Genomic DNA, 66484 nt, shown 5'->3' with positions numbered 1-66484 from the left:
GTATGTATAACGTTGTGTTGCTATATCACCACGGGTGTGCGTGACGTTGTGTTACTATATCACCCCGGATGTGTATGACGTTGTGTTGCAATATCCCACCAGGTGTAAATGACGTTGTGTTGCTATATCACCACGGGTGTGTATGACGTTGTGTTGCTATATCACCACGGGTGTGTATAACGTTGTGTTGTTATATCCCCACGTTTGTGTATAACGTTGTGTTGCTGTATCACATCAGATGTATGACGTTGTGTTGCTATATCACCACGGGTGTGTATGACGTTGTGTTGCTATATCACCACGGGTGTGTATAACGTTGTGTTGTTATATCCCCACGGGTGTGTATAACGTTGTGTTGCTATATCACATCAGATGTATTACGTTGTGTTGTTATATCATCACGAGTATGTATGACGTTGTGTTGTTATATCACCACGGGTGTGCGTGACGTTGTGTTACTATATCACCCAGGATGTGTATGACGTTGTGTTGCAATATCCCACCAGGTGTGTATGACGTTGTGTTGCTATATCACACCAGGTGTGTATGACGTTGTAATGTTATATCACCAGGGGTATGTATGGCGTTCTGTTGCTATATCACCACGGGTGTGCGTGACTTTGTGTTACTATATCACCCCGGATGTGTATGACGTTGTGTTACTAAATTACATCAGATGTGTATGACGTTGTATTGTTAAATCACCCCGGTGTGTATGACGTTGTGTTGCTATATCATCATGGGTATGTATGACGTTGTGTTGCTATATCATCATGGGTATGTATGACGTTGTGTTGCTATATCATCATGGGTATGTATGATGTTGTGTTGCTATATCACCACGGGTATTTATGACGTTGTGTTGCTATATCACGCCGGGTATGTATGACGTTGTGTTTCTATATCACCACGGGTATGTATGAGGTTGTGTTGCTAAATCACCAGGTGTATGTATGACGTTGTCTTGCTATATCAAACAGGGTATGTATGACGTTGTGTTGCTATTTAATCAGGGGTATGTATGACGTTGTGTTGCTATATCACCACGGGTATATATGACGTTGTGTTGCTATATCACACGGGGTATGTATGACGTTGTGTTGCTGTATCACCACTGGTGTGTATGATGTTGTGTTGCTATATCACCACGGGTGTGTATGACATTGTGTTGCTATATCACACCAGGTGTGTATGATGTTGAGATAATTTATCACCACGGGTGTGTATGATGTTGTATTGCTATATCACCACGGGTGTGTATGACGTTGTGTTGCTATATCACCACGGGTGTGTATGATGTTGTGTTGCTATATCACTACGGGTGTATATGACGTTGTGTTGCTATATCACACCAGGTGTGTATGATGTTGTGTTAATATATCAAGACGAGTGTGTATGACGTTGTGTTACTATATCACCAGGAGTGTGTATATCGTTGTGTTGCTATATCATCATGGGTATGTATGACGTTATGTTGCTATATCACCACGGGGTGTTTATGACGTTGTGTTGCTATATCACAAGGGTGTGTATGACGTTGTGTTACTAAATTACATCAGATGTGTATGACGTTGTATTTTTAAATCACCCCGGGTGTGTATGACGTTGTGTTGCTATATCATCATGGGTATGTATGACGTTGTGTTGCTATATCACCACGGGTATGTATGACGTTGTGTTGCTATATCATCATGGGTATGTATGATGTTGTGTTGCTATATCACCACGGGTATTTATGACGTTGTGTTCCTATATCACACCGGGTATGTATGACGTTGTGTTTCTATATCACTACGGGTATGTGACGTTGTTTTGCTAAATCACCAGGTGTATGTATGACGTTGTCTTGCTATATCAAACGGGGTATGTATGACGTTGTGTTGCTATTTAATTAGGGGTATGTATGACGTTGTGTTGCTATATCACCACGGGTGTGTATGACGTTGTGTTACTATATCACCCCGGATGTGTATGACGTTGTGTTCCTCTATCACCACGGGTGTGTATGACGTTGTGTTGCTATATCACACCAGGTGTGTATGACGTTGTAATGTTATATCACCAGGGGTATATATGGCGTTCTGTTGCTATATCACCACGGATATGTATGACGTTGTGTTGCTATATCACCACGGATATGTATGACGTTGTATTGCTATATCACACCAGGTATGTATGATTTTGTGCTACTATATCACCACGGGTATGTTAACGTTGTGTTCCTATATCACCACGTGTGAGTATGACGTTGTGTTGCTATGTCAACACAGGTATATATGACGTTGTGTTCCTATATCGCCACGGTGGTGGGTGACGTTCTGTTGCTATATCACCACGGGTGTGTATGACGTTGTGTTGCTATATCACACCAGGTGTGTATGACGTTGTGTTGTTAAATCACCCCGGATGTCTATGACGTTGTGTTTCTATATCATCATGGGTATGTATGACCTTGTGTTGCTATATCACCACGGGTGGGTATGACGTTGTGTTGCTATATCAACACAGGTATATATGACGTTGTGTTTCTATATCACCACCGGTATGTGTGACGCTGTGTTGCTATATCACACCAGGTGTCTATGACGTTGTGTTGTTATATCCCCACGTTTGTGTATAACGTTGTGTTGCTATATCACATCAGATGTATGACGTTGTGTTGTAATATCATCACGGATATGTATGACGTTGTGTTGCTATATCACCACGGATATGTATGACGTTGTATTGCTATATCACACCAGGTATGTATGATTTTGTGTTACTATATCACCACGGGTATGTTAACGTTGTGTTCCTATATCACCACGTGTGAGTATGACGTTGTGTTGCTATGTCAACACAGGTATATATGACGTTGTGTTCCTATATCGCCACGGGGGTGGGTGACGTTCTGTTGCTATATCACCACGGGTGTGTATGACGTTGTGTTGCTATATCACACCAGGTGTGTATGACGTTGTGTTGTTAAATCACCCCGGATGTCTATGACGTTTTGTTTCTATATCATCATGGGTATGTATGACCTTGTGTTGCTATATCACCACGGGTTTGTATAACGTTGTGTTGTTATATCCCCACGTTTGTGTATAACGTTGTGTTGCTATATCACATCAGATGTATGACGTTGTGTTGTTATATCATCACGGGTATGTATGACGTTGTAGTGCTGTATCACCCCGCGTGTGTATGACGTTGTGTTGCTATATCACCCCGGCTGTGTATGACTTTGTGTTGCTATATCACCACGGGTGTGCGTGACGTTGTGTTACTGTATCACCCCGGATGTGTATTACCTTGTGTTACTAAATTACATCAGATGTGTATGACGTTGTATTGTTAAATCACCCCGGGTGTGTATGACGTTGTGTTGCTATATCATCATGGGTATGTATAACGTTGTGTTGCTATATCACCACGGGGATGTATGATGTTGTGTTGCTATATCATCATGGGTATGTATGATGTTGTGTTGCTATATCACCACGGGTATTTATGACGTTGTGTTGCTATATCACACCGGGTATGTATGACGTTGTGTTGCTATATCAAACGGGGTATGTATGACGTTGTGTTGCTATATCACCACGGGTGTGTATGACGTTGTGTTGCTATATCACCACGGGTGTGTATAACGTTGTGTTGTTATATTCCCACGTTTGTGTATAACGTTGTGTTGCTATATCACATCAGATGTATGACGTTGTGTTGTTATATCATCACGGGTATGTATGACGTTGTAGTGCTGTATCACCCCGGGTGTGTATGACTTTGTGTTGCTATATCACCACGGGTGTGCGTGACGTTGTGTTACTATATCACCCCGGATGTGTATGACGTTGTGTTACTAAATTACATCAGATGTGTATGACGTTGTATTGTTAAATCACCCCGGGTGTGTATGACGTTGTGTTGCTATATCATCATGGGTATGTATGACGTTGTGTTGCTATATCATCATGGGTATGTATGATGTTGTGTTGCTATATCACCACGGGTATTTATGACGTTGTGTTGCTATATCACACCGGGTATGTATGACGTTGTGTTGCTATATCACCACGGGTATGTATGACGTTGTGTTGCTAAATCACCAGGTGTATGTATGACGTTGTCTTGCTATATCAAACGGGGTATGTATGACGTTGTGTTCCTATATCACCACGGGTGTGTATGACGTTGTGTTGCTATATCACACCAGGTGTGTATGACGTTGTAATGTTATATCACCAGGGGTATTTATGGCGTTCTGTTGCTATATCACCACGGATATGTATGACGTTGTATTGCTATATCACACCAGGTATGTATGACGTTGTGTTACTATATCACCACGGGTATGTTAACGTTGTGTTCCTATATCACCACGTGTGAGTATGACGTTGTGTTGCTATATCAACACAGGTATATATGACGTTGTGTTCCTATATCGCCACGGGGGTGGGTGACGTTCTGTTGCTATATCACCACGGGTGTGTATGACGTTGTGTTGCTATATCACACCAGGTGTGTATGACGTTGTGTTGTTAAATCACCCCGGATGTGTATGACGTTGTGTTTCTATATCATCATGGGTATGTATGACGTTGTGTTGCTATATCACCACGGGTGGGTATGACGTTGTGTTGCTATATCAACACAGGTATATATGACGTTGTGTTGCTATATCACATCAGATGTATGACGTTGTGTTGTTATATCATCACGGGTATGTATGACGTTGTGTTGCTATATCACCACGGGTGTGTATGACGTTGTGTTGCTATATCACCACGGATGTGTATAACGTTGTGTTGTTATATCCCCACGGGTGTGTATAACGTTGTGTTGCTATATCACATCAGATGTATGACGTTGTGTTGTTATATCATCACGGGTATGTATGACGTTGTGTTGCTATATCACCACGGGTGTGCGTGACGTTGTGTTACTATATCACCCCGGATGTGTATGACGTTGTGTTGCAATATCCCACCAGGTGTGTATGACGTTGTGTTGCTATATCACACCAGGTGTGTATGACGTTGTAATGTTGTATCACCAGGGGTATGTATGGCGTTCTGTTGCTATATCACCACGGGTATGTATGACGTTGTGTTTCGATATCACCACGGGTATGTGTGACGCTGTGTTGCTATATTACACCAGGTGTCTATGACATTGTGTTGCTATATCACCACGGGTGTGTATGACGTTGTGTTGCTATATCACCACGGGTGTGTATAACGTTGTGTTATATATATCCCCACGGGTGTGTATAACGTTGTGTTGCTATATCACATCAGATGTATGACGTTGTGTTGTTATATCATCAAGGGTATGTATGACGTTGTAGTTCTGTATCACCCCGCGTGTGTATGACGTTGTGTTGCTAAATCACCCCGGGTGTGTATGACTTTGTGTTGCTATATAATCACGGGTATGTATGTCGTTCTGTTGCTATATCACCACGGGTATGTATGACGTTGTGTTTCGATATCACCACGGGTATGTGTGACGCTCTGTTGCTATATCACACCAGGTGTCTATGACGTTATGTTGCTATATCACCACGGGTGTATATGACGTTGTGTTGCTATATCACCACGGGTGTGTATAACGTTGTGTTGTTATATCACCACGGGTGTGTATAAAGTTGTGTTGGTATATAACATCAGATGTGTATGACGTTGTGTTGTTAAATCACACCGGGTTTTTATGACGTTGTGTTGCTATATCATCATGGGTATGTATGACGTTGTGTTGCTATATCACCACGGGTATGTATGACGTTGTGTTGCTATAACACCACGGGTGTATATGACGTTGTGATGCTATATCACACCAGGTGTTTATGATGTTGAGTTAATATATCACACCATGTCTATATGAAGTTATTTTCCTATATCATCACGTGTGTGTATGCCGTTGTGTTGGCATATCACCACAGGTATGTATGACGTTGTGTTGCTGTATCACCACGGGTATATATGACGTTGTGTTACTATATCACACGGGGTATGTATGACGTTGTGTTGCTGTATCACCACTGGTGTGTATGATGTTGTGTTGCTATATCAAATCAGATATGTATGACGTTGTCTTACTATATCACCAAGGGTATATATGACGTTGTGTTACTATATCACCGCGGGTGTGTATGATGTTGTGTTGCTATATCACCACGGGTGTGTATGACGTTGTGTTGCTATATCACACCAGGTGCGTATGATGATGAGTTAATTGATCACCACGGGTGTGTATGATGTTGTATTGCTATATCAACACGGGTGTGTATGACGTTGTGTTGCTATATCACTACGGGTGTGTATGATATTGTGTTGCTATATCACTACGGGTGTATATGACATTGTGTTGCTTTATCACACCAGGTGTGTATGATGTTGTGTTAATATATCAAGACGAGTGTGTATGATGTTGTGTTGCTATATCACTACGGGTGTGTATGACGTTGTGTTGCTATATCACCAGGAGTGTGTATGTCGTTGTGTTGCTATATCATCATGGGTATGTATGACGTTATGTTGCTATATCACCACGGGGTGTGTATGACGTTGTGTTGCTATATCACAAGGGTGTGTATGACGTTGTGTTACTAAATTACATCAGATGTGTATGACGTTGTATTGTTAAATCACCCCGGGTGTGTATGACGTTGTGATGCTATAACACAGCAGGTGTTTATGATGTTGAGTTAATACGTCACACCAGGTCTATATGAAGTTATTTTCCTATATCATCACGAGTGTGTATGACGTTGTGTTGCTATATCACACGGGGTATATATGACGTTGTGTTGCTGTATCACCATTGGTGTGTATAACGTTGTGTTACTATATCACCACGGGTATGTATGACGTTGTGTTGCTATATCACCACGGGTGTGTATGATGTTGTGTTGATATATCACCCCGAGTGCGTATGACGTTGTGTTGCTATATCACACCAGGTGTGTATGACGTTGTGTTGCTATATAACATCACATGTGTATGACGTTGTTTTGTTAAATCACCCTGGGTGTGTATGACGTTGTGTTGCTATATAACATCAGATGTGTATGACGTTGTGTTGTTAAATCACCCCGGATGTGTATGACGTTGTGTTGCTATATCACCACGGGTGTGTATGACGTTGTGTTGCTATATCACCACGGGTGTGTATGACGTTGTGTTGCTATATAACATCATATGTGTATGACGTTGTGTTGTTAAATCACCCCGGATGTGTATGACGTTGTGTTTCTATATCATCATGGGTATGTATCACGTTGTGTTGCTATATCAGCATGGGTATGTATGACGTTGTGTTTCTATATCACCACGGGTATGTGTGACGCTGTGTTGCTATATCACACCAGGTATCTATGACGTTATGTTGCTATATCACCACGGGTGTGTATGACGTTGCGTTACTATATCACCCCGGATGTGTATGACGTTGTGTTGCAATATCACACCAGGTGTGTATGACGTTTTGTTGCTATATCACACCAGGTATGTATGACGTTGTAATGTTATATCACCAGGGGTATGTATGGGGTTCTGTTGCTATATCACCACGGTTATGTATGACGTGGTGTTGCTATATCACCACGGATATGTATGACGTTGTATTGCTATATCACCACGAGTGAGTATGACGTTGTGTTGCTATATCAACACAGGTATATATGACATTGTGTTCCTATATCACCATGGGTGTGGCTGACGTTGTGTTGCTATATCAACACAGGTATATATGACATTGTGTTCCTATATCACCACGGGTGTGGCTGACGTTATGTTGGTATATCACCACGAGTGCGTATGAGGTTGTGTTGCTATATCACACCAGGTGTGTATGACGTTGTGTTGCTATATCACACCAGGTGTGTATGACGTTGTGTTGCTATATCATCATGGGTATGTATGACGTTGTGTTGCTATATCACCATGGGTGTATATGACGTTGTGATGCTATATCACACCAGGTCTATATGAAGTTATTTTCCTATATCATCACGTGTGTGTATGCCGTTGTGTTGCTATATCACCACGGGTGTGTATGACGTTGTGTTGTTATATCACACTGGGTGTGTATGACGTTGTGTTGGCATATCACAACGGGTATGTATGACGTTGTGTTGCTGTATCACCACGGGTATGTATGACGTTGTGTTGCTATTTCACACGGGGTATGTATGATGTTGTGTTGCTGTATCACCACTGGTGTGTATGACGTTGTGTTGCTATATCAAATCAGATATGTATGACGTTGTGTTACTATATCACCACGGGTATGTATGACGTTGTGTTGCTATATCACCGCGGGTGTGTATGATGTTGTGTTGCTATATCACCACGGGTGTGTATGATGTTGTGTTGCTATATCATCACGAGTGTGTATGACGTTGTGTTGCTATATCACACGGGGTATATATGACGTTGTGTTGCTGTATCACCATTGGTGTGTATGACGTTGTGTTACTATATCACCACGGGTATGTATGACGTTGTGTTGCTATATCACCACGGGTGTGTATGATGTTGTGTTGCTATATCACCACGGATATGTATGACGTTGTGTTCCTATATCCCCACGGGTATGTTGACGTTGTGTTGCTGTATCACCATTGGTGTGTATGACGTTGTGTTACTATATCACCACGGGTATGTATGACGTTGTGTTGATATATCACCACGGGTGTGTATGACGTTGTGTTGCTATATCACCACGGATATGTATGACGTTGTGTTCCTATATCCCCACGGGTATGTTGACGTTGTGTTGCTATATCACCACGGATATGTATGACGTTGTGTTGCTATATCACCACGGATATGTATGACGTTGTGTTCCTATATCACCACGGGTATGTTGACGTTGTGTTGCTATATTACAACGGGTGAGTATGACGTTGTGTTGCTATATCACACGAGGTGTGTATGACGTTTTGTCGCTATTTCACCACGGATGTGTATGACGTTGTGTTGCTATATCACCACGGGTGTGTATGACGTTTTGTTGGTATATAACATCAGATGTGTATGACGTTGTGTTGTTAAATCACCCCGGATGTGTATGACGTTGTGTTTCTATATCATCATGGGTATGTATGACGTTGTGTTGCTATATCACCACCGGTGGGTATGACGTTTTATTGCTATATCAACACAGCTATATATGACGTTGTATTCCTATATCACCACGGGTGTGGGTGACGTTGTATTGCTATATTACCACGGGTGTGTATGTCGTTGTGTTGCTATATCACCACGGATGTGTATGACGTTGTGTTGCTATATCACACCAGGTGTGTATGACGTTGGAATGTTATATCACCAGGGGTATTGATGACGTTCTGTTGCTATATCACCACGGGTATGTATGACGTTGTGTTGCTATATCACCACGCATATGTATGACGTTGTATTGCTATATCACACCGGGTATGTATGACGTTCTGTTACTATATCACCACGGGTATGTTGACATTGTGTTGCTAAATCACCACGGGTGAGTATGACGTTGTGTTGCTATATCACACGAGGTGTGTATAACGTTCTGTCGCTATTTCACCACGGGTGAGTATGACGTTGTGTTGCTATATCACACGAGGTGTGTATGACGTTCTGTCGCTATTTCACCACGGGTGTGTATGACGTTGTGTTGCTATATTACCACGGGTGTGTATGACGTTGTGTTGCTATATCACACCAGGTGTGTATGATGTGTTGCTATATCACCACGGGTGTGTATGACGTTGTGTTGCTATATCACCACGGGTGTGTATGACGTTGTGTTACTATATCACCCCGGATGTATATGACATTGTGTTCCTCTATCACCACGGGTGTGTATGACGTTGTGTTCCAATATCACACCAGGTGTGTATGACGTTGTGTTGCTATATCACACCAGGTGTGTATGACGTTGTAATGTTATATCACCAGGGGTATTGATGGCGTTCTGTTGCTATATCACCACGGGTATGTATGACGTTGTTTTGCTATATCACCACGGATATGTATGACGTTGTATTGCTATATCACACCAGGTATGTATGACGTTGTGTTACTATATCACCACGGGTATGTTAACGTTGTGTTGCTATATCACCACGGGTGAGTATGATGTTGTGTTGCTATATCACCACGGGTGTGTATGACGTTGTCTTGCTATATCACCACGGGTGTGTATGACGTTGTGTTGCTATATAACATCAGATTTGTATGACGTTGTGTTGTGAAATCACCCCGGATGTGTATGACGTTGTGTTTCTATATCATCATGGGTATGTATGACGTTGTGTTGCTATATCACCATGGGTATGTATGACGTTGTGTTTCTATATCACCACGGGTATGTGTGACGTTGTGTTTCTATATCACCACGGGAATGTGTGACGCTGTGTTGCTATATCACCACGGGTGTGTATGACGTTGTGTTGCTATATCACCACGGGTGTGTATGACGTTGTGTTGCTATATCACCACGGGTGTGTATAACGTTGTGTTGTTATATCGCCACGGGTGTGTATAACGTTGTGTTGCTATATCACCCCGGGTATGTATGACGTTGTAGTGCTGTATCACCCCGCGTGTGTATGACGTTGTGTTGCTAAATCTCCCCGGGTGTGTATGACGTTGTGTTGCTATATCACCACGGGTGTGTATGACGTTGTGTTACTATATCACCACGAGTGCGTATGACGTTGTGTTGCTATATCACACCAGGTGTGTATGACGTTGTGTTGCTATATAACATCACATGTGTATGACGTTGTTTTGTTAAATCACCCTGGGTGTGTATGACGTTGTGTTGCTATATAACATCAGATGTGTATGACGTTGTGTTGTTAAATCACCCCGGATGTGTATGACGTTGTGTTGCTATATCACCACGGGTGTGTATGACGTTGTGTTGCTATATCACCACGGGTGTGTATGACGTTGTGTTGCTATATAACATCAGATGTGTATGACGTTGTGTTGTTAAATCACCCCGGATGTGTATGACGTTGTGTTTCTATATCATCATGGGTATGTATCACGTTGTGTTGCTATATCAGCATGGGTATGTATGACGTTGTGTTTCTATATCACCACGGGTATGTGTGACGCTGTGTTGCTATATCACACCAGGTATCTATGACGTTATGTTGCTATATCACCACGGGTGTGTATGACGTTGCGTTACTATATCACCCCGGATGTGTATGACGTTGTGTTGCAATATCACACCAGGTGTGTATGACGTTTTGTTGCTATATCACACCAGGTATGTATGACGTTGTAATGTTATATCACCAGGGGTATGTATGGGGTTCTGTTGCTATATCACCACGGTTATGTATGACGTGGTGTTGCTATATCACCACGGATATGTATGACGTTGTATTGCTATATCACCACGAGTGAGTATGACGTTGTGTTGCTATATCAACACAGGTATATATGACATTGTGTTCCTATATCACCATGGGTGTGGCTGACGTTGTGTTGCTATATCACCACGAGTGCGTATGACGTTGTGTTGCTATATCACACCAGGTATGTATGACGTTGTGTTGCTATATAACATCAGATGTGTATGACGTTGTGTTGTTAAATCACCCCGGATGTGTATGACGTTGTATTTCTATATCATCATGGGTATGTATCACGTTGTGTTGCTAAATCAGCATGGGTATGTATGACGTTGTGTTTCTATATCACCACGGGTATGTGTGACGCTGTGTTGCTATATCACACCAGGTGTCTATGACGTTATGTTGCTATATCACCACGGGTGTGTATGACGTTGCGTTACTATATCACCCCGGATGTGTATGACGTTGTGTTGCAATATCACACCAGGTGTCTATGACGTTGTGTTGCTATATCACACCAGGTGTGTATGACGTTGTAATGTTATATCACCAGGGGTATGTATGGCGTTCTGTTGCTATATCACCACGGTTATGTATGACGTTGTGTTGCTATATCACCACGAGTGAGTATGACGTTGTGTTGCTATATCAACACAGGTATATATGACATTGTGTTCCTATATCACCACGGGTGTGGCTGACGTTATGTTGGTATATCACCACGAGTGCGTATGAGGTTGTGTTGCTATATCACACCAGGTGTGTATGACGTTGTGTTGCTATATCACACCAGGTGTGTATGACGTTGTGTTGCTATATCATCATGGGTATGTATGACGTTGTGTTGCTATATCACCATGGGTGTATATGACGTTGTGATGCTATATCACACCAGGTCTATATGAAGTTATTTTCCTATATCATCACGTGTGTGTATGCCGTTGTGTTGCTATATCACCACGGGTGTGTATGACGTTGTGTTGTTATATCACACTGGGTGTGTATGACGTTGTGTTGGCATATCACAACGGGTATGTATGACGTTGTGTTGCTGTATCACCACGGGTATGTATGACGTTGTGTTGCTATTTCACACGGGGTATGTATGATGTTGTGTTGCTGTATCACCACTGGTGTGTATGACGTTGTGTTGCTATATCAAATCAGATATGTATGACGTTGTGTTACTATATCACCACGGGTATGTATGACGTTGTGTTGCTATATCACCGCGGGTGTGTATGATGTTGTGTTGCTATATCACCACGGGTGTGTATGATGTTGTGTTGCTATATTACCACGGGTGTGTATGACGTTGTGTTGCTATATCACCACGGGTGAGTATGACGTTGTGTTACTATATCACACCAGGTGTGTATGACGTTCTGTTACTATATCACCACTGGAGTGTATGACGTTGTGTTGCTATATCACCACGGATGTGTATGATGTTGTGTTGCTATATCACCACGAGTGAGTATGACGTTGTGTTGCTATATCAACACAGGTATATATGACATTGTGTTCCTATATCACCATGGGTGTGGCTGACGTTGTGTTGCTATATCACCACGAGTGCGTTTGACGTTGTGTTGCTATATCACACCAGGTGTGTATGACGTTGTGTTGCTATATCACCACGGGTGTGAATGACGGTGTGTTGCTATATCACCACGGGTGTGTATGACGTTGTGTTGCTATATAACATCAGATGTGTATGGCGTTGTTTTGTTATATCACCCCGGGTGTGTATGACGTGTGTTGCTATATCACCACGGGTATGTATGATGTTATGTTGCTATATCACCACGGGTGTATATGACGTTGTGATGCTATATCACACCAGGTGTTTATGATGTTGAGTTAATATATCACACCAGGTCTATATGAAGTTATTTTCCTATATCATCACGTGTGTGTATGCCGTTGTGTTGCTATATCACCACGGTTGTGTATGACGTTGTGTTGCTATATCACACTGGGTGTGTATGACGTTGTGTTGCTATATCACCACGGTTGTGTATGATGTTGTGTTGCTATATCACCACGAGTGAGTATGACGTTGTGTTGCTATATCAACACAGGTATATATGACATTGTGTTCCTATATCACCATGGGTGTGGCTGACGTTGTGTTGCTATATCACCACGAGTGCGTATGACGTTGTGTTGCTATATCACACCAGGTGTGTATGACGTTGTGTTGCTATATCAAATCAGATATGTATGACGTTGTGTTACTATATCACCACGGGTATGTATGACGTTGTGTTGCTATATCACCGCGGGTGTGTATGATGTTGTGTTGCTATATCACCACGGGTGTGTATGATGTTGTGTTGCTATATCACCACGGGTGTGTATGACGTTGTGTTGCTATATCACCACGGGTGTGTATGACGTTGTGTTACTATATCACACCAGGTGTGTATGATGTTGTGTTCCTATATCACCACGGGTGTGTATGACGTTCTGTTGCTATATCACCACGGGAGTGTATGACGTTGTGTTGCTATATCACACCAGGTGTGTATGACGTTGTGTTGCTATATCACACCAGGTGTGTATGACGTTGTAATGTTATATCACCAGGGGTATGTATGGCGTTCTGTTGCTATATCAACACAGGTATATATGACATTGTGTTCCTATATCACCATGGGTGTGTCTGACGTTGTGTTGCTATATCACCACAAGTGCGTATGACGTTGTGTTCCTATATCACACCAGGTGTGTATGACGTTGTATTGCTATATTACACCGGGTATGTATGACGTTGTGTTACTATATCACCACGGGTATGTTAACGTTGTGTTGCTATATCACCACGGGTGAGTATGACGTTGTGTTGCTATATCAACACAGGTATATATTACGTTGTGTTCCTATATCACCACGGGTGTGGGTGACGTTGTGTTGCTATATCAACATGGGTGTGTATGACGTTGTGTTGCTATATCACACCAGGTGTGTATGACGTTGTGTTTCTATATCACCACGGGTGTGAATGACGGTGTGTTGCTATATCACCACGGGTGTGTATGACGTTGTGTTGTTAAATCACCCCGGATGTGTATGACGTTTTGTTGCTATATAATCATGGGTATGTATGACGTTGTGTTCCTATATCACCACGGGTGTGTATGACGTTGTGTTGTTAAATCACCACGGGTATGTATGACGTTGTGATTCTATATCACACCAGGTGTTTATGATGTTGAGTTAATTTATCACACCAGGTCTGTATGAAGTTATTTTCCTATATTATCACGTGTGTGTATGACGTTGTGTTGCTATATCACCACGGGTGTGTATGACGTTGTATTTCTATATCACCATTGGTATGTGTGACGTTGGGTTGCTATATCACCACGGGTGGGTATGACGTTGTGTTGCTATATCAACACGGGTGGGTATGACGTTGTGTTGCTATATCAACACAAGTATATATGACGTTTTATTCCTATATCACCACGGGTGTGGGTGACGTTGTGTTGCTATATCACCAAGGGTGTGTATGACGTTGTATTGCTATATCACACCGGGTATGTATGACGTTCTGTTACTATATCACCACGGGTATGTTAACGTTGTGTTGCTATATCACCACGGGTGAGTATGACGTTGTGTTGCTATATCAACACAGGTATATATTACGTTGTGTTCCTATATCACCACGGGTGTGGGTGACGTTGTGTTGCTATATCAACATGGGTGTGTATGACGTTGTGTTGCTATATCACACCAGGTGTGTATGACGTTGTGTTGCTATATCACCACGGGTGTGAATGACGGTGTGTTGCTATATCACCACGGGTGTGTATGACGTTGTGTTGTTAAATCACCCCGGATGTGTATGACGTTGTGTTGCTATATCATCATGGGTATGTATGACGTTGTGTTAATATATCAAGACGGGTGTGTATGGCGTTGTGTTGTTAAATCACCCCGGGTGTGTATGACGTTTTGTTGCTATATAATCATGGGTATGTATGACGTTGTGTTCCTATATTACCACGGGAGTGTATGACTTTGTGTTAATATATCACCCCAGATGTGTATGACGTTGTGTTGCTATATCACCACGGATGTGTATGATGTTGTGTTGCTATATCACACCAGGTGTGTATGACGTTGTGTTGTGACACCAGGTGTGTATGACGTTGTGTTGCTATATCACCACGGGTATGTATGACGTTGTGTTGATATATCACACCAGGTGTGCATGATGTTGTGTTGCTATATCACCACGGGTGTGTATGACGTTGTGCTGTTATATCACACCAGGTGTGTATGACGTTGTGTTGATATATCACACCAGGTGTGCATGATGTTGTGTTGCTATATCACCACGGGTGTGTATGACGTTGTGCTGTTATATCACACCAGGTGTGTATGACGTTGTGTTGATATATTACACCAGGTGTGTATGACGTTGTGTTGCTATATCACCACGGGTATGTATGGCGTTTTGTTGCTATATCACCACGGGTGTGTATGACGCTGTGTTACTATATCACCCCGGATGTGTATGACGTCGTGTTCCTATATCACCACGGGTGTGTATGACTTTGTGTTGATATATCACCCCGGATGTGTATGACGTTGTGTTGCTATATCACCACGGATGTGTATGATGTTGTGTTGCTATATCACTCCAGGTGTGTATGACATTGTGTTGTCACACCAGGTGTGTATGTCGTTGTGTTGCTACATCACACCAGGTGTGTATGACGTTTTGTTGCTACATCACACCAGGTGTGTATGACGTTGTGTTGCAATAAAAAAAATTAAAATTTTTGTCATTAACCTCTATAATAAAACAAATACACCTATTTATCTAACTCTGTGTTAACAGTCAAAATTATTAAACGTGAAAATGGTAATGACGTGACATCATATTCCATTTCATGAATGCAAATTCTGATTTTTCCCGATTGAGGGTTGTCACTTGTTAAAACAGATAATGTGCGATCTTGCATCTGCAATACTGGTTGGCAAAGAGAAACAACCCGTAAATCAATATCATTTTGTTTATTTAACATAAAAACATTCGAACATGATTTATTTTGCATACCATCACGAACTGCATTATTTTTAAACTATTATAACAAACAAATGTTGTGATTTGTATTTCCGGTAGAAACAAAATAAGAAATTACATTCACATTTCAAATTAGTGATTAAGATTACTGAACGGAAGGACTCTCACAGGCTTCACATTTACAGTACTTAGCGTTAACGCGAGGTTTCACTTAATTCGGAGGAGAAAATTATATATACCGATTTATGTAGAAGACCATATTAGATAGCATTTCAGCATATCCACTCGCCACTCCTCGGCCGATTCCGTACACTCCGTGCCTCCATGTAGCTACGGAATCGACCGAGGTTTGCCGAGTGCTAGGTTATCATAGGGAAAATCACATGAGGGTGCAGTGATTCGAACTCTGGACCTCCGACTGGTTGGTTACCTGTGATTTATCCAGTCGATATCTGGTATGCTAAAGAATTGTTGGTTAGACATGGATACCAAGTCCTAGAATAAATAATTCTAGATCATACATGGAGTCATAGATCAGTATTTCGGCTTACACAGACTACAGTGTATAGAATATAATGACGTCACTTTCATCTCACCTTTAACCATAATTGTCCCCGGCGTCCGGACGACAGTGTTACAATATCCGCAGTTAATCTCCATAATCGGACAACTGCGCGTTAATCTGGTGGCAGAATTATTGATTTTAAGCCTTTTGTCATAGAAAAATATAAAAACTGTATCATTTGGATCGATTTTCGACTGATATTGTAAACACTGATGGCGGTGTGGCGACAGTTGTATTGGAAGTTCTGTGACACTGAACATAGCGAATGTGGTCGGAAATTTACATGTTTTACCATTTAATATAACTAATGACCCGAGGTGACAGAAAGGTGGAACATAGGTGGGCGAAATGCGCGTAATTTATTGATATCGATATCGCCCGGATAGCGTCGCCGCCATCTAATCTTCTCACACATATAAAAATATCCATTTTGACGACGAATATAGATACATTCGTAAATCAATAACACATATTTTTTCTGAATTTCGTTTCAGAATACATTTTATTACATAATTTGCATTCATCAACATGTAATACATTCATTCTAGTATCAAATTTGCAAATAATGAAACACACGTGTATGGTTATACTTTTGTGATGTCATCATAAAGATGACTGTTCCGGAAGAAAAAAAAACTCGTACCGTTCGGATTTGTGCTGGTTTTCTTAAAACATAAATATTAATTAAGTGTTATATAGAATCTCGTAACAATGTTATATGTAATATGTGTTTATTGGTTACCGTGCTATCAAATGTATTATAAATTCTACTATACACTGACACCAGCGTCAGATCGTGTATAGATTTTATATATCATAGGAACTCAACACTATATAAAGGTAATTCACATGTTTTATTAATGTTTGTGGAGAAAAATGTTAATGACATGTGTTCTTTTTCATTCAGTGAAGGCAAACGTGTTATGCATGGTGTAAAAAGCTAATTGTGACGTATGAAATGACGTCGTGTATTTGTATATCTGGTTTAACTTCATACATATATATATATACAGCAAAGATGATATCAAATTTTAGTTTTTCTGATTCAGTTTATTGCATCAAAATTGTTAGACATGTGTTTGTATGAAGCTTTAATTCACATCACGCTCATGTTCTGAAAGTTGTGTGTAAAAATGTTTAACAAAGATTTTACACGTTCTCCACAACCTATTTCACGTTCTGTCTCTCTTATTCATCTATGTGTCCCTCTGGCCCCTCCAGCGTCTGTACTTTCTCTCCGCATTATACTTTCGTAAATCGTTTTCTCAGTTTTCAATATCATCCTAATTATTGTTTTCTTTCTTTTTTTTATCTTAAATGGATACAGTTTGAGAACATTCTGAAAACGAATCTAACAGTTAACTTTACCAGACCTAGTACTCCAGCTGGGGACGAAGGAGGCCAGATCATGATGATTGTGCACGTGTAACAAAGGCCGAGAGGAAAACAGAGAGTTATTCTTAGTAATAGCATACCTACAGAATGCATGGAGCTTTTAATGATGTCTAAGTAGGGGCAGGGGCGAGGATTAATAAAACTGTCCACTCTGATTATATTGTCGACCCCGATCTATAACCACGTGTAATAGTGAGGAGGTATATAATGTAAGAGTGTGTGGGTACAGTCTAACTGTAAACAACATCATTTTAGCGTAATAAAACATTGTCGCAAAGTAACAGTGCTAAGACATGCAGTTTTTGGACGTAATTTCTCAGTAACTACTTCCCTCTTTCTTCACTGTGACTCTGTCTATATTACAATACTTACACTAAATCCGTTTGTTTGATTAATCTATATACCTAATCACTTTTCATTTACTGTAACCGCTAGTTTTATTTGCCTTATTTATTCACTTTGCAGAACTTGCTTGTCAAGCTTCCTGTGCTGAACTTTTTTGTCCAGTCTGGTGTGCTGTACTTGTTTGTCTAGTTCTCTATGCTTGACTTGTTTGTCTAGTTCTCTATGCTTGACTTGTTTGTCTAGTTCTCTTTGCCGTACTTATTTATCTTGTTCTCTATGCTTGACTTGTTTGTCTAGTTCTCTATGCTTGACTTGTTTGTCTAGTTCTCTTTGCTTGACTTGTTTGTCTAGTTCTCTTTGCTCCACTTGTTTGTCTAGTTCTCTTTGCTCGACTTGTTTGTCTAGTTCTCTTTGCTTGACTTATTTGTCTAGTTCTCTTTGCTATACTTGTTTGTCTTGTTCTCTTTGCTTGACTTGTTTGTCTAGTTCTCTTTGCTTGACTTGTTTGTCTAGTTCTCTTTGCTGTACTTGTTTGTCTAGTTCTCTTTGCCGTACTTATTTGTCTTGTTCTCTTTGCTTGACTTGTTTGTCTAGTTCTCTTTGCTTGACTTGTTTGTCTAGTTCTCTTTGCTGTACTTGTTTGTCTAGTTCTCTTTGCTGTACTTGTTTGTCTAGTTCTCTTTGCTGGACTTGCTTGTCTAGTTCTCATTGCTGTACTTGTTTGTCTAGTTCTCTTTGCTGTACTTATTTGTCTAGTTCTCTTTGCTTGACTTGTTTGTCTAGTTCTCTTTGCTGTACTTGTTTGTCTAGTTCTCTTTGCTGTACTTATTTGTCTAGTTCTCTTTGCTTGACTTGCTTGTCTAGTTTTCTTTGCTTGACCTGTTTGTCTAGTTCTCTTTGCTGTACTTGTTTGTCTAGTTCTCTTTGCTGTACTTGTTTGTCTTGTTCTCTTTGCTTGACTTGTTTGTCTAGTTCTCTTTGCTGGACTTATTTGTCTTGTTCTCTATGCTTGACTTGTTTGTCTAGTTCTCTATGCTTGACTTGTTTGTCTAGTTCTCTTTGCTCCACTTGTTTGTCTAGTTCTCTTTGCTCGACTTGTTTGTCTAGTTCTCTATGCTTAACTTATTTGTCTAGTTCTCTTTGCTGGACTTCTTTGTCTAGTTCTCTATGCTTGACTTGTTTGTCTAGTTCTCTTTGCTGTACTTATTTGTCTAGTTCTCTATGCTTGACTTGTTTGTCTAGTTCTCTTTGCTCGACTTATTTATCTTGTTCTCTATGCTTGACTTGTTTGTCTAGTTATCTATGCTTGACTTGTTTGTCTAGTTCTCTTTGCTTGACTTGTTTGTCTAGTTCTCTTTGCTCCACTTGTTTGTCTAGTTCTCTTTGCTCGGCTTGTTTGTCTAGTTCTCTTTGCTTGACTTGTTTGGTTAGTTCTCTTTGCTGTACTTGTTTGTCATGTTCTCTTTGCTTGACTTGTTTGTCTAGTTCTCTTTGCTCGACTTGTTTGTCTAGTTCTCTATGCTTGACTTGTTTGTCTAGTTCTCTTTGCTCGACTTGTTTGTCTAGTTCTCTTTGCTGTACTTGTTTGTCTAGTTCTCTTTGCTTGACTTGTTTGTCTAGTTCTCTTTGCTGGACTTGTTTGTCTAGTTCTCTATGCTTGACTTGTTTGTCTAGTTCTCTTTGCTTGACTTGTTTGTCTAGTTCTCTTTGCTCGATTTGTTTGTCTAGTTCTCTTTGCTCGACTTGTTTGTCTAGTTCTCTTTGCTCGACTTGTTTGTCTAGTTCTCTTTGCTGTACTTGTTTGTCTAGTTCTCTTTGCTTGACTTGTTTGTCTAGTTCTCTTTGATGAACTTATTTGTCTTGTTCTCTATGCTTGACTTGTTTGTCTAGTTCTCTTTGCTCGACTTGTTTGTCTAGTTCTCTTTGCTTGACTTATTTGTCTAGTTCTCTTTGCTGTACTTGTTTGTCTAGTTCTCTTTGCTGGACTTGTTTGTCTAGTTCTCTATGCTTGACTTGTTTGTCTAGTTCTCTTTGCTCGACTTGTTTGTCTATTTCTCTTTGCTGAACTTATTTGTCTAGTTCTCTTTGCTTGACTTGTTTGTCTAGTTCTCTTTGCTGTACTTGTTTGTCTATTTCTCTTTGCTCGACTTGTTTGTCTAGTTCTCTTTGCCGTACTTGTTTGTCTAGTTCTCTTTGCTGTACTTGTTTGTTTAGTTCTCTTTGCCGTACTTATTTGTCTTGTTCTCTTTGCTTGACTTGTTTGTCTAGTTCTCTTTGCTTGACTTGTTTGTCTAGTTCTCTTTGCTGTACTTGTTTGTCTAGTTCTCTTTGCCGTACTTATTTGTCTTGTTCTCTATGCTTGACTTGTTTGTCTAGTTCTCTTTGCTGGACTTATTTGTCTTGTTCTCTATGCCTGACTTGTTTGTCTAGTTCTCTTTGCTGTACTTGTTTGTCTAGTTCTCTTTGCTCGACTTGTTTGTCTAGTTCTCTTTGCTCAACTTGTTTGTCTAGTTCTCTTTGCTCGACTTGTTTGTCTAGTTCTCTTTGCTGGACTTGTTTGTCTAGTTCTCTATGGTCGACGTATTTGTCTTGTTCTCTATGCTCGACTTGTTTGTTGTGCCTTACCCTCTTTGTTTCGCTACGTTCGAGTTGTCTGTCTAGCAGTTGGTAAATGTACACATGTTGAAGACACCAGCGATTTTTGTCGGAATCAAATCTGCACGCCATAGGTCAATCCTTCCTTTGGGCAAGGAATATCCCAAGCGTCATTAATTGAAATTAATTACTAGCGTCCCGTCTTTATGGACATCCCTATATGTATAGAATGCATTAAGTGGATGACTTGATGCCTCTTGCTCAATAAATTATCACAATTATTAAATGCATACTTTAATGAAAATGTATTTCATTGACCTGCTGGCCATTTTGTGTGAGGATTTTGAAAAACCTTTTAAACAGCGAGAAAATGCATTTCATTAACCTGCTGGCCATTTTGTTTGAGGATTTAAAAACAATTTAAACCAGGCATGTTTCGGTAGTTTTAGATGGCCTGTGCAAACTGTGGCTAACAAATGTTCCCTATATCATTCATGTGATATATTTAGAAATGCAAATGGCAAGGAATACAACCTTGGACTCGCATCATGTCCAGGTCACTTCATTGTGATGGCACTATATAAAAGTGACCATCAGTGACACAGTGTGCCGTGGACACCGTTTTCAGATAAACTACAAACAAAATTGCACCGCTAGCGAAGAAATATAAATACTTCTTTGCATGTAGGAAATATAATTTCCGAATCACCAAATTAAGTTTAATTTCGTATCTTATATTCGTCAAGGAAAACGTCACCGTCTCATGCCATTGTTTGCGTGTACAACAAAACCGAGGCAGACAAATTAGGTTTGTTCAGAAGCGAGGTTGGATTTGATTTATCTCCAAACCCTAGACGCATTCCGTTCAGTCATTTAGTCTGTTTGGTACAGTGATTTTCCCAGCATTAAGTTTGATTGTATACTTTTGCTTTTGAAATAGAACTGTAACAGTTTAAATGCAAATGTACCTTTGTCAATATGTTGTTGAGGAAATTGGTTTCCTTGGAAACATACACGTCACTTTCATTAAATACGAATGAAACAAAGATGCCGTACCTTTATGGCTGACAGAAGCTCATGTTAAGATCTTTCGAGGAACAATTTTTTCTACTGTGCTTACGTTTTATGATGCAATAATAGTTATAACAGCCCAGAAAAAAAATGTCATTATAGGAAATCGTCACTAGATTTGGAATTGCTCTAAATGGAATTATCTAATAATTTTTTCTGATTTTTTTTAACTTTCAAATACCATAGTTCCCTGATGATAAAATCTATAAACATTGGAATACCATTGTAGCATGGAGTGAACTGGCGTGACGTTTATCTTTAACCTAAACAAACATTGGCGGGAGAAAAATTGTAAATTTGAGCGTGTTTATTATAAAATATGCTGTCTTTGAAAAGGCCAAAATTCTTGCCTGAGACATTTCCTTATTTCTGTAACATGTAATGTAAGTAAAATGCTCATTTTCGTAGCCATACATCAAGCGACTACCTTTATCGTTTTACTCGCATATTGATGATGCTTGTGATTTTTAAAACAAACATTTGATAATAGTTCACCGAAAAATTCTTTCGTAGGGAAACATGCAAAAATATGTTTGCTATCTCCAGTTACAAATTATGATACAAATTATCGATTAACAACATTTCATGTTAGACACAAAACGCTGTCGATGTTTTACGTGTTTATTAAATGTTGGTAATGTTTTAAATCATTTATTAGATAATTGTTGATATTATTTAAAATCTTCCTATTTCCATTTAAGGTTAAGTTGCTATACATAGTTCATCATAAAAAAATATTATCATTGCTTTTGTGTTATCAATTTCAGTATTTGTTTGTTGTTAATGATAGGGATGGGAAGGGGGGGTTTACTGAGTGAATGAAAACAAATTTAATCAATCGTCAGGTTGATATATGTAACACTTACACTCTCTGTTGCAGCATCAAATCTGTCGTATAATAATCGAATTATGGCATTTTCGAGGTTTATTTCTGTTCTTAATTTTACGTCACTTTTGATTTTTTTTTTCATTCAGCAAAATGTATTATACCATAATATTTATTTTCAGTTCAGTATAACGTTATTGACATCTTTGTAGAATTAATTGGCGTAAGAAAATCCCAGGAATATGCCGCAAAATTTGAGGAAGTAGGAGGCAAACACTTGTCATAATTATTCCTATGTGTAAAAGTTGGCAAAAAAGGAGTCTCAGTTGGCTTGGCACAAACATGAGAGGAATTTGTTTGTGTAATTACTGACACACTGCCATGTAACGTAGCATGACTAGTAACGGGGAAGAGAAACAATTACAAAACGCGTTAACAAGTAACGTGTATGATGTTCACATGTGTTCAAACATACATTTTCACAACGTAAGTAACCGACTTCAGATCATATAGTACTCGGTATTGATTTTCCAGATTTCCCCTTTTGTGATCGCGTCTTTCTCGTTGCGCACTTGTCGGCAAATACACTGGTATTCGTTGTCGAGAAGACAACGGACGTGTTACGCGGAGATGAGTGTTGCAATCTGAATCTGACCCTTGAAAATATTGTCATCAATCCTGATCTCTAGACAAGTAACACAAGTGATAGTGAAAGTACCTTTATACTACTACTTCCGTGTTTTGATGACCTTTGCCGCTAGGGGGCCTGTCTTGAATTATTACCCATAATTCCTGTAATGTGGTAGACCGAGAGACGAAAATGGCTCTTCATCGCTCGTCTATGTCCAGCAGAAGGGGATCTAAGAACGATTCACAGAAAGACGACGGCGAAACGGACAATAATGGATATATACAAATACTGGTAAAACCTCTCGAACAAGGACATTTTAATCTTATGCTGAATTGGTTTGGTATACACAATTTCTCGACCCAGCAAGTCGGAGCAGCATATGGAATAGTCATTCTCCTAGGCAGTGTGTTATTTTACCAACTTGTGAAATGCGATCTTGGTTCGTATTTTCAACGACTATGTGGGGTGCTTGTACCAATGTTTACAATAATGTGTTGTTTCTACTGGTTGTCACTTTATTTAAGACAAAGTTGGAACACGACAAGTGTTTATTTTCTATTTTCATCTTGTTTTGTGGGAGAGACCATAGCTCAAATTCTCATCAGCAACTGGTTTGGGGGCACAGGAAATTCTCCCCCTCAGGACACTGGAGGGGGTGGAGAAATAACCTCTTTCAGTCCAACAACACAGCCCTTTGTAGTTTTTATTGTGCTCTTTTCCGTTTGCACTGCTAGTGTATTTTCGTCTCTGGAAACTATACACAGTGCTGTGGTCATAACACTTGTAAGTTTCAGCAGATTTTTGGCATGTTCATCTTTAGGCGATTTGCCTTCAAGTCTCAGACCATATTTGGCTTACATTTGTGGTCTTGTTGGAATTATCATATCTAAATATATGGAAACAATATTAAAGCCTCCGATAAATAACTTCATGACACACGATGGGAAAATATCGGTCATAAAGAGACGACGATCAAGTTCTTCAAGTGCACATGCGTTTTCCGCTCATAGATCGGCAAGACGTACATCATTACCAGCTTTGATACCAAAATCACAGGTAGGTACAAGACATTTCTTCAAAAGATCACCACAGTTCATTTATTTCTGTTATCAGCAAAATTTTATATTCTCCTAACCTATCAAGTTGAATGATCGAACAAAGGCCATCATTCTAATGAGTAGTCATGAATCCCTGTGTATTGTACAGTGACAACAAAAGGCCCTATAGCTGGCCAAATGTGTATTGTTTGAAAAAGTTTACATTTTTATGCTTGACTACCTTTAAGTATACACAGTATACTAATACAATTACTCGACATCTATTGACAAATTAAAAGAATAGAGCTTTTGTGATGAACATATCACATGTTAATATATATACCAACTCTATGTGTAGTATGTTTACGACATAATGCACATACATCATGGGATGGTATGCATTAGACTGTAAACCTGGCATAACATAACCTGCTGTCTTGAAAATCTTCTAGAGTCTTGTTTATGTGTCAGTAATACCTGTTGAGGAAAAATATACGATGGATCTATAATCCAGCTATACTTGTCTTTTTTTTCATATTTTTAATAGTATTTTCTGTGAAAGGAATTAATCTTTTGAACTTCTATTGACTTGAAATATCAGGTTTGTGTTAATGAGTAATGAAACACTGGACTGAGAAATATTTAATCTATAAAATTGTCAAAAAGAAGGGCACATGAAGGGTTTCTTATCCTCATGTTGAAATATGGCAAATATGGTAGATACCAATGTATATACAGGGATTGATACTGTTCTACTTTAAATTCTGAACAGTGTAGTATACAGATTTATAACCCACTTAATTTTATTCTAATCTGTGAGCCATCAAACTTAATCTAGATTTTTGTTAGATATCTCAATTTATTTTCGATACTTTAGTGTGTAAATTCCCATCATTGATTGGTGTACTGATCATTACAGAAGTTTGATAAATATCAGGTAAGTTTGACATTACCTATAGTAATGCAGACAAACAGTGCAGTTTGTATTATGCAAGGGCAACTGCTTTGTGTTAAAAAGTTTGGTTTTCCGTATTGGAAGACAAAATCTGGGTTTTTATAACCCTGTTGAGTGTTGCAAATTCCATAGATTTGATTTATGAAACCCTTACTTACAGAAATTTATAGTAGTTCACAGTATGAGTTTATCTATTGTTACTATGTAAAATCCTTCACAAGTATAACTGTAATTTCATGAACATTATATGTTCATAGATATGTTTTTACCCCAAATACACATGCCATGAACACAAACTCACTTCGCATACATTGGGAATTTGTCCTTAATGACCCCAGCTGTTGATGGGATGTTTAACAAACCAAACCAATAACAGTTTAAAATAATGTTATTGTAAACTATTCATTACTGATGTCATTATATTATAATATGCGTCATGTTAATAAAGTATAATGAGGATATGATGGCTCAGCCAGTTACAATGTTCACCTAAGTAGTCTCAGGAGAAACATCCAAGGTTCAGGGTTTGACACTCCCTACCTAGAAATGGACCAGTCTGTGCTGTCATGGTTGTGTCCTTGGGCAAGACACTATACTGTAATTGGTCTGGATATAAGCGATGGGCTCACAGTATGTTGTTCAGTGAGGTAGCCATCTGAAGCTACTAGGAGACCCCACCTCAAAATGATCCTGGCTGTTGAAACGGTGGTAAACCCAACAAACAATAATAACAACTATACCACTAACTACTACACAAGTTAAATGCCATGTGAACCACAAATCAATGATAATATATAATTGTAATCTTAATAGCACTTGCTAACATGACATTGTTTATCAACTAATTTTAATTCTAGATATAATTGTTTATGGTCTGATAACTTATTCAATTTTAACTCTAGATATAATTAATTCTAAACGAGTTTTACTTTATACATGTTCTTAGAGTTTCAATTCATATCATTACATGTACAATCATTATGATTATTGGAAAACGAGGTGTATAATGTATGTTGCCTAGCTGATTACAGTTAATTTTTATGATACATCATTATTGCATTTGTGATAAACTATTTTTCTGTTGTACGATAGGTTGCTGTTTTTATGCTAGCTGCTTGATAAATCAAAATTATACTTGTGTGATTGAACCATGAAACTTTATTGATTGTTGCACTACAATTTCAGTTATTGCCAATACTGTGTTAAATGGTGTTGACATCTTACAGCGCAGACAGATTAGAAAACCTACATGTATACACATGATATACCCTTATTCACTTAATTAGAAATAGTTTTGACTTCACAGGGAATCTTGGGATTTGGATATATGAGTTCAGTACTTATCCTTTTCCTATGAGACTAGCATAAAGTGAAATTTTAAGAACTTATAATATCTTAGGAATGGGACCTATCAATTTGTTTTTTGAATGGTTATCTTGACTCACCTGAAAAATCCTACAAAAACAATTGCTTTAGTATTTCATAATTCTCATATCATAATTTTGTAAACCTGTACAGGTATGGTTTCTATTGTGTCTTGTAAATTTTGAAAGGCAGAAAATATGATTCTAATCTGCATCTAGTATGTAACTCGGAAATCTTACCTTCTTCTGAAAGTACTTTTTTTTTTTTTTTTAACACAAATATTTTATTATTCCAGCGATAATTGAGACTGTCAGGGTTGGGCCCTGGGGTCAGTCCCTTACAAATAATGCCCTCTCCACAAAAGGTTCTCGCAAACACCATTCATACGTACAAAATATAAATATTTACATAGTCTATTTTACCATAGTTTTTTTTTCAAATGTCTCCAGCCTTTTTTCACACCACTTTCAAACACTTCATTGTATAGTTTTGTTTTATACAAGTTGATCAAAATGTTCACACACCTTTCACACATAACACACACTAAATATCTTGCAATAACAAACAAGGACCTTTGGAATGATGGAGGCCTTTAGGGGGAAGGTTAGGGTTTCTTATTTCTTTTGATTAAAGGAGAATTTTAAGGGACATAAATCCATTTATTGCCTAAACGATGACACCTCAAAAACAAAAAACTGAAGAACTTTGATATGAGATGAAAATGAAAATAAATTATCTCAAAGAAGACCTGAAAAAATTCCCCATTTTTGCTCAAAATCCCTCATAGTGTTGTTCTTTGAGGCAATAAATTTTTCAACCGTCATTACTTTTTTGAGAATAGATTTACATGCCAAAAAGTTTGGTATTAAATAATTATCTTAACTGTAGTATATGTGATGTTTTGTGAGGAGGAGAAAGTGGTTTAAAAGCTTAATGAACCGTTGATTGCCTAACAAGATGTCAATTTCTCTAAAATAATATTGGTCAATTGAATCATAGCGTGAATACCAATGGTAAAGCTCCTCAAAAATTTGCACTGAATAAAAACATTTAGAAAAGATGTGTTCCATTATTTCAGGTTCTCTTTGACAGAAAGTACATTTGTTATTGGGAACAATCTGCATTTTGTACAATAAATCATTGGTTAGTAGGATCCTGTGACATATCATATATTGAAATGTTTGTAATTTTGTCTCTTGTATATAATTGAATATATTTTTGTATAAACTACTCCAATCCATGGGAGAGGTTTGCAAGTTTAATACTGATTGCCATTTCTCTTGCCTTTTAATTGGTGTTTGAACATATTTGGCAGTAATGATGGAATATAAAAATTTGGAATTCAGGGCTCTCACACCCCATTTTGGGACTGGGGCCCGGGGCCCTTAGAATTGGGAAAAATAATGGTGTTTTCCTTAGAATTGGGAGAACTTGAGGTCTAAATTGGGAAAAAAAGATACTATTTGGCATTGGGAATGGGGCTGAATATCGGCCCCAAATCTGGCAGATCGAGAGCCCTGGAATTGGTTTTTGATAACATCATTGAAAGTATGTCTTTTCTTTTTAATGGCTTAACATTTATTCCATTAAGAAGTTCTTCCCTATATTCTTGTTTCCATTTTCAATCTACTTTTCTGACTAGTGCATAATATTTTAAAAAGTGTAAACCAGGTGTTCCTTGGAATTCAAAAAAATTTTTAACATTACCATGATTATCAAAAATATCAGATATAGTCTTTAATCCATGTTGTTTCCATTGTGTGAAATGTCTAAAAGATTCAAATGTTGAGATTTAAGATACTTTCCCCAAGATACTCATCAAGAGTTTTTGGTTCTGACTATAATTCTGCTAGAGCCTTAATTACATCTTTCCAAAATTTTTACATGTCTTGCTAATTCTACGAACTTCGCACTATAAAGATCAAACAAAATATCAGAGTTAACTGGAAGAATATTTTTTATTGATTTCCAAGAAGCACTACACTCGTTATAATTTTCTTTATCCATTTCATTTTTGAATATTTATTAGATGAGTATATATGCGTTACACTAAGACCACCTTCTTCTTTTTTACCTATAACTATGTCTCTTTTAATCTTCTCTGTCTTAAAATTCCAGATGAAGTGGAAAATAAGTTTATTTAATTTGTCTAGAAACTGTTTTGGTGGATTTGGCAATAATGTGAATAAATGCACAAACTTAGAAACTACTAATGTTTATACAACTGTGATTCTACCAAACAATGAGATATCTATGTTGTTCCAAAACCTAACTAATTTTTCTATTTGAAGTATTTTCTTGCGAAAATTTATTTCAACCATCTCCTCCAGATTTAAAGAGAATTTTATACCCAGTAATTTAAACCCAGATGAGGACCAATTTAAATTCAGCTCCAGACATATACGTTCCTCTGAAATTTTTTTATTTCCAATCCAATATAAACTTGATTTCTGTAAATTTACTTTCAACCCTAAAATGATAGCAAATTGTTTTAACAAATTAACAATTGATCTGATTTTTCAGAACCATCCATTAGTAAATAAGCATCATCAGCATACGGACTCAAACATAGATCACTGTTATTAATAATAATACCTTTTACATCCTTGTTAGCTTTAATCGCTATTGATAAAAGTTCTACCCCAATTATAAAAATATATGGTGAGAGTGGGTCACCTTGATGACAACCACGTCCTAAATTGAAGAAATTAGAGAGATGGCCATTGTTTATTATGCAACTTTTTGAATGTTTATATAAAATTTCAAAGCAATTGCAGAGAGAAGGACCAAAATTGAAGGAGTGTAGAGCTTTTTTGTTAAAATTCCATACGATAGAATCAAATGCTTTTTCAAAGTCTAACAGATATAAAAGTCCTGATTACCTGAAAGTACTATGGCTTGAATTGACTTAATTGATAAGAAACAAATGATATTGATTTGTTCTCTACATAATAAATCTCTTGGTAGTCTTTATTTTATATTGAGAATTAAAATGTTTGTAGTCTGCAGCAGTGTTGTGCTTGATAAAAGCCCCTCACCCCAGTTCAAATCTCTGTATCTCCGACATATCTTGATGCCTATATGCGTTCACTTCTCACTGGTTTCATTTCTTTTTCATGTACATTGAAGCAGTCAAGAAAATATTTTGTGTTGTGTTTTATTTTAATAAAATGACTTGGTTTGCCTAAACAAAAACTAGGCCATCACTTAAGTGCTTGTTTTACACCGTTGTTACTCTTATTTGTCAGAGCATATGAGTGAGCTAGATTTGTTACAGAAATCATAAAATCAAGTAGGATGTGCATTAGAATGATGTGAAGTAAAGATACTTTGTCAGTACATTTGTTAATTATGTTGACATATTTCTGTTATTAGTGTTTGTAGTTTTCTGAAAGTAATTTACATTGTAAACCTGAATGAAATTGATTACTACCTATGTCTGTTCTAGTATGTTGTATATTGCTTGTAAGATAGAACAGTATGTGTACAAATGGGTTACAGTACATTATGATATTTTGACAGCCCTCATAAGAGTTCAACACCAAAGGCCGGATATCCATTTCTGTTTTGATTAGTTCCAAGTCAGTTATCCATTTTTTTTCTAACAGTTCCAGCACGATCAGAATTATGAATTGGATTTTCTTGTCAAGGTCAAGATTACAATTAGTGGTATAACAATAGGTCAATTTATTGCAATATCTTTGTTCTTGATAGCAGTAGTTTGATAGCATATTTTCAATTCAATAACTATTGTGATAGTTTGTTCAACTATTGATAGTTAATGATAGCTTTATACCTAAAAAATGCTACTTAAAAGGAAGAATATTTAACAAGTTATAGCAAAACAGCTTCAAGTCTTTGTTTATTTATGAAAGCATCTTTGGGACCTTGATCGGGGTAGTGCTAAATACAAGAACAACACAATCCCCAACTTGAATGGAAACAGAATAAGCACAAGTTGTTATGTTGATGAGATTTTATATTTTAAATAAGTTTTATATTGATATTGTTTCCAACATGAGCTAATTAAATCTACAAACTGTAGTAGGGGAGGTGGCGACTTCTTTAACTCTTGGTCCATGTTTTAGAACTATCCTTGAAATGATGCGTTCGATTAACAACATAGCGGGAGGTGGCATTATTTTAAAAATCATTCCCAATCAAAGGCAGGACAGCACTTTTGTTACATGAAAATTAATGACAAAGTGTCACAAACCTGATTCCGATTATATTTTTAGACAGAGCTCTGCCAATGACGTGTGAAGTGTGTCAAACTTGCTGTCAACACCAAGAAGTCATATGATTGTAGAATTAATTAATCACTTTTTAAAACATAACCAAGTTTGAAATAAAGAGGAATTATACTAAATTTATTGTAAAACTGAGGCTTATATGAAAATTAAGGATTACATGAAAATATAATAGTCTTGAATCCAGATGTGTCTCATCACAAATATCACAGAATAGCATTTTTATGTGTAGAATGAATAATATGAAAATATAGTAATTGTAACAAATATCATTATGCAACCATGTTGATTGTTTAAAAATTGTAAATATTTTAAGCATTTAGTTTAGGATTTGCTCAATTGAGAATTTTTATTAATATGGTTAGTGACTTCACTTTATTTCTGGGTAAGAAAACATTTTAATCATATTTTGAAGGTTAAAACCCTTTCGTGATAGTATCGCAACAGTTACTTGACTATTGAAATAATATTGAAATAGTAATTTTACTATCACAGTACTATCATGATAGCTTTTATTGGCCTCAATAGCCCCCTCCTCCTCCTCCCCTAGTTAAAATGACACTGATTGTGATAGGAGTGGGTCCTCGTCTTGTTAGCATATGTATTTCCTGTGGTTTGACATCAACTAAATGTTATGTCATGTCCATGTGATGATCATTTGCAAGTTTCCCAACATTGCTTGTAAAACAGCAATTCATGTATTCAATAGCATTTTTGAAAATTGAAAACCACAGTTGACTTGTCATGACTTTCCTTGCAATTACCCACATGGTATAGAATTCAACCTGGTAGTAATGAGAGCATATACCTGTTCCCTTTTGTCCTGGGCGCAGGCTTTTTGCTAAGGTAACTGTCAAAGTCATATGATACATAAACATTGAAGTTATTTTGTTGTATTATTATTTTTTTTAATAAAAATGACATTGAGTAAATTTTTCTATGCCACCATTGAATGATGAAAAATATTTTCAACAGCACATTGCTTTGTCATTTATATTTCTCTTTCGTCTTTTCGTGATCTTTATCATTATACTCATTAAATGGTGCCAGTGCATATTTCATTCACTCACAAAAACCTACCTTCTCTCTCATTCATGAAGCATACTGATAATGATAAGAAACTTCATGTAAAGGGTGTTCAGTTGCATGAATCAGATGCGGAGGCTTGAAATTTTGTGTCAGTGATGATGCTAGTAACAATTTCTGATAGATATATATATTTGATTAATTTAAAAGTCTATGCATAGAGTATGTCATTGTTAAAAGTAATATTTTAAAGGAATATTGTATTGTTAAACATACCCCAGATATTCCCATCATATCATGCACACTGATTGGTTGACAACCTCCAACCAATTGAATTTAGTTTTATAACATTTGCCACCAAAATGATTAATGAAAGAGGTATCAATAATTCATTTGCAATGTTATGAATTGGCCAATTATTGCATCTTTAGACCTTGACAAGTTGTATATGGAAAGACGGTAAAGGATTCAATTTCATAATTCTGACTTGGACAGTCCTATGAATTTAGAATGAATGCATTAGAACAAATGATTACACTGCTGCTGTTTTGCAACTTACAATTTTTATTCCAAAGTTGTTGCTACAGTGAATGCAATTTCAAGTCATGTACTGTGTGTGCTTGGCAACTCTTCTGGTGTACAAACTAGCCAGGAGACTGGGCTTTACTGAACAACACTATTGATAACAGGGGTCTGGAAAAGCACTCGTCCGGTCATCATGGACGAATGAAAATTGTCTCGGACAACCAGATTTATCTTTGTCAGTCGTCCGTCGGACGATTACTTTTTTCCAATGAAATTAATGATACAACTTAAATTTCAATAAAAATGTAAAGAAAATTTAAAACAAAGAAACATGTTTACGGCACTTTGAAAAAAAAAATTCCAGTCAGTACTCTAACTTTTGATTACACTGGAACTCCCATGACGTCAAATATAGCATTCGGAATACCTTAGTCATTTTCCCGCGGTCATACTGATGTCAGGAGCTCTCGGGCGGTACCAACATGTACCAGTCTGTATTTAACAGCAGCTAGTCAGTAGGATATAAACAAACTCTACGCCTAGGCCTAAGTCTCGCACAATGTCTGACGCAAAGCAGCCATCACTGCATAGTTTTTTCACTAAAACTTAAAATAAAAATAGAAAAAAAGTCACATGTCACATCCTCGCTGATTAAGTTGCCATTTCATGGCTGAATTTGGATGAGTAAATTTTTCAGTCCACTAGTCCTGTGCCTAGTGATTTAAGATATTTTTCCAGACCTCTATTGAAAGCATGTGTATATATGATGGCAATGGAGAAGATGCCACTGTTTACATGATTGACAAGTGGGTTTTTTAATTTCCACAAATATTTCTGATTTCAAGTACTTTGGTTTACTCCTTGGTTGTGCAGACTATTTTCCTTACAGAAGCTTAGAGGATTAAATTTTGATTTACACTTAAGGCAACTTAAAATTTGCATCACAAGATTGTGTGTTAAAATGCTGCATGATCAGATCAAATAAGTTGAAGGAACACTTGCAAGTTACTCCCAATGGCTGAAAGGCAATTTATCCTTACATGTAGATACCAATATTTCTCTGCTCATAAAACTTTGGTTTAACAAGCACAATTTGTTGTATGAAATGTTTGTGGGTCATTTAACAGGAATTGTCCCTTCACGTATACGTATCTGATATGAATTTATCCACTTGTTTTAAAACAAGACTCAAACAAGGCTGCAATTGATACATATACATATTCCCTGCCCTCTCCTCCACAGACATCATATATACTGAATTGCTGGGAAAGTTAAGTTTTTTTTACTTGTTTTACAGCTGAAAACACTGTTCCCCTATAGCTAAGGTAATTTTTTTTCTGTGAATTAATTAGAAATTCAGAAATATTTCATATATCTTTCTACAGAAAAGATATTTTCTGATGTATCTGATATGTGTGTGTGTACATATATAAACACAATGACAGTTTTCTCGAAATGTCAAAAATTGAAACATAAGGGCAGAAAGTAACTAATACTATTGAATTAATCCATGTATACTAGTATCGTATCTAGATATTAAGCTCTCTAGCACACAAAATTGTACTAAAAATAGTTGGTGATACTGAAGCTTCAAGAGGGACTGAAAATCACTAATGTTGATTGTATCCTTGGTCCTGCTGAAATGAGAATCAGTTTGGAAACAGGTAATCGTTAGGACAGTAGACTGCATGGCATTCTTCTGTTGGGGAGGTCAACAACATTATCCTGTAATTACACATATAATCCTAACAATATAGTCTGATTTAATGACTTTAACAATTACAATGAAAATTCACATACATGCTCATTTCTTGACCTAAGGCTATAACGTGCTATAGTATGTGTATACCTGGTACTTAGATCTGGCAGGGACAAGGTAAGGTCAGCTATATAGCTGTTTATATTGGCATGGTGTGCATTGTTATCTGACAATTACATCAATGATGAGCTTTGACATACTGGTATATAGTACATACTAATTTGTGTAAGTTGGTCCTACAACATATAGACACCTCATACTACAGTTGTGAGAAATACTGTATTGCAGGGAAGGGTTTCTAAGCTAGACCAGCATCTTCTTCATTCCCTTGGCCTGTAACTCCTATGCCAAGTATTTGTTGATCTGTTTCAGTTGTATTTTGTTGTCTTTCCTGTTGTTTGTTACATTACCAGACTTTAATGTAATACATACCAGGGTGAAACTATATAAAACTAGCCACATGGCAGTTAGCAGACTAAGCAGTGTCATAACACCAAATGCATTTATTTTCATTACACCATAGGTGTTACCGTAAATTTTCGCGTATAGTGCGCACTTTTTCAAGCTAAAACTGTCGTGTCAAAAAGGGGGTGTGCATTATACACAGGAACATGCCATTCTTGGGGTTATCATTCCCGAGTTCTGCGTCTGCTATATTGGATTACCTCCCTTCACATAGTTATATGTAAAAGTCGTCTGTCTTATATGATAGTTTGGAGATAAAAACAACAGCAACAATAAAGTAAAATAAAAGAAATTTTGAATGTTTTAATCATCGGCCAGTCACACTAGCATTACCGTGAATCTAATTTTTTTTTTCGTTTCCCATCGTTCAAATAGTGACGGTCTTACTATTGGTCGGGGATATAGTGTCTGAATTTCTGCCTCATTTTGATGATGTATCTGTGGAATTCAATGAGTCCGGAAATTTTTGTGCAATTGTCGTTCTGTTCATAAATCAGACAGCCCATCCCACCGATGCCCAAAGTTGGTGACCCCATGACCTCTCTCGATCTGCATGGCCCGCATGCGCAGTTCTGTTGTACTGGCAGCGATGCTGGCATCTCAGCGATCGCATACAAAGTTGAACAGCTCTCTCTCCATCTCTGGGTGTTTCGCTGTCGCACCGATGTCAGCCCTTCAGGTCAGTGGTTGGGACTTTAGATGGTTTTTTTTTCTTCCGTGCCTTGATATTTCACTCTGGATTGTCGAAGTGGCGACCGGTGGCACGAAACTCAAGTCTCTCAGCAAAGTCCATGGCGTTGGCTGTTTCCCCATGTCGAAGTCGGTGTAAACAATTTATAACTAAGTACCTTCGGATACCGCGGTAGGTACAGATATGGGGACAAGGTATGATTGAAACTTTTCAGACAGTTAAAACAACATCTTTTTCTGAGCAATAGTATGCGTTCAGCCGAAGCCGGGTGTCATATCTCCTCATACTCAACGTGTTTGTTACCTGTTAAGAACCGTTAATTATCCAATTAGCCAAGCCTTTCATGCTTGTTAAGTCAGGTACCTGTGTGAATTTGTTTAACAAAAGGTAATTAAATATGTTAGGGTCACAATGATTGTGGTTTCCTAATTATCAATGGATTAAACCACAACTGTTTCATCGCGGACCAGTCATCAATTAATCTTTCTGTAGAAAATCTTTTTTTTTTTTTTTTTTTGACCCCAAAAAATACCTGCGCACTATACCCGAGTGCGCACTATACCCGCAAATTTACGGTATATGAATTACAAATTATCAGAGCAAAGGTTTCCAATTGTTCCTCAATTGTTACATTATTTAGCAAAGCTGTGATTGGCTGAAAACAGTCCCAATTATATTTTGTGTGTTCTGTGACATAGCAAAGCTGTGATTGGCTAAAAACATTCCCAATTACCATAATTTCCATGTATAGTGAGCACTTTTTCAAGCTAAAACTGTCATGTCAAAAAGGGGGTGTGCATTATACACAGGAACATGCCATTCTTGGGGTTATCATTCCCGATTTCTGCGTCCGCCATATTGGATTATCTCCCTTCACATAGTTATATGTAAAAGTCGTCGGTCATATATGATAGTTTGGAGATAAAAACAACAACAAAAAATAAAATAAAATTTGAATGTTTAAATCATCAGCCATACACGCTAGCATTACGGTGAATCTAATTTTTTTTCGTTTCCCCAGGGATGTATGATACCTCCTTGGTTTCCCGTCGTTCAAATAGTCACAGTCTTACTATTAGTCGGAGCTATAGTAGTGTCTGAATTTCTGCCTCATTTTGATGATGTATCTCTGGAATTCAATGAGTCCGGAAGTTTTTGGGCTATTGTCATTCTGTTCATAAATCAGAGAGCCCATCCCACCGATGCCTTAAGTTGGTGACCCTCTGACCTCTCTTGATCTGCGTGGCCCGCATGCGCAGTTCTGTTGTACTGGCAGCGATACCGGCATCTCTGCGATCGCATACAAAGTTGAACAGCTCTCACTCCATCTCTGGGTGTTTAACTGTCACACCGATGTCAGCCCTTGTGGTCAGTGGTTGGGACTTTAGACAGTCTTTTTTTTCTTCTGTGCCTTGATATTTCACTCTGGAATGTCGAAGTGGCGACCAGCAGCTCAAAAACTCAAGTCTCTTGGCGTAGTCAATGGCGTCCAGTTTTTCTTTCGCTGTAAACGATGTTCGCTGTTTCCCCATGTCGAAGACGGTGTAAACAATTTATAATTAAGTACCTTCAGATACCGCGGTAGGTACAGATATGGGGACAAGGTAGGATTGAAACTTTTCAGACATTTAAAACAACATCGTTTTCTGAGCAGTAGTACACGTTCAGCCCAAGCCGTTTGTCGTCAATCTCCTCATACTCAACATGTTTGTTACCTGTTAAGAACCGTTAATTATCCAATTAGCCAAGCCTTTCACACTTGTTTACATAAGGTAATTAAATATGTTAGGGTCACGATGATTGTGCTTTCTTAATTATCATTGGATCAAACCACATCAACTGTTTCATCGTGGTAACCAGTTATCAATTAATCTTTCTGTAGAAAACCTTTTTTTTTTTTGAACCTGACCCCAAAAAAGTACCTGCGCACTATACCTGAGTGCACACTATACCTGAGTGCGCACTATACCTGAGTGCACACTATACCTGAGTGCACACTATACAGGGGTGCAGATTATCATATGATTCTTTTATTTATCATTTAAACAAATGTTTGACTGCATCTTTTATTGCCAACTCCAGTTGATGACCCATACAGTGAACTGTTAGCACACATGACTGTTCTTTACGCAACAAGGCACCAACTCCAGCCCGACAACCTAACATGACACTTGCACCATCACATGAAAGAGCAACAAGCTTACTGGCAAATGTCGGCCACTCGATCTGCAAATTTTTACATACAATGCCTTTAAGACCATTTACAATGTTTTCTGCATTAGCCTTTTCAGGAGAAAACACACCAATGAAATAGACTTGAATTTGGCATTGTGTTGCAATTCTAGCATACCAAAGTTCTTGTTCTTTAACACTGGAGTCAGTGCTACCATCTCCAATGATTGTGATATCAAAACTTGAATCGTATCACTGAATCTTTTTCACTCGTATATATGTAAGACATATGGTTGTTTTAACAGTGTCCTGTTGATTATATTGAGCTCTCTTTTCATGAAACTACAGGGGTAAGAGTCATACCTATTGGCATCTAACATATGTTATTACCTGACAGGGGGCCGACTTTGTACAAAGTGTCAATATATATTTACACTATCATTTATCAACATAACACCATCTGTTGCCCTATTATAGATTAATCATTCACGTCACTTTGTTTCATATATTAATATAGTTGTAGACATTCGTGTGCAAATTGTTATCAAGTTTACATGTATGTGTGATGATAAGGTATACTGGTTTATTTATATTTCGGGTAGCAAAAATGGGTGTACTTACAGTATTCATGCTGTATTGTAGACCCCTTTATATAGTTACGACATACAGTACCAATATTGACCAAAACAAATCCGGTGATGAAACTTGTGGTATTCATGCTGTATTATAGACCCCTATATATAGTTATGACATACAGTACCAATATCGACCAAAACAAATCCGGTGATGAAACTTGTGGTATTCATGCTGTATTATAGACCCCTATATATAGTTATGACATACAGTACCAATATCGACCAAAACAAATCCGATGATGAAACTTGTGGTATTCATGCTGTATTGTAGACCCCTTTATGTAGTTACGATATATAGTACCAATATTGACAAAAACAAATTTGATGATGAAACACCTGCTCAAAAGTTAAGCACTGCCATCTTCAAATTTGAAATCTGAACCAAAAATCACATCACACAGGTAGATTGTCAAAACTGCTTAAAACGAGGTCATTTTCTAGAGATGTAACACGCATAAGCCCTTGTGCATGATATGCATGTGCCAGGTAAAATTTGCTGTTACAAGGTGACCCTACGCCTGTAAATAAATTAAGTTCACACCTACATTTTTCACAGTGTTTTCAAAGTCTTTTATCGATTGTATACCACGTGCAGCTATGCCTAGATGACGAATTAGTAATAATGAAAGGTGGCAAATCATTGGCATGCATAATACGGGAATGTCATGTAGGGAAATTGGACGACAACTCAATATTACCCACACCGTCATAAGTCGTCTAATACATAAGCACGTAGCTACTGGGAATGTCCAAGATCGACAAGGAAGTGGAAGACCCAGAAAAACAACTGCTCGTGATGACAGAATGCTTTTGAGACTGGCTAGGTAGGAGCCAAGATCGACAAGTCGGACTCTAAGAGACAGATGGCAAGTCAACGCCCGATTGTCTCTCAGCACATTAAAGCGGAAACTAAAAGCTGGTGGACTTTCTTCACGTCGTCCTATCCGACGTCCTCTTCTCACCCAGAGACATATCCACGACCGATTGCAGTGGTGCAACACATGGCGCAGTTGGAATATTCGGTCATGGAGACGTGTTCATTGGTCTGATGAAAGTCAGTTTCTTTTGCACATTATTGAAGGGAGAAGCCGGATATGGCGACCACGAGGTACTGCCTACCATCAACATATTACCCAGCCAAAAATTCCATTCGGTGGTGGGTCTGTGATGTATGGAGTTGCTGTTCATATGATTGTAAACTTGACCTAGTCCAAGTTCAAGGCAACCTCAATGGCAAAAGGTACCAGAATCAGATCCTTCAAAAAGAAATTGTGCCTCATTTTGAAAACCATACACTGACGAGCCGACCCATCCTAATGGACGATAATGCCAGACCTCACCAAGCCTTTGCAGTGAGGGAATATCTTCAGCGTAACGCCATTGACACTCTTCCTTGGCCGGCGAGAAGCCCTGATCTGAATCTCATAGAACATTTATGGGATATTTTAGGCCACCGTGTGCGAGCACGAGTCCCTGGTGTGCAAAATCTGGCAGAACTTGCACAGGCTCTTTGGGAGGAATGGGATAACACCCCCCAAATGCAAATCAGAAGACTCATCACCAGTATGAGGAGACGTGTTGAAACTTGCATCCGTGCAATGGGTGGTTACACCCGATACCAACAAATATTTGAGTTAATGAAGAGAGATGTATCACAAATTGTTGCATCACTTTTTTGATGATAAAAAGTTGACTGGTTGTCGTTAACATGAAAACATATTTTGGTTACTAAATTTGATGAAAAGTTTCAGTTTTAAATTACTGCTGATAAAATATCAAATATTGAATTCATGTCGTCATTTATATTCTATATTACAAGTTTACAGTCGTACAAATACAGAATTAACATTTTCAGTGGTATTTGTGCAGAAACTATTGATTCTCAGTTATGGTCTTCTCAACCCTGTCCAAAAAATCTGGTGATGCTTAACTTTTGAGCGGGTGTATAGTTACGACATATAGTACCAATATTGACCAAAACAAATCCAGTGATGAAACTTGTGGTATTCATGCTGTATTATAGACCCCTTTATATAGTTACGACATACAGTACCAATATCAACCAAAACAAATCCAGTGATGAAACTTGTGGTATTCATGCTGTATTTTAGACCAATAGTTACTACAGTACCAATATTGACCAAAACAGGACAGGTGATTAAATCTAATGAAAAATTCATAAATTAACTTGGATTGATGTACATAAAGAGCCAAATGTTTACCTTACATCTGCTTAGTCTTATGCACTTGTTTTATTCAAGAATATTGATGCAATCTTGGTCTCTCGAAAAAACTTAGTCACGAACAGCAATCTGATGAGAGATTTACAAGATTTCAACTAGAAAATGCCATGTCAGAAAGAAATGCTTCTAATGGGTAAAAAATGACATTTTGTAACAAATCTCTTGACAATAGAAGTCAGAAGTTAAATTGGTTTAGATCTAGGTTAATATATTGGTAGCCTTTTGGTCCATCACATTTACTGTCCATTTCCTCTATTTTGACCTATGTGCTATTCATTAATTACAACAGCATGGAATGCCAAAGAAAAGAAATATCCAGGATTTTAACAAAACTTTAACAAAATTTTAAAATAATACTAGTAATCAGTATTTTTTAGGGGAAATGATTTTTGTTTTGAAGTTTATTTTTTTTGTAGATATTTATGAGTAATTTTCCTTTATATATCAAGGTTTTCATCTTAACAAACTCTCATTAATGTAATGACTTTGCAATTTATGATTTTTGATCTGACTTAGTGCTGTTGTTACAAGAAATTATCAATAATAAATGATATATGTATTGTAAAATGCAGGAATATTAAAGCTTAAGAAAGAGATTAAAGTTTTCATATTTCCAATGAGTTTAGCCGTTGCTTTGATAGATCTAACTTGTATCTTGTTACCTTGTATTGTGTGTACTATGTACCTGGCTACTGGTATCCACATTGAAGAACTTTTTACACTGGCTTTGTTATATAATTTCTATGTCAGGGATATCAGTCTTTTCAGGCAAAAGAAGTGTCTTCTCCGAAAACTTAGACAAACATCTGAAGTGGGTATTATTGATTTTGTCCACGGTTACAGGACAAAGTGTTTTTGTCTGGCCTGAGATAAAACGATGTCTCACAAGTGAGACTATGGTGTGACTTTTCTGGCAGCGGCATGCAGTTTCATTTACTTTTCAAATTGAGGTTTTGCTTTCAGATGTGCTGCTGAAACATAACCAATTGTAACCAAACTCAGATTATTTTCAGATCACATATTGGACACCTGAATACATTTTAGCTAAGAATGTTGCTCAGATTTCATAATTAGAGATGATTTTGAAGTTGTTGCCCAGATTTCGTAAGTAGAGATGATTTTGAAGTTTTACATGAATTGTTTTTAAAAAAGCAATATATGGTATGTAAGAGGCTGCTATCTCATTGTTAACCTTGCTATCAAAAAGATAATGTTATTTCTTGGTAGTATTTTATTGTGAAAAATATGAAATTCTCGGAAATAACTGATAAATCTTTTTATGGTTTGTCCTTTATTTCACTTCAAAATTGCTTATAGAGTAAGACCTGTTTAATGTAGTTTGTTAAAAGAAGTACTTTTGAACAGTTTCTTTGGTTTTTTGCCACTCACTCATTCTGTAAGTAGATCTTTTAAAAGGCTGAAAATGACATAAAGGTAAATTTGGAGAAATAGTAGTGGGATGTATGATAAAACAAGTTATACAACATGTAGATGTTGATTTGTGATTAAATACAGCTGTCATTATCATAGAAGCTTTGGCTTTTCTAAAGCTTTGTATTAATTTACCACCATGACCTTCATAGACCTATATTTGTGTATTTGTGGTGTAAGGTCAAGATCAGAGGAAGTCGTCTGACAGAAATGACCTACTACTTCTTCATATGTGTTAATGAGCTGGAGCAGGTCGTTAGTACTCCAGCACATAAACCACACAATGACATTTTAATTAATAGATATGTGATCTTATTCAGTCTCCATGCCACACAGGTGACCCCCATAGGTTTTGACCAATCAGGTGTGAGATTTATGACCTGTTGCCTGGAGATTCCCCAGGATGCTGTGTTGTTTGTGCTACTTGAGGTTGTGTTGTATGACAAGCTTGTTACTCTCACCTCTTTACAGGGTGTTGTATAGTTGAGGGAGTAGATGATTGGTGAAGATGAAATAGGTCTCTGATGTAGGTGTAATACTCAAATAATATTAACTACCACCAACATAAAAGTATATACATATATTATCTTTACTTTAAACATCTCAAAATTCAAAGATTGCAATTTAAAAGATATTTTGAATCCAAATGTTACCAATAATGAATATACTTTCCACTTTCTTATTACCTGTCTGAAAAGGGAGTGAGATGGAGTGTTGTTTTAAGGTCATGAATTTACTTAAATGATTTAACTATTACAGAGATAATTAAACAGAGGTTTGCTTCAGGCTAGTACAAAAGTTAAATCAGGCACATTGAAGGCTAATACATTCATCTGTGTGTTAGCAATATATACATTAATGGTTTTATGAATAGTCTTGTCATTTTTGTAGACTGAAGCATATGGAGAATTTTTTTCTGAAAATTACGTATTTGTATATATAATGTATAAAGTTTACCTTGAGTCTCAATTTCATAAGTTTATTGGAAATGCTATCTTTTATTAAGCAGTATTTTTGTCACAATCAGTTATAAATAAAATCTATATTGTAGAGATTGGTATCGGCTGGAGACATGCTTATATGAGTCATTGTAGTGATGGAGAATTTGTTTGTTCAACTAAATAATTCTGACATATATTGGTTAAAAATATATTGTATGAAAAAAAATCAGTTTGAAGGTCTAATGTTTATATCTGTAATGAATATTCATGAATTTATGCTTATGAAAACCTTTTTAGAATTTTTTTTTATTTTTCTAGTTTTGTATTGAAGTTAAAATTCATTTGATCTTTATGTTAAACAAAAAATACAGTTATGAAAAATATATGACTTCAAGCAATTCAAGGTAGGATCAGTTGTTGAAAGTTGGTTATCTCTCATTCTCAGTTGTTGGGTCAAACTATTGCAGCAAAGCATTTAAGCTAAAGCTGTTTTCCCTTTAGTTTTGGTGTTAGTCAAAATAAATTTTTATCTATGCATATAATGTTGTAACTCAACTATACAATACATAAGTTCAGTACCTCAGGATGTGAATACATTGTGATCCAATAAGTAAGTCAATGTTATTAAAAAATGTTGGATTCCTTTCCAAGGTTTTCTTCCAGCTTGTAAATACAGTATGTACATATATTATATAGGCAATGGGATGTAGATATGTGACTTTTCAATGTCTAGTACGGTATGTAATCTTTCACCTTCGTCCAACAAACATTGACTGTGTTGATCATGCTGTGTGTAGATTACCACAGCTATTTATATATGGAACGTGTAAAACAATGAGTGGTTTATTATTTTTTGCATATTTGTCAGATCACTTTTATTTCATTTATTTTGAAGTAAGGAATTAAGTTTCAATGTGATGTGAGAATGTCTGTAAGTGGTGTCTATGTAAACACAATATTTTGTAACATTGCATGTTGTGTACTGTGTGAACTGAATGCAACTGTTATTTTCATGTATGTTCACATGGCAGAAGAAGTTGTTTAGCAAAATTCATTTTTCTACACTCACAGTATCCAGTTTCCTTCAGTTCAAAATGGAACTAGCACTGGAGTTTGACACAGCACTTCTAATAGCGAAATTGTTTTACCCTATTTGACCCAATGAGTGCACTGTGTGCTTTTTCAAATCACAAAATGGTTGTGTTTAATTAACTCTTTCTGTACTAATTTCAAATTTTTCGCTTCCTGCCTGGAAGTGATTGAGACGTAGTCTTCTGCAAATGATGCTTTTACAGAAGACTTGGCGAAATAAATCTGCTTCCGTTATGTCATTATTATTGACGTCTATATATATCTTATGTATTAAGCAGAAACATCCTTATTAAATATCATTGAAAAAATACAACAAAATCTTGTGATAGAATGATAGAAATTTAAAGTAAGAGTGTTTATCTGCTCACCGTATCATTTAATGGAAGTCATCACTAGATTGCCACACAAGCCTTACTCATTTTGATATAGTCTTGTTTTATTATCGTTGATAGCATACTCATTTGCTTATGTTCAAAACATTTTACTACCTGGTAGTTTTCTTAGGTTTTTCTCATCATCAATCACCAGAAATTGAAAGTAGAAACAAGCCCACCATTTTGTTGTCACTGTTATCAACCTGATAAAAACCAGACGATTTCAGAGCATATAAATATTGTAAAAAATGATTAAGCATGTACCCTAGATTAAGATATTCTATTTTTGACATGTTTATTGGTTAAATATGTTATTTGTATGTAATATCTTTTGGTTTTGGTTTCGCTTAAAGGGTTATGAACGCTAAATAAGTTGAATGCATTAATAGAAACCTGAATAGGGCACACATACATGTGGATGTTTGTGTCTGAACATAACAACTAGTACATAATAACTAAATTTTAGTAATTGTGTAAGTAACAACAGGTTATTTGTATGGTTTTCCATGTATGACATATTTAAATTTTACAATTTTTCAAATAATTTTAAAGAAACCCACACATTTGAAAGGTATTTACATAAACATTTAAATCAAACATACAGTAGAATGTTTCAAAATACAGTGGAAGTCATTAAAAGTTGTTCTGGTTAATTAGAAATTAAACTAGTTTTAAGGGAAATTACTCTAATCTGAATTAAATGGTGTTAATTGGTTCAGGTATAGTATACATTAAGACAAGTAATTATGAACAGTACAATTAAGACAAAAAACACAATACAACTGCTTATTTTAGTGTCACGTTATCATGTAATATGTGAATGCATGAAAATAATTAATTGGGATCAATCTTCGTAAAACCTACTCTTGGTGCTCACTGACAGCTGAACAAACTCTTGTATAAACATCTACACCAGTATGAGTGTTTACCTCCTGTCGAAGAGGTGTACTCTACATCTGTATATCTCAGTTTTAAGTCATCATTTAGTTCACTTGGTTTTTTGGATGGATATGAACCACTTGTTAAACTTCATAAGCAAGTATTTGACAGATTAAAGATGCATCATGGGAACTTTTAACCAGGTAAATGATAGTCAGGGCCAGGGGCATCATTTTCATTAAAACAACATCCCTCACATATTTACTGTCCATTGCTCAGTAATAAGCCCACCCAAATGTATTGCAGATAGGCTGTAGCTAACTGTGTCACTGTATGTTGGATCTATATATATGTAAAGTATATTATATGCAGTATAAATATTGTGTTGAATTTCTTTCGTATTAGGTGATAAGCTTGTATTGGTCACTACAGCTTATGTTTCAATTTAGCATAAAAAAGAATACAACAGTTTTCAGAAATTGTAAAATCCTGAATGCGGAAAAAAATGATATTGAGCATTCATGTTAACTACTCAAAAACTGAAACAGAAGGTACAAATGCTTGAAATCATGTCAGTTTTGTACATGTACAGAAATAGTAGAACACCAAGGTACATATTTTTCATTTATTGATAGTCATTTAAAATTGATGATAAACTGGGTGTGTAATGTGGAACTTACTGAATTTAATCTATTGGCTTACTGTTGTGTAAAAAGTATTTTTGTATATCCTCAAAACATTACCAAACTACATATGTCTTAACTACACATGTCGGATCTATTAGAGTGACAGTTATCTAGTGGTAACTGATGCCTACACCAACAAGTTTCTAGGTCAACTTTTAAAGATATGTGTTGCAGTATAATTGAAGGTTATTAAGATGTATATGCATACAGCTTTTAGGTTGGCTGTGTATGAGAGTATCTTCTGTGTGAGGTGTATATGTTTGGAAGAATTGTTTGATTACACTAGGTGCTTGTCATTTTATGTATTGATGAAATGATACACACATGTCACACTATAATTTGTTTGCTTTAAAATGATTCTCTGTCCTACTGATGTTGTCTGGGTAACACTGTTGGCTTGATATTGGTGTTCAGATTATATTGACAGTACAACTTAACAGGATTGGAGTCACGATTCCTTTAGAAAATATTGTACCTGAAATGTGATTGATGTTAAAGTATTTGTAAGGTAATAAAACTTTAACAATCATTCAACTGTACATTTATTTGTGCTTTAAGAACTGTGCTTTGAATTCTGTGGTGATGTTCATAATGGAATTTAAACCTAGATGCCGAATAGACAGTAAAACGAATATTTATTTCAACATAATCACAGAAATAGCTGCAACTTTAAAATGCTGTTGTATTCTCATTCTTATTTCATATGATTTAAAACCATGAAGTCTGGGTCACTTTATTCTTTAATATAAGCAATATTGACAAACATAAGGTAAAACTACATTAATCTATTGAGGTTGTATCAGGGTTCATGACATCTCTGAAAATCTCCATCTGAGCTCGTTTATGCAAATAAGAAATTTGCAGACAGTAATACATATGCTATACCATTGTCATACAAAGTCATAGTTTAGTTTGACTGACAAAGCCAACAATTTGAAGGGACTAGGGACGGGGGTATAAAAGGGAGACACCATTCAGAAAAGGTAGAAATTATAAAAGTTTGGCAGCTTCTCTTTAGGGAATTATAGTAAGTATTATGTGCTTCTTAACAATAACACCATACATGTGATATTTCTGGCCAATCAGAAGATTCTAGTTATGCTACTTTAAAATTTATACAATAGGTATAACAAGGTTTTTGAGCTTGTACTATATAATTGTGTCTAATGTATGCAGTAAATGTCCTTAGATTTCGATACAGGTTCTTTGTAATCTTGTTATGTATGGTAGATGTCTCAGGGTTTTGATACTGGTTCTTTGTAATCTTGTAATATATGGTAGATGTCTCAAGGTTTTGATACTGGTTCTTTGTAATCTTGTTATATATGGTAGATGTCTCAAGGTTTTGATACAGGTTCTTTGTAATCTTGTTATATATGGTAGATGTCTCAGGGTTTTGATACAGGTTCTTTGTAATCTTGTTATATATGGTAGATGTCTCAGGGTTTTGATACTGGTTCTTTGTAATCTTGTTATATATGGTAGATGTCTCAAGGTTTTGATACTTGTTCTTTGTAATCTTGTTATGTATGGTAGATGTCTCAGGGTTTTGATACTGGTTCTTTGTAATCTTGTTATGTATGGTAGATGTCTCAGGGTTTTGATACTGGTTCTTTGTAATCTTGTTATATATGGTAGATGTCTCAAGGTTTTGATACTTGTTCTTTGTAATCTTGTTATATATGGTAGATGTCTCAAGGTTTTGATACTGGTTCTTTGTAATCTTGTTATATATGGTAGATGCCTCAGGGTTTTGATACTGGTTCTTTGTAATCTTGTTATATATGGTTGATGTCTCAAGGTTTTGATACTGGTTCTTTGAACAGAAAATTTTCACTTTTAATGGCTGTTATAAATGCATACCAATGTATAATGGATGCATGATATTTATCTACATGATCAAATTAGATTAAATTCATGATCACAAAGTATGATAGATGTTTTTTGATAGATGGATTAAATGTTAAGCTATTCAGGTAACAAAATATACAGAAAACAAACTTACAATAATTAAATGGAATTTATATTTCTGCATTTGCAATGGATGCACTGACATTTCAAGTGCATGCATACATACGTGTACATGCATAATACCTCAATGGAACTTTTTCAGCATTTGTTATACCACTTAGCTAACATGAACCTTATTTCCGAGAAATTCAATACTGTCAACAATGTGGCTATTTGTATTGTATTTTGTATTATTTCTTCAGCAGTGACAGTTTTACCCAGGATTTCTCATCTTTGTAAGTTGTTTGCTAATTACAAGATATGTGCTCAGCTACTCTTTCTCTTGACCATTTCTGGAAAAGCTGAATTATGAATCACATATGTAAAGATGTGTCAGTCAGAGTCTATTCTCTATTCATGACCCACGAGATACTGGATATTGGCTCATGAATGAGATAACATTTTTTGTGATATTCCTTTTTTTGGGGTTGAACAGTGGAAGGACAAGTAAAATCTATTATCCTGTGTAGTCATACATTTCTGAGCATGTTGCAAAGTAAATGCTGATGGTGGGTTAAAATTTTTACTCTGCATATCAATGTTTAGATCATTTCTGAAGTATTACAGGTCAAAGGTCAGAAAAGTTTATTATAAAAATAGAAACCTTGCAAAACTTGTTTTTGACCCAATCAATAAATGAAATTGATGGATGCAGTCATTTTCTATCATAAAGGTTATTTGAAGATAATTTCTGTAGGTCAAAGGTCAAACCGACTGTGGTCACAGAGTACAAGGAACATATCAACATCCATTACATTTGTACATCTGTTTCTGTGCACAGCTGTGTGTAGCCTGTGGAACACTGACACTAATCCTGGTCTTATTGTGGAATCTGTTACTAACACATGTTGGTCTCCGCCAAACTATGGTGGTCATGATCTACAATCTATGTAAACTAATTGGTACAGACAGTCTAATGGCAAAATTAGGCAATTAAGTGATCACTAAAACAAGTGAGACCAATTAGAACAGGTGATTTAGTATCACGGTATATATAAATAAATGTATGTACTATAAAGGTTCAAATTTTCCTGGTTTTACCGAAAGTATAAAACGGATGTATTTTTTATTATGAAGTCATAAAGTGGACTGTAAATGTCTTTATCAATTTCATGTTCATGATGTCAATTTTTCACAATTCTATTTCATCTTCCCAATATCAGAAATAACATTTACAGTATATTGAAAATAGAAAACCCTCTCAGAAACAAAATTGACATTTTACTGAAAATAGAGAACCCCCTCAGAAATAACATTTACAGTATACTGAAAATAGAGAACCCTCTTGGATATAACATTTACAGTATACTGAAAATAGAGAACCCTCTTGGATATAACATTTACAGTATGCTGAAAATAGAGAACCCTCTTGGATATAACATTTACAGTATGCTGAAAATAGAGAACCCTCTTGGATATAACATTTACAGTATGCTGAAAATAGAGAACCCTCTTGGATATAACATTTACAGTATACTGAAAATAGAGAACCCTCTTGGATATAACATTAACAGTATACTGAAAATAGAGAACCCTCTTGGATATAACATTTACAGTATACTGAAAATAGAGAACCCTCTTGGATATAACATTTACAGTATGCTGAAAATAGAGAACCCTCTTGGATATAACATTTACAGTATGCTGAAAATAGAGAACCCTCTTGGATATAACATTTACAGTATACTGAAAATAGAGAACCCTCTTGGATATAACATTAACAGTATACTGAAAATAGAGAACCCTCTTGGATATAACATTTACAGTATACTGAAAATAGAGAACCCTCTTGGATATAACATTTACAGTATGCTGAAAATAGAGAACCCTCTCAGAAACAATATTGTCATTCTACTGAAAATAGAGAACCCCCTTGGATATAACATTTACAGTATACTGAAAATAGAGAACCCTCTTGGATATAACATTTACAGTATACTGAAAATAGAGAACCCTCTTGGATATAACATTTACAGTATACTGAAAATAGAGAACCCTCTCAGAAACAATATTGTCATTCTACTGAAAATAGAGAACCCTCTTGGATATAACATTTACAGTATACTGAAAATAGAGAACCCTCTTGGATATAACATTTACAGTATGCTGAAAATAGAGAACCCTCTCAGAAACAATATTGTCATTCTACTGAAAATAGAGAACCCCCTTGGATATAACATTTACAGTATACTGAAAATAGAGAACCCTCTTGGAAATAACATAAGTATACTGAAAATAGAGAACCCTCTTGGATATAACATTTACAATATACTGAAAATAGAGAACCCTCTCAGAAACAATATTGTCATTCTACTGAAAATAGAGAACCCCCTTGGATATAACATTTACAGTATACTGAAAATAGAGAACCCTCTTGGATATAACATTTACAGTATACTGAAAATAGAGAACCCTCTTGGATATAACATTTACAGTATACTGAAAATAGAGAACCCTCTTGGATATAACATTTACAGTATACTGAAAATAGAGAACCCTCTTGGATATAACATTTACAGTATGCTGAAAATAGAGAACCCTCTCAGAAACAATATTGTCATTCTACTGAACCCCCTTGGATATAACATTTACAGTATACTGAAAATAGAGAACCCCCTTGGATATAACACTTACTAGAGTCTTGGATATAACATTTACAATATACTGAAAATAGAGAACCCTCTTGGATATAACATTTACAGTATACTGAAAACATAGAGAACCCTCTCAGAAATAACATTTACAGTATACTGAAAATAGAGAACCCTCTTGGATATAACATTTACAGTATACTGAAAATAGAGAACCCTCTTGGATATAACATTTACAGTATACTGAAAATAGAGAACCCTCTTGAAAATACAATATACTGAAAATAGAGAACCCTCTTGATATAACATTTACAGTATACTGAAAATAGAGAACCCTCTTGGATATAACATTTACAGTATACTGAAAATAGAGAACCCTCTCAGAAACAACATTGACATTTTACTGAAAATAGAGAACCCTCTTGGATATAACATTTACAGTATACTGAAAATAGAGAACCCTCTTGGATATAACATTTACAGTATACTGAAAATAGAGAACCCTCTTGGATATAACATTTACAGTATACTGAAAATAGAGAACCCTCTCAGATATAACATTTACATTTACAGTATACTGAAAATAGAGAACCCTCTTGGATATAACATTTACAGTATACTGAAAATAGAGAACCCTATATAACATTTAAGTATACTGAAAATAGAGAACCCTCTTGGAAATAACATTTACAGAATAACATTTACATTTACAGTATACTGAAAATAGAGAACCCTCTTGGATATAACATTTACAGTATGCTGAAAATAGAGAACCCTCTCAGAAACAACATTTACATATAACATTTACTGAAAATAGAGAACCCTCTTGGATATAACACTTACAGTATACTGAAAATAGAGAACCCTCTTGGATATAACATTTACAGTATACTGAAAATAGAGAACCCTCTTGGATATAACATTTACAATATACTGAAAATAGAGAACCCTCTCAGAAATAACATTTACAGTATACTGAAAATAGAGAACCCTCTTGGATATAACATTTACAGTATACTGAAAATAGAGAACCCTCTTGGAAATAACATTTACAGTATACTGAAAATAGAGAACCCTCTTGGATATAACATTTACAGTATACTGAAAATAGAGAACCCTCTTGGATATAACATTTACAGTATACTGAAAATAGAGAACCCTCTTGGATATAACATTTACAGTATACTGAAAATAGAGAACCCTCTTGGATATAACATTTACAGTATACTGAAAATAGAGAACCCTCTCAGAAACAACATTGACATTTTACTGAAAATAGAGAACCCTCTTGGATATAACATTTACAATATACTGAAAATAGAGAACCCTCTCAGAAACAACATTGACATTTTACTGAAAATAGAGAACCCTCTCAGATATAACATTTACAGTATACTGAAAATAGAGAACCCTCTTGGATATAACATTTACAGTATACTGAAAATAGAGAACCCTCTTGGATATAACATTTACAGTATACTGAAAATAGAGAACCCTCTTGGATATAACATTTACAGTATACTGAAAATAGAGAACCCTCTTGGATATAACATTTACAGTATACTGAAAATAGAGAACCCTCTTGGATATAACATTTACAGTATACTGAAAATAGAGAACCCTCTTGGATATAACATTTACAGTATACTGAAAATAGAGAACCCTCTTGGATATAACATTTACAATATACTGAAAATAGAGAACCCTCTCAGAAACAACATTGACATTTTACTGAAAATAGAGAACCCTCTCAGAAATAACATTTACAGTATACTGAAAATAGAGAACCCTCTCAGAAATAACATTTACAGTATACTGAAAATAGAGAACCCTCTTGGATATAACATTTACAGTATACTGAAAATAGAGAACCCTCTAGGAAATAACATTTACAGTATACTGAAAATAGAGAACCCTCTTGGATATAACATTTACAGTATACTGAAAATAGAGAACCCTCTTGGATATAACATTTACAGTATACTGAAAATAGAGAACCCTCTTGGATATAACATTTACAGTATACTGAAAATAGAGAACCAATATACTCTCTCAGAAACAACATTGACATTTTACTGAAAATATAAAACATTTACAGTATACTGAAAATAGAGAACCCTCTTGGATATAACATTTACAGTATACTGAAAATAGAGAACCCTCTTGGATATAACATTTACAGTATACTGAAAATAGAAACCCTCTTGGATATAACATTTACATTTACAGTATACTGAAAATAGAGAACCCTCTTGGATATAACATTTACAGTATACTGAAAATAGAGAACCCTCTTGGATATAACATTTACAGTATACTGAAAATAGAGAACCCTCTTGGATATAACATTTACAGTATACTGAAAATAGAGAACCCTCTTAGATATAACATTTACAGTATACTGAAAATAGAGAACCCTCTTGGATATAACATTTACAGTATACTGAAAATAGAGAACCCTCTTGGATATAACATTTACAGTATACTGAAAATAGAGAACCCTCTTGGATATAACATTTACAGTATACTGAAAATAGAGAACCCTCTTGGATATAACATTTACAGTATACTGAAAATAGAGAACCCTCTTGGATATAACATTTACAGTATACTGAAAATAACAACATTTACATTTACAGTATACTGAAAATAGAGAACCCTCTTGGATATAACATTTACAGTATACTGAAAATAGAGAACCCTCTTGGATATAACATTTACAGTATACTGAAAATAGAGAACCCTCTCATTTACAATAACATTTATTTACAGTATACTGAAAATAGAGAACCCTCTCAGAATATAACATTTACAGAACCCCTCTTGGATATAACATTTACAGTATACTGAAAATAGAGAACCCTCTTGGATATAACATTTACAGTATACTGAAAATAGAGAACCCTCTTGGATATAACATTTACAGTATACTGAAAATAGAGAACTCCCTTGGATATAACATTTACAGTATACTGAAAATAGAGAACCCTCTCAGAAATAACATTTACAGTATACTGAAAATATATAGAACCCTCTTGGATATAACATTTACAGTATACTGAAAATAGAGAACCCTCTTGGATATAACATTTACAGTATACTGAAAATAGAGAACCCTCTCAGAAATAACATTTACAGTATACTGAAAATAGAGTATACCCCCTTGGATATAACATTTACAGTATACTGAAAATAGAGAACCCTCAGAAATAACATTTACAGTATACTGAAAATAGAGAACCCCCTTGGATATAACATTGGATATAACATTTACAGTATACTGAAAATAGAGAACCCTCTTGGATATAACATTTACAGTATACTGAAAATAGAGAACCCTCTTGGATATAACATTTACAGTATACTGAAAATAGAGAACCCCCTTGGATATAACATTTACAGTATACTGAAAATAGAGAACCCTCTCAGAAATAACATTTACAGTATACTGAAAATAGAGAACCCTCTTGGATATAACATTTACAGTATACTGAAAATAGAGAACCCTCTTGGATATAACATTTACAGTATACTGAAAATAGAGAACCCTCTTGGATTAACATTTACAGTATACTGAAAATAGAGAACCCTCTTGGATATAACATTTACAGTATACTGAAAATAGAGAACCCTCTTGGATATAACATTTACAGTATACTGAAAATAGAGAACCCTCTTGGATATAACATTTACAGTATACTGAAAATAGAGAACCCTCTTGGATATAACATTTACAGTATACTGAAAATAGAGAACCCTCTCATTTACAGAAATAACATTAACATACAGTATACTGAAAATAGAGAACCCTCTTGGATATAACATTTACAGTATACTGAAAATAGAGAACCCTCTTGGATATAACATTTACAGTATACTGAAAATAGAGAACCCTCTCAGAAATAACATTTACAGTATACTGAAAATAGAGAACCCTCTTGGATATAACATTTACAGTATACTGAAAATAGAGAACCCCCTTGGATATAACATTTACAGTATACTGAAAATAGAGAACCCTCTTGGATATAACATTTACAGTATACTGAAAATAGAGAACCCTCTTGGATATAACATTTACAGTATACTGAAAATAGAGAACCCTCTTGGATATAACATTTACAGTATACTGAAAATAGAGAACCCTCTTGGATATAACATTTACAAAATAGAGAACCCTCTCAGAAATAACATTTACAGTATACTGAAAATAGAGAACCCTCTTGGATATAACATTTACAGTATACTGAAAATAGAGAACCCTCCTCAGAAATAACATTTACAGTATACTGAAAATAGAGAACATTTACCTGAAAATAGAGAACCCTTGGATATAACATTTACAGTATACTGAAAATAGAGAACCCTCTTGGATATAACATTTACAGTATACTGAAAATAGAGAACCCTCTTGGATATAACATTTACAGTATACTGAAAATAGAGAACCCTCTTGGATATAACATTTACAGTATACTGAAAATAGAGAACCCTCTTGGATATAACATTTACAGTATACTGAAAATAGAGAACCCTCTTGGATATAACATTTACAGTATACTGAAAATAGAGAACCCTCTTGGATATAACATTTACAGTATACTGAAAATAGAGAACCCTCTCAGAAATAACATTCTACTGAAAATAGACCCCCTCTGGATATAACATTTACAGTATACTGAAAATAGAGAACCCTCTTGGATATAACATTTGCAATATACTGAAAATAGAGAACCCTCTCAGAAACAACATTGACATTTTACAGTATACTGAAAAAATAGAGAACCCTCTTGGATATAACATTTACAGTATACTGAAAATAGAGAACCCTCTCAGAAACAACATTGACATTTTACTGAAAATAGAGAACCCTCTTGGATATAACATTTACAGTATACTGAAAATAGAGAACCCTCTTGGATATAACATTTACAGTATACTGAAAATAGAGAACCCTCTTGGATATAACATTTACAGTATACTGAAAATAGAGAACCCTCTTGGATATAACATTTACAGTATACTGAAAATAGAGAACCCTCTCAGAAATAACATTTACAGAATACTGAAAATAGAGAACCCTCTCAGAAATAACATTTACAGAATACTGAAAATAGAGAACCCTCTTGGATATAACATTTACAGTATACTGAAAATAGAGAACCCCCTTGGATATAACATTTACAGTATACTGAAAATAGAGAACCCCCTTGGATATAACACTTACAGTATACTGAAAATAGAGAACCCTCTTGGATATAACAACAGTATACTGAAAATAGAGAACCCTCTTGGATATAACATTTACAATATACTGAAAATAGAGAACCCTCTCAGAAACAATATTGTCATTCTACTGAAAATAGAGAACCCCCTTTAACATTTACAGTATACTGAAAATAGAGAACCCTCTCAGATATAACATTTACAGTATACTGAAAATAGAGAACCCTCTTGGATATAACATTTACAGTATACTGAAAATAGAGAACCCTCTTGGATATAACATTTACAGTATACTGAAAATAGAGAACCCTCTTGGATATAACATTTACAGTATACTGAAAAAAGAGAACCCTCTTGGATATAACATTTACAATATACTGAAAATAGAGAACCCTCTCAGAAACAACATTGACATTTTACTGAAAATAGAGAACCCTCTCAGAAATAACATTTACAGTATACTGAAAATAGAGAACCCTCTTGGATATAACATTTACAGTATACTGAAAATAGAGAACCCTCTTGGATATAACATTTACAGTATACTGAAAATAGAGAACTCTCTTGGATATAACATTTACAGTATACTGAAAATAGAGAACTCCCTTTACAGTATACTGAAAATAGAGAACCCTCTTTGATATAACATTTACAGTATACTGAAAATAGAGAACCCTCTCAGAAATAACATTTACAGTATACTGAAAATAGAGAACCCCCTTGGATATAACATTTACAGTATACTGAAAATAGAGAACCCCCTCAGAAATAACATTTACAGTATACTGAAAATAGAGAACCCCCTTGGATATAACATTTACAGTATACTGAAAATAGAGAACCCTCTTGGATATAACATTTACAGTATACTGAAAATAGAGAACCCTCTCAGAAATAACATTTACAGTATACTGAAAATAGAGAACCCTCTTGGATATAACATTTACAGTATACTGAAAATAGAGAACCCTCTCAGAAATAACATTTACAGTATACTGAAAATAGAGAACCCTCTTGGATATAACATTTACAGTATGCTGAAAATAGAGAACCCTCTTGGATATAACATTTACAGTATACTGAAAATAGAGAACCCTCTTGGATATAACATTTACAGTATACTGAAAATAGAGAACCCTCTTGGATATAACATTAACATTGTACTTCCCAAATCGTATTTACAGTATATGTATTGATATATTTGTAATACTTACTTGCAAGTCTGCAACAATGTATAGTATTTACTATTTATTTGTAGGAAGATTCCGAAGTATTTTTTAATATGTTTATAAATATAGATGACTTTGAATAGATGACAAGATATATGAAACATTTATAATAATTTATGAGACTGTATACATATACATTTTAATTTGAATTGCAAAGCTAGAGTTGTTTACATAAAATAGATTAGAAGTGTTGAACTTGATTTATAGCATTAGATAATCATTAACAGCCTATACACATGATTGTATGTAATATCGTACTATTAGATCCTGTTGATGTGGCTTCTTCAACACAAAGACAAGTCTTTTTTAAAAAAAAATTGTTTAACACTGATTTATATGGTGACCGTAACATGCAAAATAATTGTTTGGGTCTCTTTTGGTGTTATCCTTGTTTGTTTGCTGGGTTTTGCATCTCATCAATAGCCAAGGTCACTATGATGAAGGGTTTCATTGTAAATGGCTACCTCACTGAACAACTTATGGGAGGCTCATTGCATGCCATCCACATAAAATTGTTTAGTTTATGGTCAAATAAAAAACTATGACAACACAGAATGGTCTTGATTTTAGCTTTATGATAAACAAACCTACCTATATCTCCTATTAACAATAAAAGTTCACATTTAATTTTGTCAAATTCTAAACCTTGATACCTGAAATTTGCCGCCTTAATCATTATAGCTATTGTGTGAAGTAAATAAATCAAATGTGCCTTTTGTGTGAACTAGATATGAAACCTACATATATATTAATTATATTCTGTATTATCCGGCAATAAGTCCTTGTCTGGTGATAAGCCCATCAAAGATTTCTAAATACCTCATCATTAACGCAGTAAACAAATATTTGGTATTTCATTGTCCTGCAATTATTTCATGACTTGACTTAATGTCAGAACTTGTATGTTGGCCTCCTTATGTAACTATATAGGTAGCGCTTGTGTCACATACCATGTACGAAAGCAGTACTTTGTATGTAGCTTTCTGTTCCACATGCTCATATGTAAATATGTATAGCTTAGAGGACTGAATCTTTCATTACAGGGAGTATATGATGGGGAAGCCCCTGATATTGTGGACCTTATTGATTATGTGTCAAACTTTCCTGGCAGAGCCTCAACAGTATTATTACCCTGGAAAGGTGATGGTGGTAATAATCAACAGTGATGGCCCTACCACACCAGCCTGATGCTGTCTCAGAGCTGGCTTTGTTTAATCTCTGTATCATTGTCATCAGGCAACCAAAAATGATTATGTAGATGACAGTTGACTCCAGCTTTCCCCTGATGTGATTGAGTGTTGCAGTGCCTTGTTTGGATTTAAATGATGTTGCTTTGCTTCAGTATTTTGCTAAATGTATTCATATGATGTGGGACACCCCATAAGTGTCACCACATCTCTTACATATCACTCTTACAGATCACTCTTGTTCTCATCTGAGTCGCAGTAAGGATTGTAATCTATCTGGTCCTTTTGCCGGTCAAGTGTTGCCGCATTTCAAGATCTCTTATAATCAGGGTTGCATTAAGGATTGTCAAGTCTGTGTAGATGGTTAGACTTTGTTTATCTGAAGGACAAGAGAACGCTTACAATAGAGGCACTATATAGGCCATTGACAAGTATTTTTCACTTAATTAATTGCCTCAGTATTTTGAAATTTGTTTTACAATAAGAAAGGTAAACTCTTCTAATGGTTAAATATCTTGCACAGTCGTCAAAGCCCATTGCATCATTTGGCAAATTTGCAGGATCTTGAAAGTTTCTGAGAATTCTCCTACTTTATGTTTATGCAAAAATAACATGAAAACATACTTGAACAGAATGGTATCGATGAGGAAACACTTAATGGGGATACTTCAACAAATAGAAATGAATAAATGTGGGACTGACAGAAAATTGAAACCGATGTCATACAAAGTACAGAAAGCCATCTATGAAAAAAAAAACATGCCACCAATCTGCATACTCAGCATAGGAATGTTAACAGATAACTTGTTGTGTGCTTTTCGTGATGTAATATCACTGGTAGAATGCAAATTTGGCAATGATCATTAATGGAGGCATGTTTACAAAGAGTGATTTCACACATTTTCATATCAATACCAAGGCACAATATTATCTTGAATATTTTTCAGATAAGTTAATTCTAACTATTTATATAAAAAGAACTTGTTTTTCCTCTTCTATTTCCACTGAAAGTTGCATACCATGGGAATTAAGTATTAACATGAAACTGTTTATATCCTTGGTTTTCAATATATTGATACTCAATCTAAATGTATAGTTTACTACATGTATATGTAAATAGATTCTATATACTGTATGATCCTGGATGCATATTTTGTCAGTCAATAAGGACAGCCAGTGCATTCCTCTCATTGTTGTGCTTGACCATCCATCAGGGGAAATAGCTGTTTATCAAATTGTGACAAGATGGTTAATGTTTTTGATGCGGAAAAAATAAACCTGTGATTATGTCAAGTATGTGTATACTTAAAAGCTTTTAAATAATTTATGATTCCATATAAACATGCACACACTTGTAATTATTGGTTGGTAAATAGCATACAGTGCAAGCCTAACCTTCATTTAGATAGATGTATGGTAGCCCGAGTTGCCAGCTAATTATCAGAAACTTCTACCAACAGCAATAGCAAATGATGTATATGAATTATATGAAAAATCCCGGTATGGTAAAGTTTCCTGAAGGAATGTAAGCAGAAGTTATTGCCCTTTGTCATGAGCATGTATTGCTTTATCTGGGCCATAATTTGATGTAACTGAACAATGTCACTAGCAGCTTCTGAATTTTACATCTTGTTGTATCTTAGACAACTCACTGGGTCAAATCTTTTTGAAAATGATGAAGACATTGATAGATTTGAAAATGTAATCACAATTTAAATTTAAATCTGTGGTTACTTAAAATGGCTTTTAACTTTGTACACTGTTCAAAAATTATTCCATGTCATAGTATGTTGCAATTCACATTTTACATTTAAACATATATATGCTTTTTCGTTTCCATTTTTGGCAAGAATCAAAAGTAAATAAAAAATCACTCAGAATTTTCTGTCAAACAGACTCAAGAATTTGACTGGTTGGCATTTTGATGTCTAATACATATATATACATATAATTTTAGCAGATTCCTGTTTGAATCTGAAACATAAATCAAATTCATATGAAAAATGAGTGATCATGTTTATAATCTCCCATGGTTTCCTTTTTTGTGAAGTATCAGCATTGAAAATAAATAAAACACTACTCTTGACTTTCTGTCAGACAGACTTAAAAATGACATGATTGGGTCCCTTGGTATCCTGAAAATATGATGGATTTACTTACAAGGTCTCTGATTGGGAAGCAGTTGTATTGCAGAATAGTTTAGGTTTAAATGTAGCAGTTACAACCCCAATGTAATTGTATACTGATGCCTTACAACATAAAATCCAATGATCAGGAAACAGTCGTGCAATATGAATCCCAAGATTTTTCATTGTTCAAGAAAATAATCGGTCATGTCACTGTGCTAGCCTCATCTGTTTCCGCCTACATACTTTTAGACAAACCCGCTTCAGGCACGTTGCAATCAAACACATTTAAGAGGTTTGTTGTACCTACTAAGTGAACAGTATATTGATTATTTCTCCCAATAACTACATAAGTCATTGGATATAATTCATTTCATCTGTCTGTTATAGGAAATCTGGTATGGCAGAATGTCACAAAATTCTGTCTTTTCACCACAGTGAAATATGAAGAATTTCATTTCATGACATATGATTTTATTTTCAGTATTTGATTAAAGTGGGGGAAATTCTAACATTAATCTTTGAAAAGTTGAGTTTATAAAATCTTGCTTGTTATCCATTTTGTGTTTCAGTATTAATGGATATGTACTTGCTGTGAAATATAGATATCTATTTACAACAGGTTGAAAGTCAATTCACTTGGAATGTATATTGAAAAAACAGCACCTTGTGTATATATTTGTGTAATATACTTGGAATGAATCTTTGGAAATTTTCAAGACTTAAAATATCATCTTTGCCTTTAATCTTTGGAAATTCTCAAGACTCAAAATATCCATCTTTGTCTTATATGTATAACTGGAAACTCTGGAAGTTCTTATAAACTCCAGTTTTAGGTGAAAGGAACATAGTCTTAAAAATTTCCTAAACTTTTAACATCCTGTTTCTTGGGTAGAATAACTAACCCTGGAGATTTCTGTAAGTTCAAAACATCTGGGGTCTCATTTACACCAAACGTTTTTACAGATCACAAATTATTGATCTTGTGTCTTAACATGGCAAATCCAAGAGATTCTCTGTGTCTTCAGGGGTCTCCTGTCCTGCACAACATCAAACCCAAGACATTCTCATAAACTCATGCATCTCCTTTCTCCGCTAGGTACAACAATTCAAACGAGGATATTTTCATTATGTAGACTAAACTTCTCTTGTCATATAACCAAGGAGATCCCATAGACTAGACATCTCCTGTCATATAACCAAGGAGATCCCATAGACTAGACATCTCCTGTCATATAACCAAGGAGATCCCATAGACTAGACATCTCCTGTCATATAACCAAGGAGATCCCATAGACTAGACATCTCCTGTCATATAACCAAGGAGATCCCATAGACTAGACATCTCCTGTCATATAACCAAGGAGATCCCATAGACTAGACATCTCCTGTCATATAACCAAGGAGATCCCATAGACTAGACATTCTCATGGATTTCCAATCAGACTTTGTCAACATGTAGTTTCGCATATTCCTCTGGACACTTTGAAAGACCAGAAACATTTCCTGTATAAGATACAATAACAAACACTGAAGTTTTCCATATATACCTGAGATATCATATTCTCATGTCCTCAGATCAAGATCTGCAAACCCATGAGATTTTCGTAGTCTCCTGACATTCTCTTAGACTTGGGTATCTCCTGTCTTAACTACAACATCAATGCCTGCAGTTTTGGACCGATATACTTTCCTAACGTCTTAGGCACATTAACCAACCCCAGACATTCTCATGAATTCCAAACATGGCATGTCTTAGTTATGGATATATCATCAAAGTGTTTCTCCTACCCTGACACCTGTCTACCTTGGTAAGCTATACAGATGATGCTTTATAACCCAGAGATTTTCATAAACCTCCACTTTTGTCTTGTGCCCAACAACAAACTTCTCACTCTTGAAGACTAGGAAAGTTCCTCGTGCTGGGTAACATAATACACAGCAGTGGAAGCTGTTGGGAGTAAAAACTTGATGGTGATAATTACGCACTTTTGACATTTTGAAGGGAATGTATTTTACATACTGGCTTTGTACACTTGCAGGATAGGGTCACATATGCTTTAGAAAAAAATAGCAGTGTTTATCCAAACACCTGATGAATTTCCTGTAGAACCTATTTGTTTAAGAGTATTCTAATTGCATATTGTATGTGTATAGTACGAGTGACATTTACAGGTACACTGGATTTCGTTGATTGCTTTAAATCTTCAAAGGCGCTTGTTGATGTGATGATTGAAATACCCCAATCAGATGACTAGGTTTTCAGGCATGGTTTATTTATAGCATGCTATGTTTTTAACATACAGTGGCAAATCAAGTGTCCTTATGACCTCCGATTTTGTATGTTAGTTTTTGCCCCTTTTCAGACATGCTATTGGTAATGCTTGTGGTGATGGGGCTACATACAGTTAATCCTGTTCAGCACCTAACATTGGTTTTGTCATTTACAATGAAGTCCTTACCATCTGAGTGTGTGTACAAAAGAGGGTAACTTCACAAATGCTTGTCTTTGTACTTAAAAACACTAATACTCCATTGACTGTTATAAATCAACAGTTAAGGCATTGACCAACATCCTGTTTTATGTGACACCTCGTATAAGATATCATTTGATGTTTTTTTTGAGATGCAGTATCAGCTTGTTTGTTTTGTTGGCTAAACATGACATTGCTGTACTGATTAATTTGGACTATAGAACCTGTTACCTGATATGTTGTAAGGAAACAATTATAAAGTTGTTATCTGTGAATTTGATGTTACAGCAAACATCACCAAACTGGTGTCCGGTTTCTTATGCCCTTGAAGAAAGCACTTTTCTGGATGGCTGCAGACTACCCAGTTTTACACATAGGTACTACTGGTAGGTTGGCCAGTTTTCAATGTTGATGAGTCCTATAGGGTTCTGTTCTCATATCAGTTGTTACAGAAAATAGGATTATAACACCAGGCTCTCAGGTGTATAAGTGAATTTCTCCTCGAGGTAATTGAGGTTTGAAGGACTAAGCACTATACATAACTAAAGCTTAATTAGACAATTTTTACTCAGGATTGTCTTTGGTTTCTTTAGCTAGGCCTCACTGATGTAGCCTATCCCACAAATCATGCTTGCTAATCTGTTGAGCGAGGTGCACAGGCTGTAAAGTGATGTCCATGGGTTTGTGGATGGCAATGTGTTGGTAATGATGAGGCTTTTGACAGCAGTCTGTAACTCCATCATCACCCTAATAGCATTATTGTGGTGGCTCAGCATTATTGACCAACAGACTAACAATGGATGTGACCCACAGTTATTGTGGTGGTTTAGAATTTAGAGTATGTTAGGTTAATAAGGTAGCCATGACCTACCTAGGTGACTCAGAATTTAATGCCTGTATAATTTTACATATTTATGATCTACTTTAAAGATTCTGGATTTACTGATTCTCAAAGTAATATGAGGTATCTGTGACCTATTTATAAGATTAAGTAACTCGAGAGCAATGGGCTATTTGCTATCAAGTAATTTTAGGTATTAATGACCTATTATATGTTGTGACAAAGTTTTCTGTTCAGTAATTTTAGGTATAAAGACCTTTTGGTTAGATACTGACCTACTGATATGACCCAAAGTTTAATGCTATAACATACTTCTAATTAGGAGACTCAAAAGTTTATTTACTGCTAATAAAATCGGTATCTGCTTTGATTGATTTGTCAAATACATATATGTTTTTTAATTGTTTCCCCATCATAGTGTTTGATTGTTTCCCAAGAACCTTAAGAGTTCATACATCTCTACGGAATCCAAGGTCCTTGTAATCAGAGCATTGTAATGGTTTTCCTGTGTCTTCATGGCCAGGCTTTGTCTGTTTTGGAATGTCCTCATTACCTAGAGTATTTAATGATCTGTCATTGTATTATTTTGTACCTTAAGTGATAATGCTTGGTTAAGAGTGACATAGTACTTAGAAAAATGACATTTTCCCTGAATTGATCAATACTTTTCTGTAGAAATTGTTCGGAGACCCATTAGAGATAATTCTTGTCTAAGTGCATGCTGTATATGAGATTTCTGACAGATTCAGAACACACAAGTTATTTCTCTGAGATTTGACCTTATTTTTTAAAGGTTTCAGTGAATTTGATTTGTTAAATGATCCATCTGTGGCAATTTTATACCTACAAAATAGCTTTTAGCTGTTAGATTGTGATCTTTACATTCTTTCCTTTCACTGATTTAGAAAGGGATGTCAGTTTTGTACATGACTACTTTAAGAATGAGTTAAACATGTGTCACATTTGCAATAATATATTTATTGCCTATAATTGTTGTAGGCTATCATCATATTTGAATGATTCCAGTTTGAAAAATGTCTTGTTTTGTTTTGTTTTTATTTTTTCATAAATTATCTCCTGGTTTAGGGAATTCAGTCAGGTCATGTATTTGATGAAAAGTATTCGCAACTATTTATTGGATAAATCTGCTATCAAAAGAATTTGCTACAAAACTGGGATAAATCTGCTGTCAAAAGTATTTACTACAAAGTTAGGATAAATCTGCTATCAAAAGTATTTACTACAAAGTTAGGATAAATCTGCTGTCAAAAGTATTTACTACTTCCATAGGATAAATCTGCTATCAAAAGTATTTACTACAAAGTTAGGATAAATCTGCTATCAAAAGTATTTACTACTTCCATAGGATAAATCTGCTGTCAAAAGTATTTACTACAAAGTTAGGATAAATCTGCTGTCAAAAGTATTTACTACTTCCATAGGATAAATCTGCTATCAAAAGTATTTACTACAAAGTTAGGATAAATCTGCTATCAAAAGTATTTACTACAAAGTTAGGATAAATCTGCTATCAAAAGTATTTACTACAAAGTTAGGATAAATCTGCTGTCAAAAGTATTTACTACAAAGTTAGGATAAATCTGCTGTCAAAAGTATTTACTACAAAGTTAGGATAAATCTGCTATCAAAAGTATTTACTACTTCCATAGGATAAATCTGCTGTCAAAAGTATTTACTACTTCCATAGGATAAATCTGCTGTCAAAAGTATTTACTACTTCCATAGGATAAATCTGCTATCAAAAGTATTTACTACAAAGTTAGGATAAATCTGCTGTCAAAAGTATTTACTACAAAGTTAGGATAAATCTGCTGTCAAAAGTATTTACTACAAAGTTAGGATAAATCTGCTGTCAAAAGTATTTACTACAAAGTTAGGATAAATCTGCTATCAAAAGTATTTACTACAAAGTTAGGATAAATCTGCTGTCAAAAGTATTTACTACAAAGTTAGGATAAATCTGCTGTCAAAAGTATTTACTACTTCCATAGGATAAATCTGCTGTCAAAAGTATTTACTACAAAGTTAGGATAAATCTGCTGTCAAAAGTATTTACTACTTCCATAGGATAAATCTGCTGTCAAAAGTATTTACTACAAAGTTAGGATAAATCTGCTGTCAAAAGTATTTACTACAAAGTTAGGATAAATCTGCTGTCAAAAGTATTTACTACAAAGTTAGGATAAATCTGCTGTCAAAAGTATTTACTACAAAGTTAGGATAAATCTGCTGTCAAAAGTATTTACTACAAAGTTAGGATAAATCTGCTGTCAAAAGTATTTACTACAAAGTTAGGATAAATCTGCTGTCAAAAGTATTTACTACAAAGTTAGGATAAATCTGCTGTCAAAAGTATTTACTACAAAGTTAGGATAAATCTGCTGTCAAAAGTATTTACTACAAAGTTAGGATAAATCTGCTATCAAAAGTA

The 66484-nt window shown here is 35.8% G+C and overlaps 1 protein-coding gene across 1 annotated transcript; it reads left to right on the top strand.

Moving 5' to 3' along the window:
- Positions 1-24011: 24011 nt before the first annotated feature.
- On the top strand, positions 24012-39751 carry LOC132563606 (uncharacterized). Its single transcript, XM_060228346.1, has 2 exons — positions 24012-24878; positions 39527-39751. Exons 1-2 carry the CDS (start codon positions 24012-24014, stop codon positions 39749-39751), a joined length of 1092 nt encoding a protein of 363 aa, XP_060084329.1.
- The last annotated feature ends 26733 nt before the right edge of the window (positions 39752-66484 follow it).

Source organism: Ylistrum balloti, unplaced genomic scaffold, assembly GCF_031769215.1.
Source record: "Ylistrum balloti isolate Yb309-2 unplaced genomic scaffold, AGI_CSIRO_Ybal_v1 Utg371790, whole genome shotgun sequence".
NCBI classification, from domain to species: Eukaryota; Metazoa; Mollusca; class Bivalvia; order Pectinida; family Pectinidae; genus Ylistrum; species Ylistrum balloti.
This window is presented reverse-complemented; position numbering and strand designations above follow the sequence as displayed.

Coding starts and splice junctions, on each gene's coding strand:
- LOC132563606 (XM_060228346.1), top strand. CDS start 24,012: ATGGCTCTTCATCGCTCGTCTATGTCCAGCAGAAGGGGATCTAAGAAC. Junction 24,879..39,526: donor CTTTGATACCAAAATCACAG/GTAGGTACAAGA, acceptor GAGACTGGCTAG/GTAGGAGCCAAGATCGACAA.